This window comes from Helianthus annuus, chromosome 10, assembly GCF_002127325.2.
Source record: "Helianthus annuus cultivar XRQ/B chromosome 10, HanXRQr2.0-SUNRISE, whole genome shotgun sequence".
In the NCBI taxonomy this organism is placed as follows: Eukaryota; Viridiplantae; Streptophyta; class Magnoliopsida; order Asterales; family Asteraceae; genus Helianthus; species Helianthus annuus.
Genome location: NC_035442.2, coordinates 179,423,595 through 179,494,974, shown reverse-complemented (window position 1 = coordinate 179,494,974; position 71,380 = coordinate 179,423,595). Strand labels below are relative to the sequence as shown.

The 71,380-nt window shown below is 35.9% G+C and overlaps 7 protein-coding genes across 10 annotated transcripts in view; 2 read left to right on the top strand and 5 right to left on the bottom strand.

Annotated features, from left to right (window-relative positions):
- The window catches only part of LOC110917788 (probable RNA-dependent RNA polymerase 3), an 11,713-nt gene extending 5,477 nt beyond the window's left edge, over positions 1 to 6,236 (bottom strand). The window contains exons 1-10 of one of the 2 annotated variants that reach the window (XM_022162236.2): positions 5,768 to 6,235; positions 3,636 to 4,297; positions 3,124 to 3,410; positions 2,902 to 3,040; positions 2,270 to 2,344; positions 1,985 to 2,171; positions 1,692 to 1,902; positions 826 to 913; positions 591 to 734; positions 437 to 490 (exon numbers count right to left, since the gene is read on the bottom strand). In XM_022162236.2, the coding sequence (XP_022017928.1) occupies positions 437 to 490; positions 591 to 734; positions 826 to 913; positions 1,692 to 1,902; positions 1,985 to 2,171; positions 2,270 to 2,344; positions 2,902 to 3,040; positions 3,124 to 3,410; positions 3,636 to 4,297; positions 5,768 to 6,077 (2,157 nt within the window). In that variant the 5' untranslated portion in view covers positions 6,078 to 6,235. Of the gene's footprint in view, positions 1 to 436; positions 491 to 590; positions 735 to 825; positions 914 to 1,691; positions 1,903 to 1,984; positions 2,172 to 2,269; positions 2,345 to 2,901; positions 3,041 to 3,123; positions 4,298 to 5,767 lie in introns of both variants that reach the window. The other variant, XM_022162235.2, reaches the window with a different exon arrangement.
- Positions 6,237 to 8,296: 2,060 nt separating this feature from the next.
- LOC110919017 lies at positions 8,297 to 10,342 on the top strand. The gene is made up of 3 exons (XM_022163298.1): positions 8,297 to 8,375; positions 8,471 to 9,541; positions 9,627 to 10,342. The coding sequence occupies exons 1-3, from the start codon at positions 8,297 to 8,299 to the stop codon at positions 10,340 to 10,342; spliced, it is 1,866 nt and encodes a 621-aa protein (XP_022018990.1).
- Positions 10,343 to 23,844: 13,502 nt separating this feature from the next.
- On the bottom strand, positions 23,845 to 25,553 carry LOC110917790 (glutathione S-transferase T3-like). The gene is made up of 2 exons (XM_022162239.2): positions 24,967 to 25,553; positions 23,845 to 24,620 (listed from the first exon to the last, which is right to left on the bottom strand). The coding sequence occupies exons 1-2, from the start codon at positions 25,433 to 25,435 to the stop codon at positions 23,887 to 23,889; spliced, it is 1,203 nt and encodes a 400-aa protein (XP_022017931.1). The 5' UTR covers positions 25,436 to 25,553; the 3' UTR covers positions 23,845 to 23,886.
- Positions 25,554 to 27,803: 2,250 nt separating this feature from the next.
- Positions 27,804 to 28,685, bottom strand: LOC110919019 (ATP-dependent DNA helicase PIF1-like). The gene has a single exon (XM_022163299.1). It carries the CDS (start codon positions 28,683 to 28,685, stop codon positions 27,804 to 27,806), a length of 882 nt encoding a protein of 293 aa, XP_022018991.1.
- Positions 28,686 to 29,384: 699 nt separating this feature from the next.
- On the bottom strand, positions 29,385 to 33,229 carry LOC110919020. The gene is made up of 7 exons (XM_022163300.1): positions 33,190 to 33,229; positions 32,884 to 33,081; positions 32,545 to 32,787; positions 31,995 to 32,433; positions 30,954 to 31,894; positions 29,657 to 30,877; positions 29,385 to 29,464 (listed from the first exon to the last, which is right to left on the bottom strand). The coding sequence occupies exons 1-7, from the start codon at positions 33,227 to 33,229 to the stop codon at positions 29,385 to 29,387; spliced, it is 3,162 nt and encodes a 1,053-aa protein (XP_022018992.1).
- Positions 33,230 to 34,684: 1,455 nt separating this feature from the next.
- On the top strand, positions 34,685 to 35,359 carry LOC110917792. The gene is made up of 2 exons (XM_022162240.1): positions 34,685 to 34,837; positions 34,945 to 35,359. Exons 1-2 carry the CDS (start codon positions 34,733 to 34,735, stop codon positions 35,197 to 35,199), a joined length of 360 nt encoding a protein of 119 aa, XP_022017932.1. The 5' UTR covers positions 34,685 to 34,732; the 3' UTR covers positions 35,200 to 35,359.
- Positions 35,360 to 49,063: 13,704 nt separating this feature from the next.
- LOC110917789 (probable RNA-dependent RNA polymerase 5) lies at positions 49,064 to 58,388 on the bottom strand. 3 transcript variants are annotated; one of them, XM_035978863.1, is made up of 18 exons: positions 57,946 to 58,387; positions 56,038 to 56,584; positions 55,816 to 55,954; positions 55,107 to 55,181; positions 54,816 to 55,002; positions 54,496 to 54,709; positions 54,277 to 54,364; positions 54,054 to 54,197; positions 53,642 to 53,683; positions 53,503 to 53,574; positions 53,315 to 53,421; positions 52,746 to 52,894; positions 52,451 to 52,676; positions 51,568 to 51,936; positions 50,754 to 50,916; positions 50,517 to 50,661; positions 50,278 to 50,441; positions 49,064 to 49,475 (listed from the first exon to the last, which is right to left on the bottom strand). In XM_035978863.1, the coding sequence occupies exons 1-18, from the start codon at positions 58,235 to 58,237 to the stop codon at positions 49,242 to 49,244; spliced, it is 3,357 nt and encodes a 1,118-aa protein (XP_035834756.1). In that variant the 5' UTR covers positions 58,238 to 58,387; the 3' UTR covers positions 49,064 to 49,241. The 3 variants fall into 3 exon arrangements, with proteins under 3 accessions (XP_035834756.1, XP_022017929.1, XP_035834757.1); XM_022162237.2 differs by having other exon boundaries at positions 56,038 to 56,578; XM_035978864.1 differs by having other exon boundaries at positions 49,242 to 49,475; positions 50,375 to 50,441; positions 57,946 to 58,388.
- Between the last annotated feature and the right edge of the window lie 12,992 nt (positions 58,389 to 71,380).

The following is a 71,380-nucleotide window of genomic DNA, read 5'->3' as shown; positions in this document are numbered from 1 at the left end:
GAGGCCGTGTTTGTTCATTTATGTTCGTGAACGTTCGGTAACGTGTTCATTTATGTTCGATAGTTCATTAGTGTTTTTTGTTTTTATATTTTATATATATACTTCAAAATTCCGAAAAATACAATCTTTAATAAGTATTAGTGTATTATATATTATGTTCGTGAACGCTTGTTTGTATTCGTTTGTTTCCATTTGTGTTCATGAACATTAGTCTGTGTTCATGAACATTTGTTTGCGTTCGTTGCCTAAAATTAACAAACAAACACGAACACGTTCATTTCCTTAACGAACAAACACAAACATTAAATCTCGTTTGGTAAGTGTTCATGAACGGTTCGTGAACACATATTTTCTTAACAAACGAACACGAACAACGTCTTGTTCGCGTTCGTTTGCAGCCATACATTCTAGTAAACAATGAAGGGTTAACATTTACCGGTTCTTTAATGCAAGATTCTTTGCCGTTAATTCCGAGTGATTCTTCTTTAAGCTTGCAATAATTTTAGAAATAAAGAATATAGTCATAAGTTAAAACCAGTTTATACTTTATATAGTGTAATATGGCAATTGTTAGAAAAAAATAAAAATACTTCATAATTTTCTTCCTTTGTGCCCTTAGCTTCAATGAAATCTTTTTCACACAAAATTGCTAAATCTTCTGATATAAATCCTGTCCCATCTGTATGAATCAACGGTTCCCCATCTTCATTACAAACAACGTAGCCATTCTCGTCCTGAAATCCATAGTAACTCATGAGTTGAAATATATTTTGTAGGAAAATAAAGAAAAAAATAAGACGGTAAGATATACAAAAAAGGGTATACACGACAAGGAATGTCTTCAATTCTTTCAACATGCACACAAGTAAGATCAACACGGAGCTTTATTGTATTTGATAGTGCTAGTGAACATCTGCAACCAAGTATAAGTTGAGGAGAAAACACTGAATCGGTAAAGGTGGCAATTTCAACCCGTTTACAATGTGTTGACCCAAGTTATGTTTTATTTTTAACAAATAGCTTATAAGGAAACAGGCCAAAATCCGAAATCCCTTTTTAAATGCATACACTTCTTAAACCATTATATTGCTACTTGTTAGTCATATCTAACACACTGATATTAATAAGTAAAATGCCATTTTCGTCCCTAAGGTTTGGCCAGTTTTGTGACTTTCGTCCAAAGGTTTGTTTTTTCCACATCTGGATCCAAAAAGGTTTGAAATCTTCACATTTTCATCCGGCTCTTCAACTCCGTCCATATCTCTCCATTAAGCCAGGGTATTTCCGTCTTTTTTGCTAACTTAAAGGGCAATTCGGTCTTTTCCACATTATGTAAAAAGACCGAATACCCTGAAAAAGACCGAATTGCCCTTTAAATTAACAAAAAAAGACGGAAATACCCCTGACTTAACGGGAAAAACGGCTGGAGCTAACGAGGCGGATGAAAGTGGCAAGATTTCAAACCTTTTAGATCCATGTGGGAAAACACAAACCTTTGGATGAAAGTCACAAACTGGCCAAACCTCACGGACGAAAATGGCATTTTACTCAAAGATTTTTTTATAAATAGGAATTAATTACATAATTAGTACATGTGGTTTACCCATTTTTCCATTTTCATAGGTGTCAACATTGATTGACACTTACTCAACCTCATTACTTCAACTAAGGGAATAACTTTGTACGCTTACCTAGAGATGTATTTAGCCATGCTAGAGACCATGTGCGCATGCATAAACAGACACCTTGCTTCATGGCTCGTTTTTCCGAACAAAATGCAACCATCTTTCTCAGCCCATGGTGCACGAGAATCCGTTCTAATAAAGTAGCATTTTATTGCCCATTTTGACCGTTTTTTCTTACTGTTATCACCTTTAAACTTCTTATCTACATCTTTAAATGCTGAAAATCATATCACATGCAAAATTCATGTTTAAACTTAAATGATTAAAAACTTCATTAAGAAAGAAAATAATTTGCTCACCAAAAAGACGATAATGACGCAAACCAATAGAAATCCCATCAGAAATACTGTTATAAGCCGCAAACCAGTTACACTGATTGGGTGGGATATCGGGCGTGTTTGGATCATCTGCAAATTGGATAATTAGCACATTATCATCTCCAAGTTCCCTCTGTAAGTGAGTTCTTCTTGGATTAAGATATGGCCCCTGAAACGTTATAACAAGAAATAGCATCACATAACAATATCAAGAATGTATTAAATCAAGATTTAATATTCTAAGTTAATAAAAAATGATATACAAACCTTAAACTGGTAAGTTCCATCAATACTCACGTAACAGTGATAAAGATGCGTCTTTCCAGAATCCCAATCAAGATGCTACAGTTAAAAAATAAAATAAAAATGTGCATCAACATAAATGAAATCAAATTGATGTTACATTATTAATTAATATAAAGCTGATATTAAAAAATAAGGGTTAAATTGCCATTTTCGTACCAAAGGTTTGGCCAGTTTTGCGACTTTCGTCCAAAGGTTTGCTTTTGCGCATCTAGATCCAAAAGGTTTGAAATCTTGCCATTTTCATCTGCCTCGTTAACTCCATCCATTTTTCTCCGTTAATTCAGGGATATTTTCGTTATTTTTTCAAATTTAGCCTGGTTACGTTTAGCATTGTGCTAAATGCTTGTACATAAAGTGAAAAAGACCGAATTGCCCTTTAAGTTAACAAAAAGACGGAAATACCCCTGACTTAACGGAGAAAAATGGATGGAGTTAATGAGACGGATGAAAATGGCAAGATTTCAAACCTTTTGGATCCAGATGCGGAAAAACAAACCTTTGGACAAAAGTCGCAAAACGGGCCAAACCTCAGGGACGAAAATGACATTTTACTCAAAAATAAATCATGGAAGAGATATTACACTATAACATACCATTGCCCTGTCACATGGTTCACAAAATCTGCAACCATATTTGGCCCATATTTTAGCTTCGAAATCAAGCATCGACAATGTTTTCATTTTTTTTATCTCAATGGCATCTTCAACAGAAACTACATCTTCAAGCTTTTTCCTGTGAACAAATTTGACTAAAATCAAGTAACACCATATATAAAAGCACACAGCACAAACATTAAAGGCTGGAAATTTACTAACCTCCCTACATAACTATATACCAAGAACAATTTCCTGAATTCGAGTTCATTAAGAAGTAATGACTGCTGACTAATTGCAAGACTGTTTGTCGGGCTTCCAACGCTCACACAGGGTGATAAACAACGCTGATCTGGAATTGGAGAACCGTTGTGGGTGGCAATTGAAATATCATAAAAGTGGCTGGCGTGTGTACCATTTGAGGTTGAACATGGCGAGAACGTTTGTTGCTTTTTTACTACAGGAAAACGATGGATGCTATTTGAAGAGTCAAACAAGTGTTGACCTGCCTTACCATGATTTGCAAGAATATTTGTGGGGCCACCAATACTCACACAGGGTGATAAACTACGCTGGTCTGGAATTTGAGAACCGTTGTGGGTGGCAGTTGAAATATCATAAAAGTGGCTAGCGTGTGTACCCTTTGAGGTTGAACATGGCGACAGTGTATGTTGATTTTGGACCGCAGAAATACGATAGCCATCATTTGAAGAGTCAAACAATTGTTGACCTACCTTACCATGATTTGCAAGAATATTTGTGGGGCCACCAATACTCGCACAGGGTGATAAACTACACTGATCTGGAATTACAGAACAGTTGTGTGTACCCTTTAAGGTTGAACATGGCGACAGTGTATGTTGATTTTGGATCGCAGAAATACGATAGCCATCATTTGAAGAGTCAAACAAGTGTTGACCTACCTTACCATGATTTGCAAGAATATTTGTGGGGCCACCAATCCTCGTACAGGGTGATAAACTACGCTGATCTGGAATTACAGAACAGTTGTGTGTACCCTTTGAGGTTGAACACGGCGGCAGTGTATGTTGCTTTTGGACCGCAAACATACGATGGTCATCATTTGAAGAGTCAAACAATTGTTGACATACATTACTATGATTTGTATCATCTAAATCACAATCTGTTGAGAATACAAGTTGTTTTGGGACCAAATTCGTGCCCTTTGAAGAGTCAACCAAGCGACAAGTAGCATCGTTTGGACTTCCACCCTCCAAACCTGAATGTGGCAAGAATGTAATTTTCTTTGAAATTAAAGAACCGTAGCCGTCATTTGGAGACCTAGGAAAGTACTCAGGAATGGTTCTATAGTTTGAACTAGAACCAGGTGCTTCTACAACCTGCTTGGAATTTGGAGAAACGAAGTGTGCACATTCTGCGCCAGAAACAGGAACACAAATTTAGCAACTACACAAGATTTCTTGATCATTAAGTTTCTATTCAGCATTAATCTTTCTTCCTGTCCAATTTCACTTTCAGTATACATCAACAGTTGAATGTAATTATGTAAATGTCAAGACAAAAAAAATGCCCCTCAGGCGCCTCATGTAGTTCTCATACTTTTGTGCAGCAGGTTGTTGTACAGCATGCTTTTCAGGTTGTACATGCATGTAATTTCAATATTAAAACATATATAAAGCTTATTTGTGTCTAAATACCACGTAAAAGATGCTAGAAACATATAGTAATTGTATAATGTATTATATAATTATTTGTGTCTCAGTTTTAGACCTTGTTGCTTTTGTGCATTTCTCGCTTTTTAAAACCAAGTTTTCAAGTACAGTTAGGGCTGCAAAAGAACCAAACGTTCGGCGAACAGTTCGTGAACCGTTTGGCGGGAAGTTCGTGTGTGTTCTTTCGTTTATTAAACAAACGAACATGAACACACGCCGCTTTCATTCATTTATGTTCGTGAACGTTCGGTAACGTGTTCGATTGTGTTCCATAGTTCATTAGTGTTTTTAGTTTTTATATTTTATTTAAATACTTCAAAATTCCGACAAACAAAATATTTAATAACTGTCAGTATATTATATATTATGTTCATGAACGCTTGTTTGTGTTCGTTTGTTTGTTTCCATTGTGTTCATGAACATTCGTTTGTGTTCGTTTGTTTGTTTCCATTGTGTTCATGAACATTCGTTTGTGTTCATCAACGTTCGCTTTTTGTTCGTTGCCTAAAATTAACAAACAAACACAAATTAACAAACACGAAACAAGCTCATTTCTTAACAAACGAACACGAAAACTATACAGTTAATGCGGTAATATATCGAATATCAGTCAAGGACCGATATTTGAGATATAGGTTATCTCGGTGAGATAACGGTAATTTTAATATAATGCAGAATTTATATATATAGCAATTTAACACTAATAATTCAGTGACGTATCGGTTATATCAGTGATATATCGGTCAAATACCGGTCAATATCACCGACAATATCGGTACCAATATTTGACACTGATATTTTACTAGGGGACCGATATATGATATATCACCGATATTAACTGCATAGTACGGACATAAATTCTTGTTCGGTAAGCGTTCATGAACAGTTCGTGAACACATACGTCTTTTAACAAACGAACACGAACAAGTCGTTCGGTTCGTTTGCAGCCCTAAGCACAATTATGAACTATTCCTATGTATATGATCATAAACAATAAACTAGATACATAAAAGATAAACCCTAACTCCCTAAGCCACAAGTCCACACCAACAAAATCACCAAAATAACAAGTGAAACACTCACAATACGAGACATAATCAAATTACCACAACCTAAAACTAAACTTGTAACAAACATTACTTAAAAAAATTCATGAAAAGTTCAAAAATTACTCTGAGGAGTTCCATCAGTGAACGAAAACGGAGGCGATCGCTTCTGCGGCAACACACGATCATCCTCCGGTGAAGAAACGGTAACTGAAAGCGTCTTCTTCACCATATAAACAATGAAACGCGAAAACTCACGGATTTGTTTCGAAACAGCGATTTTGTTCAGAATTTCGATCGCTGATTCCGGAGTGAGCTTTGAGAGTGAACGTCTGGCAGTTACGTCCGGTGACGGTATACATCGGTCCGTACAGATTTTAGCGATCAGTTGTTCGACTGACGGTTGCAGAGGAACTTCAGGTGAAGAATCGATCATTCTAGTAAGCAAATAGTTAAATAGTAATGTGATAATCTGTTATTTTAAACGGTGTTTTGGTGGTTATTTGAGGATTTGATCGCCGGAAACAATGGCTCCGGGAGGGTTTTTTGTGAAGCTGCTTTGCTTTGCTGTTGAGTGAGTCACTCTCAACGGACAATTTAAATATTTTATTGAATTCAGTGACGGTTTCTATAATAAGTCCAAAACATGTTCATATGAACTTTTAAAAAGTTATAAAAACTTTTTTAAGTTTTTTTTTTTTTTGGTAGCATATAATTTTATTTTTTACTTCTATAAAGTTTACATGTAATTATGTGCTAAACATGAAAGTTAAAAAATGTATTTATCTCATGTTAATGGGTGCATGACACCATAAGGCTATGAGCTGTGGTAAAGTTAAAAAAGTATCTATCTCATGTTAATGGGTGCATAAGGCTATGACACTGTAGGGGTGAGCAAGAGCCACGAGGTCAGATGATAATTAAACTCGAACTCGATGAGTAAACCTGAAACTTGACACATTTGAAATGGGTTTGGGTCGGGTAATAGGTATGAGATCAGATTTGGGATTTGTTTTTTCTTTATTTTTCTCTTGGGTTTGGGACGGATTTGGGTTATGGAGATAGACCCGTTTACCCGATTATATATCCAATATAACTTCTTTTATTTTTCTTAACATGTATACATATGATACATCAATTATTGGCATACAGTGTTTTTCATATACGTTTTGGTATTTTGTTTATATACATTGTAGTTGTTTGATTTATGTTTTTATGGTGATAATGTCAAATGTAATTGATTAGAAGTTAACTGATGGATACGTGATGGGTTTTGGGTCGGGAAAACCCAACGAGTATCTATCTGACAGGTCTACCCCCGAAACCCATAGGTATACTCGATACCTGACAGGTTTGAGCCAAGTTTATCTAACCGGGTTTGAGGTACGGATAACCTAAACCCGGCCCAAAAACGCTCCATTATCATCCCTAGAGGCGTATGCAACATCGGCATGGAACCCCGCCACCCATAATATGCAATTTAATCATATAAAATCACCTTAACCTACTATCACATTTAATATTTCGATTATTTATATAACCACGTGTTTCTAGGTGTAAAATGTGAAACCCTCAACGTCCTGATCCGTTTTTTTTTTTAACATTTAACATTCACCTAAAATATATAGTTTAAATAATTTTTTGATTGTCAATAAAACACCTTTAGATAAATTACACATTTTTGTTAACAATATTTCTATTTTTATTGTATTATATATTTCCAATATCTACGTTCATATTCTTCCAATATCTAAGTTCATATTAATCCGGCTCACGTTGGCTTAAGAGTTTGACTTGCCCGTTCCTCCGGTAATCCATACCGTCGGCTGCCTGTGCCACTTAACAGTTGTTGTGCCACCATAAGAGTAGAACTATCTGGCGTAACAAATGGTGGGACGAAAACCCGGGTGGTCTCAGGATAGAGCCTGACACCTCTGCAAGAAGACTAAGCTCTATCCATCATTGTCTAATTCGCCAATGTGACACAAATGAAGAACGAACTTGAATCTCCATTAAAGAACCCAAGTCTCCCTACCACTAGACTACAAGTGGTGGATTCTTGCACACTATTTATGGTGTATGTAAAGTGTAAACATAGCCAACGGGGTGCTAAAGTTCTCATTTATATTCGTTTAGTTTCGTTCGTTTGATTTCTTAATGGGTTCTTCCGTTTGTGGTCTTTTATTTAACTAGAGACTGCAATGTAACCTGACTCCTAATTAACCAAACCGTGGCGTAACGCATGTATCATTACTAGTTATTATACATTTAAGATTCCGCGATTTTATAAATAAATAAAGATTAAATATATACCTTAAAAGAAGAGTTAACTGCCATTTCAGTCCCTGTGGTTTGGTCACTTTGGCCATTTCAGTCCATTTTTCAAAAATACGCCATTTTCGTCCCTGACATACTGGAAAGGTGCCATTTCAGTCCAAATTCTCATAACCCAGTTAAAGTCAGTTAGGTGAGTATATTTAATGAAGGGTATTTCAGTCCTTTCATAATTCTTTTATTTTCCCTTTATGTTTTTAATAACCAAAATCAGTTAAGTGCCACCAAAACCCCTCCCCTGTATAAAACCCCCAAAATTGAGTTCAACGTAACCCTAATCCCAAATTCACCCCCCAAAAATAACCCTAACCTGCTGCAACAATGGATCATGAAGACGACAACGATCCAAACTGGAGGGTTCGAGGTGTTTACTCAAATTTCGACCCTGAAATCGCATATGGTAGGTTTACATTCGTCACTTTTTTGCTTTATGAATGATTGTCTTTCTTCATCATGTATAAATTAGGACTAATGTTTGTTGTATAATCGTTTCAGAAAACGAACCTGATATGTTCACATTGAAAGTTCACCATGGAGGTGAACTCACTATGTTCCCTGATGTAACATACGAGGGGGGGATAATCGAATATGTTGATAAGGTGAATGCGGACTTTTTCTCTCGAGTAATCATTGATTCCATGATGTTGGAACTTGGTTATACGGAAGATGATCTGGATATCTTGAAATACTATTTTAGGATTCCAGGTGAAGATATGGATTTTGGCTTAAGGCCAATAGGTTCAGATGATGATTGTCGTAGGTTGATTAGGCTTGCAACAAAGTGTAAGGTTATAGAGTTATATGTTGAAAAGGTTCAAAGGGTGGATTTAGGAGAGTTGACACAGCAACCATTAAATGTGATCTATCCTGAACAAGATCAACAGCCTCAAAATGATCCTGATTTAGGAGATCTAACACAGGAACCAGGTTGTGGTGGTGATCAAAATCCAGTAGGTGGTGATGAAATTCCAGTAGGTGGTGTTGGTAGTCCAGGAGGTGGTGATGGTAGTCCAGGAGGTGGTGATAGTGATGGCAGTGGTGATGATAATGAGGGCAGTGGTGATGATAATGAGGGCAGTGGAGATGGTAGCAGTGGAGATGGTAGCAGTGATAAGGTCCAGTCTGAGGGTAGTGATTCTGAGGGAAGTGATTCTGAAGACCCTCAGTTTATTCCTGATGATGAGGTTAGTGAAGAGGATAGTGAGGGTATGAATGAACATGCCAGCAAAAATAGGGCAAATGCCACCAAAAGTGAAGCTTACAAGACTATGAATGAACAGACAGAGGAGGATTTAGATGATCCTGAATTCATTGTTGATAAGGATAACTTGGTCATAGACTATGATGATGACATGGATGAATTTAGGGCTGCTGTGGACTTTGACATTAGTGAAGATGACAACATACAAGAAGACCAATTAAATGAGGATGAATTGGTAGATGTTCAAGTAGATATAGATAACTTTGATAGTCTGAGTGACCCGGATATCAAGATGGTAGATAAGAAGCTGCATGACTGGTTGAAACAGATCCCAGTGAAACATTGGAGCCGGTGTCAGTTTAGTGGTAAGGCTTAAGAATGTCATATATGTTAAGCCATTTACATAATTGTTTGTGGTTGCATAATAACTGACAGGTTTCCATTAAACAGGTAGGCCAAAGTGTGACATTCTTCTAAACAACATTTGTGAAGTCTTCAATAGGCAGTTGATACATGCTAGGGATAAACCAATCATTACCAGTCTAGAGTGCATCAGGGAATACCTAATGAAGAGGAATCTTGTTGTACACAAGCTGATTGCAAAGACCAAAGGTCCTCTAACCCCCTATGCAACTAAAGCCCTAGACGAGATCAAACAAGAAGCTGCTGAGTACACTGTTATCTTTAACTCTATCTCCAAGTATCAAGTTAATGGGCCAAGAGACAACAAAGTAGTGAACTTGGTGGAGAAAAGTTGCACCTGCAGAAGATGGGACTTGACTGGCATCCCTTGCAAGCATGCAGTTGCTTGTATATGGAACTTGGCCCTACATGGCAAGGATGATGGTGTATTGGAGAAGTGGGTTGATAAATCATACTGGATGCAGACTTGGAAGGATGTGTATTCCCATGTAATTGATCCAGTAGATGGTCAAGACTTATGGACACCTTCCACATGCCCTACTAAGCTGCTTCCACCAAAGCACCACAAGCAAATAGGCAGGCCAAAAAAGAAAAGGAAGAAATCTGCTGTGGAAGTCACTGAGTTGACTCAACAGATGGAATCCAGTGGCAAGATGTCAAGAAAGGGTGAAACTGTGGAATGCAGCAAGTGTAAAAGGAGGGGCCATAACAGGAGGAGTTGCAAGGGGACTGATGTTGAATAGGCATTGCTGGTGTTCAGTAGTTTGGTAGAAACATGTCCTGGTTATATTGGTTGAAAATGTCTTTTGAATGTTTTGGTTATGTATTTTGTCCAGGAACATGTCATGTCTTTTGATTATGTCTGTTGGTACACTTCCTAATCTGTGTTTTGAACATGTCTTATGCTGGTTATGTCTTATGTCTTTTTGTTATGAATTCTGGTAAACTATGTCCAGGTTTATGTCTGGTTATGTCTTCTGTTGTGAGTTATGTCCAGGTTTATGTCTTTTTGTTATGAATTCTGGTTATGTATTCTGTTATGAGTTATGTCCAGGTTTATGTCAATTGTGAAATCTGTTATGGTAAGTGCATTAACCATAACAAAAAGCATATTACATTAAATCGGACGCAACAATATTCGGCAAATGCATAACCATAACAAAACCATATTACAATGTATCGAACAATATTCGCCAACTGCTATTACCACTGCTTTAACATTAAACATTTTCAGTGAAAAGCAACATATGAGATGAAAAAAACCCAGCTAAACATTAACATCATCTTCAATCTCGTGTACTTCACTGCCATTCCTAAAGCTTGTTCTTGAAGTTGCCTAATTTCAGATGTCATCCTCGAAGCTTGTTCTTCATGATCCCTAACTTGATAAGCCAAACCCGCAAAATGACGAAATACTTCAACAGCCCTTTCACACGATGGACCCTCTGCCCAATCCACAAACCCGCAACCCCTATGTCGAGTAATGCAGCAGAAAAACTTCCTTCCAGGGTTTGCAGGGGTCCACGATGTCTTCACAATTGTTGGAGACCCACAATTAGAGCAGACAACCATCGTTGAGGGGATGGTCTTGATTCAATTTTGGTGGTGAAGTTGGGATTTAGGGTTACAGTTGCAGGTTTGGGGGTTTTATACAGGGGAGATTCGATTTTGGTTATTAAAAACATAAAGGGAAAATAAAAGAATTATGAAAGGACTGAAATACCCTTCATTAAATATACTCACCTAACTGACTTTAACTGGGTTATGAGAATTTGGACTGAAATGGCACCTTTCCAGTATGTCAGGGACGAAAATGACGTATTTTTGAAAAATGGACTGAAATGGCCAAAGTGACCAAACCACAGGGACTGAAATGGCAGTTAACTCCTTAAAAGAATAAAAAGGTAAAATATAATACAGTCATATAATAGATACTTGGAGGGTAAGGAAAGCAAAAGTTTCCGAGGTTTTATAAATAAAGATCAAATATATACGTTAAAAGAACAAAAGGTAAAATATAATATAGTCAATTATTAGTCATATAATAGATACTTGGAGGGCAAAGGAAAACAAGCATGGATATATGACTCATATGAGCACAGAATAAATGGATTAAATGCAATGCAATATCTTTTTATATAGATTTCATCTTTTTATATAGATTTAAAAGTAAAATCTATTGGAATAGGAATGAAGGAAATTTTCAAATGGTGTACAGTAAAAATGGACATGTCAAATCAATATTCGAGGGGACAATTTCACTAGTTTATAATTTTTTAATATATTTTAAAAATGTTTATGAGTGAATGAAAGATAAAAAATAATGATAAAAGTATTATTTAATTGAAAATAGAAAGAAAATATAATTATTTTTAGTATAACTACATAGTAAATTAGGATACTTAAGTAGTATGCATTGTAATAAAACGAATATCCTAAATATACAATCATTAAACAATTTCCGTTTAACTATTTTGGGATTAACAAGAAATTCAAGGCATCTAGTCTCGATAAATAAAGTTTTGGAGTTATAGGGTCCATGTTAGAGCATTCACATCCATTCTATCATTTTTTCACCCTAAATTACACTAAAAAACATTATATCTTCTCTCTTCTTTTCAATTAAATAATATTCTTTTATACCTTTATCATTACCTTTTCTCTCTCCTCCACACACAACCACTTTCAAAATATATTAAAAAATTATAGAGGGTGAACAGTGTTCCCTCAAATATACAGATGAACAGTAACATTTTCTCTCTCCTCCACTCACAACCACTTTTTATACTTTTTATATTATAAAAACTTTACTCACAGATTTTAGTGGGTTGGATGTGAATGCTCTTAAATTCCAGCCCCAACACCGTGACTTCCATGCATATCGACGCCTTGACCACAGTGAGTTTTTTTTTAAACGGAAAATAATCTCACGTGAAAACACACCCTGCTCGAGGTTATGTCCAAGGTCGACTCCTCGACCGCCATGACCCCCCCTCCCCTGCCGTCGATGCGCTGGAACCAGATGGAACATGTAAACACTCCCCCCCCCTCCCCCCGCGTCAGGATCAAACCCGGGATTAAAGCCCAGATTCGTCCCTTCACCCCGTATCCCTCGAAAATAGCTCAAACAAGAATGAAACCTGCGTCTCCACTAGGGAAGAAATTCCAATTTACCACTTGACCACGGTGAGTTATCAACGTAATTAGAGGGGGGGGGGGGGTATAGGCCGTATGATAAATAGTTGTGAGTGGGTATTTAGATTTAAAAGACTAGGCTTTTTTTCAAGAGGAGAGTACAGGAGTGCATGTGGCTTTGATACTAATCAAGGTCACCTCACACACACCAAAGCAAACGAAATGTACCTCAATATTTCAAATGTCAAATGTAAATTTTTTTTATGTAATTATGAATAAAACCAGGCGTTTTATTTTAGTTTTAGTAATACTGTTTAAACTTACGTACTCGAAGGTTGCCTATAGTCATATGATAATAAAGATTTTTTAACTTTGAAATTCTTCTAAAAAGTTTTAATTCCGCCACTAAATTTTTTTAACTTTGAAATTCTTCTAAAAAGTTTTAATTCCGCCACTAAATTGTCGCCAATAGCCAATAGATATATGAACCGGCCATCAAGACCATCACAACCCAAAATCTTCGAAAAAGACATTACTATTTTCAACATATACATTTCCAAGTTAGAGCACACGGGCCACTACGTTATTGTATCACGAAATAACAATATAACGCGTTATATAATAACAATTTCCACCGCCGCCATAAACATCAACGCGTTATTGTATCACGAAATCCGATTTTCGTTATTTTTTCAACGCGTGATGATTTATTTTGTGAGGGTATTTGTTGGTTGGGGGAAATTGTTGGGTGTGGTGGTGAGTGATGACCACCCCCACTAAAAAAAGTTGTGAGTGATGAAAAAATGGTTGATGACATGACGGAACTTGATTGGTGCTTGTGAGTGATAGAAACTATCACTAGTGAACCACCCCTCCTCCCCTTAGGGCATGTGTAGTCATAAAGCCCTCAAAGGGGCGTTATGCGCCATTTGGCATGCTGTGACAACCCGAAATCTAGAACCTTTCGTTGTGTCTTGATGTAGCTTGCTTGTACGTTATGTGACTAGTTAACCGATTAAACTTAATGATAAACGTGAACTTTTATGTGCTTTGTTATGTGTGCATTTGTATGTATATATGTATGTATTATATGCGAGCCGAGAACCCAACCCGAGAACAAAGAACCCGACTCGAGACCATGAGGTCTCGAGTGCATAGTAACCAAATGGGCCTTGGGCCGAGAACCTAGTGGCCGGTTGGGCCATTGGGCCGTAAACCCTTAACCGAACCCATTAAGGGTGCAACACTTGGAACTAGTATATAAACCACCCTTAGTTAACCATTGTCATTTTGTTGAACATTACAACACACACACTCTCCTACTTTCTCTCTCACTTAAACTCTAGAACACAAACACATCTCCAAGCTCTCGGATCCAATCGGTTGGCACAAGAACTCTCGGATTTGGAACTTTGGATCGGCACACACACACACTTCACCAACCGGTTAGTATTTATCATGTTTATGGTTGATTTTTGTTGTGTTTTGTGATGTATGAATGAGATGATGTTTATTGTTAGTGTTTACATGATGTTCTTGATGAATATAATGATTCTAATGTGCACAAAGTTGATAACCGGTTAACATATATTATATGGTGAGTTGTGATACCATGTGTTTAAATGAAGTTCGAGCTACTAGTTATTAATGTTCATGAAATCGGGTTGCACTTGTCATGGAATCGGACTTATATGAAAACCGAGTTGTGTGTTATGCTAAGTGTTTTGATGCTTGTTCATAGTTTTGGTTGAATAAGTGTTAAATATGTTATGAACTTGATGAATATGGGTTTGAATATATGAAGAACAATTTGAATGATGGTTAAAGGTGTGAAAACCCTTGTGATTTTGATCCATTTTTACTAATAGCCTGATTAGGAAAACATGTTAGTGAAATTCTATTGGTTGTTTCCTGATTTGGGCCTGATTACATTGTACCATTAAGCTGACCATACCTGAATCAACACTGAACGTGAAAATGACAGCATACCGACTCGCAATCACACGGTTGCGACTCGCAACCACAGCGTGACAACTCGAGACCACGCGGTTGCGACTCGCAACCATAGCAGGACAAGCCGAGACCACAGGTTACGAGTCCCGTTGCGACTCGAGACCTCAGCATGACGAGCCGAAACCACGATTGCGACTCGCAACCATTCATGTTCAGCACAAACAACATGACTCGAGACCATGCTTGCGAGTCCGGTTGCGACTCGAGACCACACTTACGGGCCTAAGTTAGTGGGCCGGACCTATGAACTTCTGTGCTACTGTTGATGTGTTGTTCGGGCCTGTTATCACGAGCCCAACTGTTTGGGCCTCACACTTGGACTTTGAGCTTGTAATTGACTGTTACCTATAAATTGTTACTGATTAAACGTGTTTGCCATACGTGATAACATTCGTGCACTGCTTGGTTTGAATCTGATTATAAGTGATATCCGTGTTAGGACGTAATTGACTACTTGCGACTTGATTGATCTTTCTGTGATTAACTGCCGAGCAAACCAAGGTGAGTTCACACCCTCTACAAAGCATGGGATTCCCTGGGTTGGGAACGGGGTTAAGGAACGTGGATTCCTCGTCCTCCTTGGGTAGGACGTCAGTGGTTCGGGAATGTGATTCCTCGTCCGGACGGACGGATAAACGTACTAGACTAAAACTCTATCACGAAGTCCCTCCTTTTTGTATCGACTAATCGCCGGGCCAATGGCGAGCGGGTCATTAGTTAGATAGCGCTATTTAGGTCTGACAAGCCTCACACCGTGCCGCAGAGGACGGGCGTGAACTAATGGATCTGGGGCACGTCAATGATGATAGACATTGATGTTTTCAGGGCACATAAACATGACTACAGTCAGCAGTCGATATGGTAACGAGTCTAGTGTACGCATGGGGTAGCCCCCACGGCCGAAATGCCTGATAACTAACACGGGGTAGCCCCCACGGCTGGAGTGCCGGAGTAACTGGGAATGAACATGTCACGTTTTTTTTAAAACTATGGGGTAACCCCCACGGCAGGATGCCAGTAAAGGAAACTGTTTTCGGAATAACTAAAACAAACACCCAACCGTGAACTCACTCAACTAGTTGTTGACTCGTTACTACATGCTTTGCAGGACCATAGGTACTCAGCTGGAGCTTGCATGGAGGAGGGTCGTTGTGGGACACGGATTGCTACGTGCTATGTTAAACTTGAAAATTTTGAACTTATGTTATAACTTTAAACTTATGCTTCCGCTTGCAACTTAACTTGTTTGTTTTGAAACACCAATCGTATTGGTTAAATTTTTACAATCACTTATATGCTTGTTCGGTATGATTGGTGGCTGGATCCTGGTCAGTCACGCCTCCAAGCGGTAGTACTCCGCAGGTGGGATTTTAGGGGTGTGACAGATTGGTATCAGAGCCATTGGTTATAGTGAACTTGGTTTTAATAAAGGAGAAACGTTTTTGTTAAAACCAGACTATAACCGGTTTAGTGCTCAACGGTCCACAACGACACTTCGCTCCTCATGCAAGGCTCGACGTTCTAGGTAATATGATGTATGTATATTGCCTACTTGTTGGTTACATAGTACATTGCTCATGGTATGCTTGATTAGTATAACTACTGTTGTTTGAACACGTGCGTGCTTACTCTGTCCTACTATCGTGCTTTCGCGAACCTCTCTCACACGTATTACTTTTATTATGAAGAACCATGTCTGGACGCGTTAACATGACACAAGCCCAGTTGACGGCTTTGATCAACGAACGAGTTGCCGCAGCGCTTGCAGCTGCAAACGCAGGAGGTATATCCTGCAGTCCGAAATTGTTCTAGGATCATTTGGATCCTACTCTCGTGAACCAACCTTTGTGTTAAACTCTGCCTTTCTTTCACCCACCTTAGGTCAATATGCTCAGGCACCGGTGTGCACTTTTAAGACCTTTATGGACTGTCGACCCACAACTTTTAGCGGAACTGAAGGAGCAGTAGGTCTCCTACACTGGTTTGAGAAACTGGAGTCTGTGTTCGAAATGTGTGAATGCCCTGAGGCGCGCAGGGTAAAGTATGCTACTGGTACTCTCGAGGGTTTGGCCCTCACGTGGTGGAATGCTCAAGTGCAGATGTTAGGGTTGGTTGCTGCCAACGCCACCCCATGGGAAAACTTCAAGGAAATGATCAGGGAGGAATACTGCAGTCGTGACGACATTCACAAGCTGGAAGATGAGTTCTACAATCTCAAGATGTCGGGGTCAGAGATTGAGGCATACACTAAGAGATCGCATGAGCTAGCCTTGTTGTGTCCTACTATGGTGGATCCTCCGTATAAGCGAATTGAACTCTATCTCAAGGGCCTGGTGCCAGAGATCCAAAGTCATGTGACTTCAGCAAACTTGACCACTATCCAGCAGGTTGTACAGTTGGCTCACCGTCTCACTGATCAGGCGGTGGAGCAGAACAAGTTACCGAAGCGTATAGGTGCTGCAACTACTTCTGGTACTTCTAGTGGGGATAAACGGAAATGGGATGGAACTTCAAGCAGGGGTTCAACTTCCGTGCAATCTCAGTCTCAGCAGAGAAAGACGGACGATCACAAGAGCCCCAGTCAGCAATCGTCTGGTGGTCAAAGTCATGGTGGATACAAGGGGAATCACCCCAAATGCAATCGTTGCAACCTACACCACAGTGGGCCATGCACCAGGGGCAACTGTCATCGGTGCAACAAGCCTGGTCATGTTGCAAAGGATTGCAGGAGCGCATACCCCGCCAATCAGAATCGCCAGCAACCTCAGCAGAACCAGCGACAGCAGCAGGGTAACAACAAAGGATGTTTTCAGTGTGGAGCTGAAGGCCACTTCAAGAAAGATTGTCCCCAACTGAACCACAACAACAACAACAACAATCAGGGGAATGGTAACAATGGGAACAACAACAACAATGGTGCTAGGGGGCGTGTGTTCGTGATTGGTCAAGGTGAAGCAAGGAATGATCCCAACGTGGTGACGGGTAAGTTCCTTCTCGACGACTTTTATGTTACAGTCTTATTTGATTCGGGTGCCGATACTAGCTATGTGTCACTAGAGGTTAGTAAGATGCTTAAGCGTATTCCAACACCCCTGAGCGACAAGCACACTGTAGAGCTAGCTAATGGTAAGAGTTTGGAAGCCTCACACGTAGTCAAGGGTTGCCAGCTTATTCTCGCTAACCAGACCTTCTCTATCGATCTTATTCCTATTGTCTTGGGTAGTTTCGACGTTGTCATTGGGATGGACTGGTTATCCCAATACCGAGCGGAGATTCTTTGCAACGAGAAGATCGTTCGTATTCCTGGTTTAGGTAGTGAACCTCTCATGATTCGTGGCGACAAGAGAAGTGCTGTTGAGAACATCATCTCTCTTCTTAAGGCTCAGAAGTGCTTACGAAAGGGCCACACTGCGATTTTGGCTCTAGTTACTGATACCACAGAGAAAGAGAAGAAGCTAGAAGATTTTCCCGTTGTACGCGACTATCCTGAGGTATTCCCTGAGGAATTACCTGGTCTTCCGCCCCATCGCCAAGTCGAGTTTCAGATTGAACTAGCTCCTGGAGCTGCGCCTGTAGCCCGTGCACCTTATCGTTTAGCGCCATCAGAATTGGAAGAACTCTCCACGCAACTACAAGAACTCTTGAATAAGGGTTTTATTCGTCCTAGCTCATCGCCTTGGGGAGCTCCGGTGCTTTTTGTGAAAAAGAAGGACGGTACCTTCAGAATGTGTATCGACTATCGCGAACTTAACAAGGTGACTGTGAAGAATCGTTATCCTCTACCGCGCATTGACGACTTGTTCGACCAGTTGCAGGGGTCGAGCTACTACTCAAAGATCGATCTGAGATCGGGATATCACCAGCTGAGAGTTCGAGAAGAGGATGTCTCCAAGACAGCCTTTAGGACTCGATATGGGCACTATGAGTTTCTGGTCATGCCGTTTGGGCTGACGAACGCACCGGCAGTTTTTATGGATTTGATGAACCGAGTTTGCAAACCGTACCTGGACAAGTTTGTTATAGTCTTCATCGACGACATCCTGATCTATTCTAAGAGCAAAGAAGAGCACGAACAACATCTACGACTTATTCTGGAACTCCTTCGGAAGGAACAACTTTACGCGAAATTCTCGAAGTGCGACTTCTGGCTTCGAGAGGTCCATTTCCTAGGGCATGTGGTGAACAAGGATGGGATTCACGTTGATCCATCCAAAGTGGACTCTATTAAGAACTGGCCTGCGCCTCGCACACCAAAGGAGATTCGCCAATTCTTGGGATTGGCAGGTTACTACAGGAGGTTCATTAAGGATTTTTCTAAGATCGCGCAGCCTCTCACCCTACTAACGCAGAAGGGCGTTGTTTATCATTGGGGAAATGCTCAAGAGTTAGCTTTTCAGCATCTAAAGGATAGACTGTGTAGTGCACCTATCCTTTCACTGCCAGAGGGCACAGACGATTTTGTGGTTTACTGTGATGCATCAATTCAGGGTCTTGGTTGTGTATTGATGCAACGAGATAAAGTCATAGCCTACGCCTCACGACAACTCAAAGTTCACGAGAAGAACTACACTACGCATGATTTAGAGCTGGGAGCTGTTGTTTTCGCACTTAAGTTATGGCGGCATTACCTTTACGGAACCAAGTGCGCCATCTACACCGACCACAGAAGTTTAGAACACATATTCAAGCAGAAGGAACTGAATATGCGACAGCGACGATGGGTCGAACTGCTGAATGATTACGAGTGCTCTATCAGGTATCACCCGGGCAAGGCCAATGTTGTGGCAGACGCCCTCAGTCGAAAGGACACTGCGCCTAAGCGCATAAGAGCTTTACAACTCACGATCCATTCTAGTCTACCTTCGCAAATACGAGCTGCTCAGATAGAAGCACTGAAACCAGAGAACGTTAGAGCTGAAGCTCTACGCGGGTCAAGACAACGTTTAGAACAGAAGGAAGACGGTGCGTATTATGTAACAGGACGCATTTGGGTCCCACTCTATGGCGATTTACGAGAACTTGTGATGGATGAAGCGCACAAATCCCGCTACTCGGTACACCCCGGTTCGGATAAGATGTACCACGATATTAAAACTACGTATTGGTGGCCTAGCATGAAGGCCCACATAGCAACTTACGTCAGCAAGTGTTTGACTTGTGCGCGAGTCAAGACGGAATATCAGAAACCCTCAGGCCTACTTCAGCAACCAGAGATACCACAATGGAAATGGGAACAAATTTCCATGGATTTCATTACTGGCCTACCTAGATCACAGCGCGGAAACGATACTATCTGGGTGATCGTGGATCGACTCACAAAATCCGCACACTTTTTGGCAATCAAGGGGACGGATAAGTTCTCCACTCTAGCGGAGATATACCTCAAGGAAGTTGTTTCGAGGCACGGGGTGCCCACCTCTATCATCTCTGATCGAGATGCACATTTTACTTCGGAACTGTGGCAAGCAATGCACAAGTCCTTTGGCTCACGTCTAGATATGAGCACGGCGTACCACCCACAGACGGACGGGCAGTCCGAGCGAACTATTCAGACATTAGAAGACATGCTTCGCGCTTGTGTAATCGACTTTGGCAACAGCTGGGAAAGGCATCTGCCACTCGTGGAATTCTCGTATAATAACAGCTACCACACCAGCATTAAAGCTGCTCCGTTTGAGGCATTGTACGAACGTAAATGCCGGTCACCCCTCTGTTGGGCAGAGGTGGGGGATAGTCAGATCACTGGTCCAGAACATGTGGTAGACACTACTGAGCGGATTGCTCAAATACGACAACGCATGGCGGCGGCTCGAGACCGTCAGAAGGCCTACGCCGACAAGGGCAGGAAACCACTTGAGCTCCAGGTTGGGGAGCGGGTATTACTCAAAGTTTCACCCTGAAAGGGTGTGGTTCGTTTTGGTAAACGAGGCAAACTCAACCCACGATACGTTGGACCTTTCGAAATCATTGAGAAAATAGGCAAGGTGGCCTACAGACTGAACTTACCAGCAGAACTCGGTGCAGTTCACAACGTTTTCCATGTGTCGAATCTGAAGAAGTGTCTGTCAGATGAGACGCACGTAGTTCCTCTGAAGGAACTCACGATCGACGAACAGTTGAAATTCGTCGAAGAACCAGTCGAAATCACGGACCGGGATGTTAAGGTCCTCAAGAGCACTAGAATACCTCTCGTTCGAGTTCGTTGGAACTCACGTCGCGGCCCAGAGTTCACCTGGGAGCGCGAAGATCGGATGAAACAAAAGTATCCCCAACTGTTTGAGAACAGTACAACCGCTACTGAGGCTGAAGCTACGGAATTTCGGGACGAAATTCCAGATCAACGGGGGGTGGATGTGACACCCCAGGATAACCGGGAAAACCTTACAACTTGACTAGCTTCCTCAGTGAGTGCCATCAAATTTCGGGACGAAATTTCTTTCAACTTGGGGATGATGTGACAACCCGAAATCTAGAACCTTTCGTTGTGTCTTGATGTAGCTTGCTTATACGTTATGTGACTAGTTAACCGATTAAACTTAATGATAAACGTGAACTTTTATGTGCTTTGTTATGTGTGCATTTGTATGTATATATGTATGTATTATATGCGAGCCGAGAACCCAACCCGAGAACAAAGAACCCGACTCGAGACCATGAGGTCTCGAGTGCATAGTAACCAAATGGGCCTTGGGCCGAGAACCTAGTGGCCGGTTGGGCCATTGGGCCGTAAACCCTTAACCGAACCCATTAAGGGTGCAACACTTGGAACTAGTATATAAACCACCCTTAGTTAACCATTGTCATTTTGTTGAACATTACAACACACACACTCTCCTACTTTCTCTCTCACTTAAACTCTAGAACACAAACACATCTCCAAGCTCTCGGATCCAATCGGTTGGCACAAGAACTCTCGGATTTGGAACTTTGGATCGGCACACACACACACTTCACCAACCGGTTAGTATTTATCATGTTTATGGTTGATTTTTGTTGTGTTTTGTGATGTATGAATGAGATGATGTTTATTGTTAGTGTTTACATGATGTTCTTGATGAATATAATGATTCTAATGTGCACAAAGTTGATAACCGGTTAACATATATTATATGGTGAGTTGTGATACCATGTGTTTAAATGAAGTTCGAGCTACTAGTTATTAATGTTCATGAAATCGGGTTGCACTTGTCATGGAATCGGACTTATATGAAAACCGAGTTGTGTGTTATGCTAAGTGTTTTGATGCTTGTTCATAGTTTTGGTTGAATAAGTGTTAAATATGTTATGAACTTGATGAATATGGGTTTGAATATATGAAGAACAATTTGAATGATGGTTAAAGGTGTGAAAACCCTTGTGATTTTGATCCATTTTTACTAATAGCCTGATTAGGAAAACATGTTAGTGAAATTCTATTGGTTGTTTCCTGATTTGGGCCTGATTACATTGTACCATTAAGCTGACCATACCTGAATCAACACTGAACGTGAAAATGACAGCATACCGACTCGCAATCACACGGTTGCGACTCGCAACCACAGCGTGACAACTCGAGACCACGCGGTTGCGACTCGCAACCATAGCAGGACAAGCCGAGACCACAGGTTACGAGTCCCGTTGCGACTCGAGACCTCAGCATGACGAGCCGAAACCACGATTGCGACTCGCAACCATTCATGTTCAGCACAAACAACATGACTCGAGACCATGCTTGCGAGTCCGGTTGCGACTCGAGACCACACTTACGGGCCTAAGTTAGTGGGCCGGACCTATGAACTTCTGTGCTACTGTTGATGTGTTGTTCGGGCCTGTTATCACGAGCCCAACTGTTTGGGCCTCACACTTGGACTTTGAGCTTGTAATTGACTGTTACCTATAAATTGTTACTGATTAAACGTGTTTGCCATACGTGATAACATTCGTGCACTGCTTGGTTTGAATCTGATTATAAGTGATATCCGTGTTAGGACGTAATTGACTACTTGCGACTTGATTGATCTTTCTGTGATTAACTGCCGAGCAAACCAAGGTGAGTTCACACCCTCTACAAAGCATGGGATTCCCTGGGTTGGGAACGGGGTTAAGGAACGTGGATTCCTCGTCCTCCTTGGGTAGGACGTCAGTGGTTCGGGAATGTGATTCCTCGTCCGGACGGACGGATAAACGTACTAGACTAAAACTCTATCACGAAGTCCCTCCTTTTTGTATCGACTAATCGCCGGGCCAATGGCGAGCGGGTCATTAGTTAGATAGCGCTATTTAGGTCTGACAAGCCTCACACCGTGCCGCAGAGGACGGGCGTGAACTAATGGATCTGGGGCACGTCAATGATGATAGACATTGATGTTTTCAGGGCACATAAACATGACTACAGTCAGCAGTCGATATGGTAACGAGTCTAGTGTACGCATGGGGTAGCCCCCACGGCCGAAATGCCTGATAACTAACACGGGGTAGCCCCCACGGCTGGAGTGCCGGAGTAACTGGGAATGAACATGTCACGTTTTTTTTAAAACTATGGGGTAACCCCCACGGCAGGATGCCAGTAAAGGAAACTGTTTTCGGAATAACTAAAACAAACACCCAACCGTGAACTCACTCAACTAGTTGTTGACTCGTTACTACATGCTTTGCAGGACCATAGGTACTCAGCTGGAGCTTGCATGGAGGAGGGTCGTTGTGGGACACGGATTGCTACGTGCTATGTTAAACTTGAAAATTTTGAACTTATGTTATAACTTTAAACTTATGCTTCCGCTTGCAACTTAACTTGTTTGTTTTGAAACACCAATCGTATTGGTTAAATTTTTACAATCACTTATATGCTTGTTCGGTATGATTGGTGGCTGGATCCTGGTCAGTCACGCCTCCAAGCGGTAGTACTCCGCAGGTGGGATTTTAGGGGTGTGACACATGCCACATCATCCCAGGGCTTTATGGGGCTTTATGTAATTTGAGGCCGTAGTCATAAAGCCCCTGTGTAATCATTACTCTTTTTTCATTTTTAATTTTTTAATTCATTTTGTAAGTTTTTTAAAAATAAAATTTATTTCATTAAATAAAAAAAAGTAAAATAAAATAAAAAAAAACATGAAACTAGAAAAAAAACATTAAACTAGCATAAAAAAAAATTACACAATCAAAGATTATATTTTTTTTCAATCCGCTCCTTTTGAGCCAACGCCATTTTCAAAGCTTTTCCCGTTAAGTGGTCATGCGGTTTGGAGTAGAAGTCAAAGTCGTGAGCCCATTGTCGATCCCGCATAATCTCCGTAACTTTTTCGTTCTCCTCCAAACGTTTGTTACCGAGTTCGTGTATGTCTTGAAGCCGCTTGTTTATCTCCGAAAATGCGTGACTCATATCCGTTCCCATAGACATCGACGAGGACTCGGGTTTTTTCGCCCGGCTTTTTCTTCCGGGCGGTCTTGGTAGCTCCTCCACCGGCTCGTCATCCGGAATATCCTCGTCCAAGCCGATGTTTCGAGCGTCGGAGGTTGGCGTTTCGGGTTCACCGGACTCGTTTGTTTTGGACCTCTTTGATGGCCGTGTATTTCCCGAACGACCACTAGGAGTAGTTACGACGGCCCATTTGGGGCTATGGCGAAGGATTTGCCAACACTTCATGTACGGGAAATGGCCATTAGCCTCCGTATACTCGACCAATGCCTCTTGCGTAATGTCTTCATCGCTACTTCCACTTTTCCATCCGGAATACAAGCGTTGGTACACGGTTTGAAAGTTTGTGCACCTCTTGTTTATATCGGTCCACTTCCCCGATATAGAGTCCGGTAGGCGGTATTCTCCCCTACCCATGAGCTCGAAAAAGAGTTCTCGTATTCGGTTCCAAAATACGGTTTTACTTTGATTGTTTGCTACACACAAAACAATATTAAATGTTAGCTCAAAATTTAAAAAATAAAATCTGGAAATAATAAAAAACAGAAAAAAAAATAAAAAACAGAAAGTAATTAAAAACAGAAAAAAAACTGGAAATAATAAAAAACAGAAAAAAAAACATAAAATAATAAACATAAAATAATAAAACAGAAAATAAATAACAGAAAATTATAAAACAGAAAATAAAAAAAAACTGAAAATAAAAAAACAGAAAAAAAATTTAAAAACAGAAAATAAATAACCGAAAATAAAAAAAAACAGAAAAAAAAATATAAAAACAGAAAAAAAAATATAAAAACAGAAAAAAAAAAATAAACATACCTATGACCGGGTCCTCCGAAACATCGATGAAAGCGCGGGTTAACGCATACTCCTCTTCGGGCTCCCACGTTTGCACATTTTTTTTCGTTCGGGTGTTGGTTTCAACTTTCTTTTTATGTGCCCGTTTTGCTTTTCCTTTTCCTTTTTGCGTCTCCGGTTGCGTATCCGGTACCTCGGGTTGCGTCTCCGGAACAACATCGGGTTCGTGTAGTGGGGAGCCGAACGCTTGAGCCGACCCAAACGCTTGAGACGACCCCAACCCATCCATGTTTTGACTTGGGTTCCACCCGTAGAGATTAGGGTCCCATGATAGCGGTTGGTTCAAAAGATTCATGAACCCGGGACTTTGTTGATTGTAGTCGAGAAAACCGGAGCCGAAAGGATTGGGTCTAGTGGGAACCGGTGCCACGGGACGAGTAGGATTGCCACTAGATCGCGGAGGAATGAAGCCCCGGTTGAATGGATTCATTGTATAAAATATGAAGAATTGTAAAAAAATTTGGGAGAGATGAGAGTTTGAATGTGTGTGGTAAAAAAATAAAGAGATGAGATTGATTTTAAAGGAAAGTTGAAAAATAAATTGAATTTTTTTTTTTTAATGAAATTGACCGTTACAAACGGTCAAAAAAATTCAAAACAATTCTCTTCACGCCGCTATCTTTATCGCGCTGGACAAAAAAATTAGAACATAGCGCCCAGGGGGGCGGTGTTCCAGGCGCCATGATGGCGCGATCATGGGCTAAAGCGCCCCAGTACACATGACCTTAGGGGAATAGTGTCAAGCAACTTCTCTGACACTTCCCTATTGGACCAACTTATTTTTAATTTAATTTTATTTCCAGATTAAAATTATGCTTTTGTCCTTTGTTTAAAATCACGTTTTTGCCCCCAGCTCAAAATAAAATTATAATTTTGCCCTCGGTTCAAAAACTCACTTTTAATTTTGTTCCCAGTTTCAATTAACGGTTTCGCCCTCCATTTAAAATTACATTTTTTGCACCCAGTTTAAAATAAAATGTTGTTTTTTCCTCTAGCTCAAAATTACGATTCTGCCCTCACCTCAAAATTACGTTTTTGCCCACAGTTCAAAATAAAATTATATTTTTCCCTCTAGCTCAAAATTATGATTTGGCTCTCAGTTTAAAATTATGATTTCGCCTCCAGTTCAAAATATAATTTACGATTTTGCCCTCTGTACAGACATACATGTTATGAGAGAAAAATATTCGGCTTATTGTCCCGCAAAACGGGTGAGGCAAAAACTAGTATATATACAATTTAGGTAGGATGTCAGGAATAGTGTTTTTTTTTTTTTTGTAGTTAGGTATTTTTTATTCATTTTTAGGGCTTTTAGGTTTATATGTTTAACTTTTCACCATTCAAGTTTTGTCTCCTTTTTGATCAAAGTTAAACTTTCTCGATATGAATTCGAGTTTTTTTTTACGTTTACGTCAGATTTCGGTATAAGTTTGCGTTTGTCTTTACATCACGCAACGATAAAAATTTGCGTTTTTGTTTTATGATTTCTCTGTTTTGGTCGTCGTTTGCTTAATTCTTGATACGATTTTACGGCCCGCGCACCCACAACGCAGGGGTTACACACTAGTTAGTTAACAAATGTTGAACATTACCTTAACTTCTGGAGAAATTCCATCTCTTTTTAAGGTGCGTTTGGTTCGCAAAATGTTATGGAATTGAAATTGCATTTTGTATAGATATTGGAATTTGAAAGAATTGGATTTGGAATTTAAACATTCCAATAGGAATTGAAAATTGTTAGAATTGGAATCTATCACCCTGGTCCCTATCCTCTAGTTCGGGTTGAAAAGGTACGGGTCCAAAACATTATGGGTCGAAAACGGTTTGGTCGAAACAATGCGGATCAAAACGTTCCGGGTCAAAACAGATCGAATCAAAACGGTACAGGTGAAAACAATTCAGATCAAAACGGTGTGGGTCGGAAACTGTTCTGGTCTAAACAGTACGGTTTGAAACTGCTCAGGTAAAAAACAATTAGGATCAAAATGGCGCGGGGTCGAAACCGTTCACGTCGAAACAGTACGTGTTGAAATAGCTCGGGTTGAAACGGAACGGGTCAAAAACGGTGCGGTTCGAAATCGTTTGCGTTGAAATGGTACCGGTCGAAATGGTGCTGATCAAAACAGCTCGGGTTGAAAATGGTTCAGAGGAAACAATACAGTCAATGAAGAAATTATCAGACGAAGAAGAAATCATCACATATCATAAGAGATTGAGGAAGCAACCCTTTTGTAAACACAACAGCTCTGTTCTGCCACCGACTAGTTCCTTCTGTGATCTTCAGTCTCCATGTTCACCGCACCATGAACCATCTGATGCTTGGATTGATTCGATGAAAGCAGCAGCTTTATTAATGCACCGTCGTACTTCTTCTTTCCTATGGTCAGGGTACAATTTCGTAAATGCCACCAGAGCTTGAATTGCAGCAGAGTTTCTCACGGCCCTCTATAAGGGGTGTAGGAGGTGCCTGAGGACCCAAATCAATATATAGCGCCCGAAAAAATTTTAAATTATATATATATATATATATATACTAGTTTAAGAACCCGCGAGGTTCGCGGGTGGACTAAAACACAAATGAATAACTTTAATTTATTGAAGTAATCGTTTGAATTAAATAAACGTTCAAGTAATAATCAATTAGTAAACTACATTTAGACAAATAATGTAATATCTCGAGATACATGATGATGCAAATTTGTGTAATATTGTGTTTATGGAACATAATAATGTTATTATGATTTTTATTGAACATTTACACAGAATGTAAGATCGTTTGATGAATGAGTACATGGAGATCACAAGTCACGAAATACTTCTTTGTAAACTACATTTGTGGTTTTATTAGTAGGTTTGCCGTCATTGTCCAAAATCAGAAGTTTAACTCCTTGTCTGGTTTTAACTCTTGATAAAGCAACATACAGCTGACCATGGGTGAAAACTGGTTGCTTCAGATACAGACCAACTCTAGACAGTGATTGTCCCTGACTCTTGTTAATAGTCATTGCGAAACAAACAGCCAACGGAAATTGTCTCCTTTGAAACTCAAAAGGAATTTTTTTATCAGAAGGTATCAAACTAATCCTTGGTATATAAGTGCGTGTGCCTATGTTCCCTCCAGATATTATCTCGGCTTCTATTACACGGTTATACATTTTTTTGACTTGTAGTCGTGTACCATTGCAAAGCCCATTTTGTTGGTCAATGTTACGTAATAGCATCACCGGCACGCCAACTTTTAGTGCTAGCCTATGATTAGGTAAGCCGGATACTTTAAGACCGTTAAGCACATCAGGAGAGTATAGTTTTTGTTGTGTAGCGTTTGGATCTTCAGACTGACAAAGACTGTCTGAACTAAGATACTCTCGTTCTTCTCCTGGGAATAGTGACAACAACCGATCATTAATTTCATGCACAACCTCGTTCTTAGGTGCAAGTATAGCCCTCTCACTGAAATAATTTTGATTGTTGAAGTTTTCGAGAATTGAAGGATACACAAATTCAATTAAATTTGAAATGGGATCTGATGTATCAGTGATTAGAAGGTCGCTTGGTATTTCAATTGACGCTTCTCCATCATTTGGACCACCAACATTTCCCTCACCTATATCCAAAAGCCATTTGGCAAATTGTTTTATTTCTTCAGCGTCCGATGCTGAACTTCCAACTGTTAACCTCATGTTTTTTGTTTATCTCATCAACTTACATGTATTCCACAGATAAGACGAACTTATTGAGGCATTGACAATCTCTTGTCTTCCACCATTTGGAACAACAGGAAGGATCTGTCTAAAATCGCCTCCTAAGACAATAACCTTCCCTCCAAAGCGGATGTTTGATCTGTTTGAAGTTTCGATATTGAAAATGTCGTTCATTGTTCTATCCAACGCTTCGAATGCATGCTTATGGACCATAGGCGCTTCATCCCATATAATCAAGTTTGTTTCGTGTAGTAGTCTAGCAACATCTCCATTCGGTTTTATATGACAGACTGAATCCTCAGTAAGATTCAATGGAATACGAAACCTGGAATGCGCGGTCCTGCCACCAGTTAATAACAACGACGCGATGCCACTTGAAGCAACGTTTAATACAATTTGACCTTTTGATCTGATTGCCGCAGATAATGTCTTCCATAAGAAGGTCTTGCCGGTCCCACCATAGCCGTACACAAAAAAAACCCCACCTTTGTTACCCTCAACTGCGTTGATTATTTGTTGGAAAACTGACCGTTGCTCCTCAGTTAGCAAATTAAGTTGATTATTAAATTCAACTTGAAGATTCGTTTGGTCGTAGATACGCTCCTCGTTAATCAAACGATTGTCTGAATCAGACATAGACGCAGTATCTGGGTACGGCATTGTCTCAAATCTTTTGATTTATGAGTTGTTTCTGGCTAAGAATTTTTCAACTTCACTCAAAACATAGTTTTTAAGTTGGTGATCTGGAATTGATAAATCTGTAAAAAAATTGGGGAAAAAAATATATTATCAAGTTATGAAATAAAAAAATATTTAATGAACCAAAGCATATAGCATCAATGAAACATAAAACCATGTTTTAAGTTAAATGAAAATTGTATTTTTTTTTATAACGCAACCAAAAACAAAAAAAAAAGGGATAATAACAACATTTTACGTAAAACAATTACCTGTAAGACGATGATATTTTCTAAGCCTGTAGATAAAGTCGTCTGTCATGTATCTCCATGTGCTTTCCCATACAACCTCAGGTCTGGACAACGTATTTGTTAATAGCAAAGTAGCAAATAAATTACGAAGATACGAAGGGGATCCTGTTTCATTTGCTTCTTTTATTGCCTCAATGTATTCTGCGTCATCGTCCAAAAGACCGAGTGCATAACATGCATCTCTAAATGTATCATATACCTTACCATCAACTGTTTTAATATCATCAAAAGTTTTTGGTCCTTTCACTTTGTTAAGAAGAATTCGTAAATAATATGCTTCCCCAAGAGACGGACTTACAGCGTGAATTCTCCCAATTGACTTATGTCTTTGTCTAGGTTCCCAACAACGTTTATCAAGCTTCCATACATACCAACTTGGAAACTGAACATATGTAAGTGTACGGGCCAATGTGTCATTCGGGTCTTTGTTACGTTCCATCCAGGAAAGAAACATTGAAGCTTTGACAGATGGTTTGTTAAGCACTTGATTAATATCCTCGTCGGGACCAAAAACAACAGGTTGTTTTCCGGGAAGATGGAATGGGAGCCTCATAACAGATGGAGTCCTGTAATGCACATCGTATGCGAAGATCCTCCAAGATGCCTCACAAGCCGATAGATACCTACAATCATAATATTCTTTGACCTCGTCTTGTTCTAGTTCTTCGTTGTTACTATCATGTTGGACAACTGCAACAGTTGCTCTATCAGGGCCTTTATTTATATATTTAAACAAATATTTAATTGATCCTGCTTGATTGCACCACTCAACATTTATATGTGCCTGGTACCGTTTCAAAAGTTTTTTGTTGTATGGCACAACACTTCGGTTGTCTAAGTCGATTCCATTTTTCACTACAGAAACACCATTATCTCTTCTTTTGTATATTGGGAATCCATTTGAATCCAGTGTAGTATGATCTTGAAATTTCTTTGGAAAACCCTTGGAACACTTATTATCAACCATACATGGACAACTTAAATTAGCGTTACCACATGGACCATGAATCATATAGTCTTTCACAAGTGCATATAATTCTGCATCTTCTTCTTCATTAGGGATTTCTGCAGTAATAAATGGATCAACATGGTCTACCGTTGGAAGCTTGGATTCATTTTCTAAGAATAAGCATAGGTGGGCATGAGGCAATCCTCTCTTTTGAAACTCGATTGTGTAAACAACTGTAAAAAAAAAAAAAAAACCATTAGTAGATTGAAATAATATAAGATCACTATAAAAAATAATTTGATAAAATACCTGCTGCAACTTTTCCAAATAGATGGCGTTCTTTAAAATCTTTGCAAATTGAATCCAACTTTATTTTAAATAATCTGGTCAGTATATCGGGCCTATCTTCAGGTTTAAGATTTGTGTCTCTAAGAAACCTTTTTACCTCAGGCCACTTTGGATTGCACGTGATGGTTATAAAAAAATCCGGATAACCAAACCACTTACAGATAGCCATGGCATCTAAATAATTTTGCATCATATATCTCGCGCCACCAGTAAACGAAGAGGGCAAAAATATTCGTTTTCCAACGTTAGATATGTCTTGCTGGCCCTTATTTCTTAATTCACATAGACTTTCATAGCTATCTGACCTTAAATTCTTTTGTTGAAGTCGTATGTATTTAAGCCTTTCGCTCTCAATCATAGTATACGCATCAACCAAGAATTGTTGAAAGAGTCTCCTTGAATTTAGAATCAATGAAAACTGATTAATTCTGTCTTGCAAACGATATGCAAAGAACTCTCTCATCGTACAATTTGGACGTTTCTTATTGATTACGTCAATGACACCACGATGCGGTATGTCAATTCTATAACCATCATCACCATAAGGAAACAAAATAGGATATTGAAGTGCAAGGTATGAAGGATGCAATTCACTAATTCGTTTCAAAGTACCTGTCCGCGTTTCAATAACTATATCTCTATTGTTGATTGTGTTGGCAATATCCCCAACAATTAGAGCAGCAACTTCACCACATGTTGGTAAATTATATGTTCGTCCATCCTTTTCTCTAATACCAATTAGACGAAGCTTCAGATCAAGCTCAGGGTTTTCATGAAAACGGTCCCTAACCATCCTATACGCTTTTACCAACTGATTTTCTGAATCTAAAAGACATTTTATGTGTTCAATCAGTTTATTATCAACTTCAGCACCACTCGAGGAGGATGAATCCTTTGAACGACTGGTTAAAAAATAGAGGAGTGTTACAAAACATAAATATTAATAAAAATACTACTGGAGAAAACTGTGATTGGAAAAAATATTTAGTTGGTTATAATTACCTAAATACGGATTGTCTGTTGGAAACTTCGTTTTGAGTATCGAAAATGTAGAGCTGGCAAAATTTAGGTTGATCTCCGTCTTCCGGAAGCAGGCTTCCAGTGCTGTGGTAGTTCTCTCCACTAATTCTGTAGCAGAATGGTCCATTACCTCTGTTAACAGTGGGATCAACCTTACCACCCATTGACGTGAAAGCAAACATTGAGTTATACCGTCGAATATTATTCAAAAAATGTTTGCTTTCTTTATCCTTATACATAAAAAGTTTCTTATAACTTGGAACAGCATCTTTATAATCTGGTAGTTCTACTTTGCCGTAACCACAACATAAGAAATAGCTTATTCTTCCTTTCTCTTTTCTTCCCCTTCCTTTTTCAGCATCCCATAATTTAGCATTGCATACTTCACAAGTAATACATTGGTCACCATGATCGATGTATTCTGTAAAGTTAGTTGAAGTAAAAAAAAATATTACTTTACGAAGGAGGTGTTTGAATAAAAATAATAGATACTATTTAGTTAATTCAATAAGTAAAGTAATTTTTATTATACCTGTTGAAACTCCTTTGTAGATTGCTTCATCTGTAGTTTCCTCCGTCGTCAAGTCAATCATTGGTATAGGAGATGTAACTCGCGATTTACTTATTAACTTACGTTTTCCTGGGGACATCCTCTGTAAAGAAGAACTTTCGAGAATAGTAGATGTGTTGCCAGAATTTGTGATGTTTGAAGATAGAGAAAAACGATGAATGTTTATTGGTGTAGTCATGTTGTTTGTAAGACAACTAACAGTACCTGAATAACATAATATACTCCAACTTATTAACTTTTTAAAACATATAAACTGTATTTGAAACTAAATCCGGATTATTGAGTAAATATAATATTTACTTGTAGGTAACACCGACGATGTAGGAGTAGCATCGTGCGTGTTGGAAGACATCAATCTTAAATCAGTAGAAGATGATAAAGTATTGGAAGGGTGTAATTTTCGTCGTTGAAGAGTTGTAGATCTTTTACTGTCTAAATATAACTTCCTTAACCTCCGTCTCTCTTTGCAGTAATTTTGAAGAAGTGTCGGGCCAAAAACTGTAGTTTTATAATAAACAATATATAATTCACATATAAACATTATCCACTAAATAAATTAATTTTTTGTTAATAATATCGTACTTCAAACATTTATTAAAGTTTTACCTCCATATACAATGGACGCCTCTGTTGTAACATTGACCATGTCATGCGGAATGGATGAAGAAGCAGCGGTAGATGCTATAACATGTATAGATTGTGAAGTACCTATTTGCGTTCCATAACGTTTACCATCGATGTATAATTTTCTAACTTTACGCCTCTCCTTACTCTCATCTTGAGTAAGTTTAGGGATGAAAACTTGCAGACAATCATTGAATATAAAACACACATAAGATACATGAAATATAATGATAGGGTTAAAATTGAAAATGTGGATACTCTGAATATAAAAACTTAAATAATACCGTTTGAAATGTTGCCCAATGGTGTTCGTTGCTGGACATCTGGGATAATAGTAAATACAGTATTTTAAAAAGAATACATGTGTATAGATACAATTTCATGTATAATTTCAAATAAAGTATTCTAAAATAGGAAACTGTATAGTGTAATACAATGGCATGTTTTTTGACATAGGAGTAACATAAAGGAAGTTGTATTGCAGTTTGGTATAACATTGCAATTTGCAGTAGTTTGAACGACGACATAATAAATGGAATGGGAATGGACCAAAATGATACGTTTATTTGTTTCCGGCAATGAAAATGGTTTGGAAGTTCTTAAATTTCATATTTATTAGTAACATTTATAATGTATTGTGAATCAGTATATTTAGAAATAATTTCGTTGTTGCATATTTTTTAAAAAAAAAATATGTTATAGTTATTATTTTTTTTAAAAATTTCAACCGGTTTTATGTTTATAATTTGATTAGATTAACTAATCAAATAGTTTTATAGTTTTATTATTATATAAAAGTAATGATCTAATTGTCAAATCATACATCAGATATTTTCTAGCTAACAATGATTATCTCTTTCCCTACCCCTACATATCACAACAGTTTCAATACATATTCAAAGTTTACCAGTGGATCGGCATTCACCTACTCATCGTCGAAAGGAGAAATCAAGAAAAGGTACGATTCAAACTAATGTTTCTCACATAACCTAGAGGTTTACTTCAATCAGTGTTAGGGATTTGCAATATAAATTTGACGATTTTTCATAAACCGATTTGTTCTTTGATAGACAACATATAGGTTTTAACGGCAATATCTTCGTTGTTTCATCATGTTATATACATTTCCGTTTTGGCTGAGCGAAAATGAATGCTTTGTTATCTTAATCTGCCGTTATTGTTTCAGGATTTGGTTTCTTTTTGTTTGTTTTATCGGTTAGGTACGTTTAGGGTTTCGATTTGATATTGATTGTCGTTTGGTTATTATTATTATTATTATTATTGATTGATTATTTTCTGAACATCTATTATTGTTTGTTTTAGTTTTTATTGTCAGGATCATTGTTCATATGTATATCAGTTTGGAATAAGTGTTACACACAAATGTTTTTAATTTTGGGGATTTTTCCAAAATCGATATGTTATATGATAATCAACATCTAATATTTACTGTTATAATTGTATGTAGTCAATGGCGCGTTCCTCAACTGAAAGAAAGAAACACAACAAAGAAACGGAAGTCATAATGCTAACAGATTCTGAGTCAGACGAATCTTTCACTTCCGAAGAGTTCGACTGGGACGCACCAGAACCAAATCTCATTTTCATGCCCTCCTCCTGTACACGTTTTGTAAGTATTTATATTGATGATTTGTGTAGTAACTTAACTGTTGTTGTTATATGGTGTCCTTAGTGCATTTATCATTAACGTATGGATACTTGTTTGGCATTTTTTAGCGGATACCAGTAAAGGTTGCAAGAGCCATGGGAATTGATCGATGCGGAAAGGTGACCATTGAAAACATGCGTGGTGTGGAAACAAATCTGAAGGTCACGGGTGAACCAAAAAGTGCAAAAAAGAAAAATCGGTTTAGTGTATTGGGGTGGCCAGCATGGGTTCGTGAAAACAACATCAAGATGGGTTATCTCTGCGTTTTAGAGTGGTATGAGGACATGCCGACACTCTTTGTTAGGGATGTAATCGAAGAATAATTGGGTTAGCAACATAGATCAAAACCGTTCAACCATTGTATATGGTAATTTTGTCTAACTAACGGTTTTGGCAATAAGTATATAGGTGTGTAGGACGGGGTTTTTAGGAAGTTGTTAACTGTTTTGTTTATGTTAGCTGTTGGAACAGAAGTTGATACCATTTTGGCCTATGTTATATGTTTAAATATTGTGGTAAATGTATCCTGTTGGAATGCTACTTAAAATATAATGCTCCTCTATCTAGTACAACATCCATATTTGATATTATCAAGTTGTTAGAGACAAAAGGTTTTGCTATTTAAATGTTTACGACGCAATCGTGGTCACATTATCTTCATCAATGCATGTAACTTTAAAACTATTACTTGATGGTACGTTCCTTTCATAATAATAATTAAGTTTCAACTATTACCTGAAGATACATTTCTGAAAGCGTTAGAATGTATTTGTAGAGACCGATTTTTCCGAGAATCCAATAAGATTTTTCTTTGTCTTCGCCTCTCTTTGGCTTCATTATTCGTATCAGGATTGGGAACTAATAAGAATATTAATATTACATTTTAGAAAGAATGAATATAAAGGAAATTACTATACCAACATATTAAAAGGATTATGCATATATGAGTGAATCATATGTATACCATTAGTTATGTCTGAAAATGGAATCCTTGACATGCAAGCTGCAACGTGAATAATAAAAGCATACAAAAAATAGTATATGTAAATTGTTTGAGCCATGTATCTACCAAATAATCAGTAAACTTAAAGATATTCAAATTGCTACCCCTTGAATTGTTTGTATTGCAAGGTTGATTGACGAAAGACGAAGACTCAATCTTTGACCTTTTCGATGTGAGTATAACTGTAAATAGGTTCATGAAAAAATAACCAATTTGATCGCGGAATTGATACTTTATTTTGATAAATCAATGAAATGGCACTTACGGTTTCCAATGTTCTCTTTCTGTACATCTTTTAATGAAGAAGACATGTTTTCATTTTTCGATCTTTTTGACATCAGCGGAAATGTGATTCAGGTTAGCGCAATAAGAAGAAGAAGAAGATACAATTGTAAACTGTATAAGCCTGAAGTAAACCAACAAACTATAGGGTTACATAGAACACGAAATAGTAGTTTTCGTTCAATATAAATAGTGGTTTACATATTTATGGAATCAATTTAATACGAAATCAAGTTATATTGCAAAAAAAATTCTTGATTTATGTTTGATTAGTTATTCCAAATTTAAAATTACCTATAGTTTGACCTTTCCAAGAATAGTTTTTGTATTTTTGGAATGCTTTGAATTACAATAATCAATTACAATATATTGATTATATCATAAATAATAAACGAAAGTATGAAATCAACTGTCAATTGAAACTTTGACAATTGACTACTAAATAATATATTTAACAGTATAGCATTGTGGAATATTGTTATACATTTCTAGTTATAGAATTATAGAATCAAACATAAAGTTAAACACTAAACATATACACAAAAGTAAGTTAACATACCAAAGTCCACAACAGAAATAAGTGCATACGGTTACATGTTCAAAGGATAGTTAACAAAACAAAGACCCAACATTTGTTGTAAAGACAGTTAATGAAAGTACGTTGCACGATGGCTTAGACATGTCGGACATTTTTTAAGATAACGGTTTTCTTTGATTTCACATAAGTGAAATCAAGCATGTCGCCGTCATTCAAGTTATTCTCGGCCATAAAGACAGGCCAGTCGATGACTGAATAGCGTAGAGCTTTTCCGTTCCGTTCCGGTTTGACTTCGTAAGTAGTAACTTGACCCTGCATGTTTTCAATGTTCAGAGTATGAAGCTTCTTTCTAAAGCCAGCGTGCTTTGAAACCCCGACCGGAAGACGCTGCACGTAAAAATGTTTATTTACCAGTTTAAATCTTAGTTTTCCAATACTAAGGATAAAAAATGTAAATGTAAATATTCATTTAGCAAAAATTTTACCAGCCTGTATTCTCCTTTACGGGTAAAGTTCAAAACTTCCGGATCTTCAGGAATAGTGTTTTGTGCGCAACTGTCTGCATCTAAACGCTTCTTATACTTCGAACTACCAACCGACTCTATGTTTTCGTTTGCCTTTATGATTGAACAAAATGATATATTTAAAACGATAGCATATGGTTGTTAACAGACCTTATATTTTCCTTTGCCTTTAAAATTTGAAAAAACAATATCTTCAAAACAACACCATATTATAGTTAACGACATAATATTAGTTGTATGAATCTATAAACTTACATTTTCTGTGTGAGATGGAGATCCTTCAGATATAAAGGCCTGGGAAGTACATTGAACGTCATGTTGTTTAACCTTGATTGTATTTCCACTTCCCTCCATGGTGATAGTATCTTTTTGCGGAATAGAACAATCCTGTTACAAAACAACATTATAAACTTTTAAAATAAAATGTACATTTATAGATGTTACACTAAATAGCTTATAAATATTATGTATAAACATACATTTATAAAAATATACGATTACCTGGGGGACATTTGGTTCTTCATGTGAAAAAAAGAAGCCATATTCTTTACGTAAGGCCTAAAAATAACATATGCACTATAATAACTCCCATATAACAAATAATTACAAATATGTGTATAGATATTATTACTTTACCTCATCTACCGTCTGAACGAACTGTTCATGAGATATCTCTAGAACCTCATCATCCGAATTGTCAGACATTATTAACACAACCAGCAACTGAACTGAAAATATAGTTATGTGTTAATAAGCATTAGAAATATTATTAAATATACATATAGATTAGTCTTAAACAAAATTCTAGCCAAAAGAATATCTACATTCAATGATGCAGTTTTGGAATCCATATACTACTCAAGTTGACATTTTTTTTTAAATATAACCGTTTCAAACAATGTAACATCAATATAAACAAAAAAAATCACTAATTCAAAAAATTATTATAAAATATATCTATAAAGACTGAATAAAAAAGGAAAGTAGGAACAAATTCATTTAAGACCTAAGATTTAAATAAATAAAACAATAAAGAACATAAACTTTTCAATAACAGGAGATCCTTGTATATCTTTTTTTGATCTATATCTTACATATATAAGGACCGTAAAACATTAACATAAGACTGAATAAAAAAAAAACAAAGTATGAAAACATTCATTCTAGTCTAAGATATGAAATAAACAAACCGAATACTACCTAGATGATAGTAATGATTACATAAAAGATCCAACTTAAATGTAAAAGATAGTTTCGACAAAAGGTTAAGTACACTTTAAACATGTAGTTAACAGCCATTTGTTTTTTATTAGATAACTTAAAAAAACTAACTTGACAATTAACAGTCAAACCATGAAATCCTCAAATGAAACAATAATCTCAGGTTATTCGTGATCAAAATCCATTATTAAGATTCTGTACAAAGTCTAATAAAAACTTTATGGATACCAACTCAATGCTTATGAATGCAATACCAAACAAACGTCAAAACTGTAAAACAAAAAAAAAGATAAAAAAAAACATAGATTCATAAACACTTTTTAGATAGATTCTGAAAGATCAATATGATGTTCTGCAAACATTTAAAATAATATTCGGTATAAAGTTTTATTAATAACTAAAATAAAAAACATCAAAAAGGTTTCAAAATCAGCAGATCATTGTCTAAGATTCAAGACATAGAACAAATATTCATCTCCTGTAAAACAACAGTATACCTAAACATTCATCAGATTTATACATGAACATTAATCGGCAAACAAACCCTAAAATACAACTTCATCAAAATATATATAACACACTCTGTATATAATACTTCGACTTTACAGTACAATCAAAAGTAAAACATCAAAACAAACACATTATGTAGCAAATAACGATTCGTAGACTAAGATTTAATATCTCGAAACACCAAACAGAGAAAGAATCGGACTTGTTAAGAAACTTTATGAAAAAACAAAATCAAAATAAAGTAAATATGAAGTATTGAATATTACCGATGAAGATTGGTATGAAGATCCGGTGAAGAAGATGAAGATCAATAGGGTTTATTGGTTTGTGTGAAGGTTAATGGTGTAGAAACATACATATTATAAAGGAACGAATTTTGTGATTATTGACAACATAATGTCATTCTCCAATTCGGTTTAGTGTTTAAATTTTTTTAAATAAATGGAAAATGTAAAAGTTGATTGTTTATATAGTATAGGTGATAGGTGATATGATGGATTTATATTACCAATGTATATCATTTCTTTGGAAAGATGATAACAATTTTTTATTTACAAAAAAAAAAGCATTTCTTAAGTATTTTAGTAAATATCTAATTTTAGCATGATTACAATTAACGAAAATTTTAAAAAGTTGTCATATATAAGTTTAAGTCTATTGCAATAGTTTTGAAAGATTTCTGTAGATTCTCTTGATTTATGATAGATAAGTGTTTACATATTTAGAATATCCTATTTATTAATACTATAATCTTATATTTGTTGTATTTTTGGTATGTTATCAATTTAAATAATGAATCACAGATTCACAGAAACTATTATATAAACAACCTTATATATTCATTTGAAATACTTATTTACAAACGAATGTTAAAATGTTATAAAACGTGTATTATAAAATCTACAAAAATATCGTTATTCAAATAAAGTGTGAACGAAAGAATTTACGTTATTTTAATAAAAGTCTAGAACAGTTCGAATATATGGAACAACTACTATCATATAATTCGAATGCATACGTAGATAAAAAAAATGTAAATGATAACATCAAATAACACTACATTTTAACATCTCATTGAAATGTTTAAAAAGTATACATATAAATAAGTAAAACAATGCAATGTAACGTAAAAAAATAAAGTGGTCATTTTAAAATACAATCACATGGAATAGATGACCGAATATTAGAACCAATAAGATGTGATTCCGGAATTGTAGGCGAAAAAATGATGTTACTCAAATCCGTTGATCTCAAAATGTTCCCTGCAAAGTTTTGTATAGAGTTTAAAACAAATAATTGTGACAACTTAAAAGTTAAGATAAAAAATAAAACAAAATAAAAACCTTACTGGTGTTGCAATAAACCAACTTGACCCGAGCAACGTAAATTATACACTTTTTTTGTATATTCATTCGAGTTGTAACGTATCCCAATCCTCTCATGTCATACAATTCCATTTCAATAACATGTCCTCTGTTATATTTTAACTGGATGTTAAATAGGTAGTTTTATATAATGTGTACTAATCAAAAGAATTGACTTACGTGAAATCTTGTAGGAATAACCTAAACATATGTTTCTTTTTGTCTCTTTCGCCACATATTATTCTTCCAACAACATCTAGAAAAGGTACAAATAATAAAAAAAAAATTCAGATAAGTGTTTAAACAAAAAAAGCTTCATAACTAATATGTAATTCATTTAATTAAAGTTTAAAGAATAACATGTTAGACCCAAGGTTAAAAGAAATTTAGCTTACCAACAATATACTTTTCATGTCTTCTGTCATGAGCTAATGTTTTAATGCATGGTGTTAACGGGTACAAAACAAAACCTTTAGGAGGATGAACTAAAAATGGTGTTAGTTTTGAGAATTCATTAAATACGATTTTTTTGTTTGTTGAGACAATGATGTAGCCTTCATATCTTGGATATTCATGATACATGAGGTTTTCGATTTTGAATTGGGACAGAGAATATAGTCCACCAACCATCTTACTAAATGAGTATAAGTTAGAAAACTTTATAGGCACAATTGCTGCAATCTTCTGCCTCTAAACAATGTCATGTAAAAGGAATTTCAATAAATTATATTAAAAATTAAGTTATAAGTCGAAAGTTTAGTAAAAATGTTATGAGGTTACCTGTTGGTCGAGAAGCACAACAATCAATCTGTCTAACTCTTTGTCGTGCCATACAAATTCAAAGCTAACAAAGATAATAGAATACCAAACACCATCTTCTTTCAAGTCAGAAAACAAATCAACGGATTCCACTATGGGCGTTTCCTTCATTTAGAAAATAAATACTTTAAAAAAAATATACAATAAGATATAGAAGCATTAGTTGTTGGAAATTTTTTTAAACGCAAACAATAACATAATAACAATACGAAAATGCAAAATGAACATCTCTTATTAAGATAATTTCAACCAGTCAAAAGGATAAAAAAAGTAAAACATTGTCACACGGGAACCATTAATAGTTTTTACGAAAAAACAAACACTCCACTTAAAAATAAAAACCACTGAGATGTTGAAAACATTGTTAGTTGTCACAAAACTACTTCTCAACCTTGGGAATCAGTAATCCAGCCGTGACACATTCATCAATGACAACCTCCTTTCCAGCTTTACGTGGTTTTGTAGACGACTGAGAAGACATCACATCATCATCATATATGCTGTCCAAATTCCGCTTCAGGTCGTTCTCGAGGACACGAATTGAGGTACCGTTGACATCTTCATCAGGTGTTTTAAACACGTCTTTATTAAAATTCGAAACAGGTGTATCATCGGCTTTGCTACGGGATAGAGAATCCTGAAAATATGGAAAAAAAATAACGATTCAAATAAAAAAAATAATTAAAATAAATTATAACGAACGACATAATATAAATTACACACATTAACGGGGACCTCGACTGCTGCATGGATGTCAGAGCTAACAGCATTCACACGCTCCTCGTCAACCGGCTGAATATATGTAATGTAATAAAAATTAGATAATTGGTTAGAGTTAAATAAAAATATAAGAATAAAACAGTGCATAGGTTTTCAAAGTACCTGAATGACATCGAAAATTTTATCTAGTTCACCAATAACAGTTTGATTGTCTGTTAATTTTGAAATAGAGTAACCATCCGATTTCTTGGTTATGTTAAATGAACCAATGGATATCTTGAATGCAAACTTCCGGTTAAGTAGAGCATTGAGTTCTTGCGGAAAATTCCCTTCGTTAGCTAACTGGCGAGTGATATCGAAAAATAAAAAATAATAAAATAAAAGATTAGGACATTTTTGAAAAAATCGGATGAAATGAAAAAGTTACTAAAATTAATCGACATATTTAAAACAGAAAAACAAAATACAACGTACATCAAGGTTCTTATCCAACAGCTGAGTCGCGTTAACCTTCAACACCCTAACCACCTCACGCTCAAATAGGGTGAGCGTCACAATCCCTGTGCAATCCTGAACCCGAATCGGAACCCTGATCCTGAAACGCGTTAATTCTATGTTAGACAACATTCAGGCAACTCGTAAACATGTAAAATATCAATTGCTATGTAAAGTAATGTTACCTCGGAACGGAGTAAACAGTCTTACTGTTACAGCCATCGTCCTTACACTCTAGAACCACAATATCTTCAAAACCATCGGAACCATCTTGCTTTTCTTTTGAAATTGTTTTTGTGGTGACCGCTCGATTACAATTTCTGCAAGCATTATAAAACCAAGAATCCTCGGAAGCAAAACTCTTTATAGTTCCGACAATAATTACAAACTTTTTCTGTAAAATAAGATATTACAAATTAGGTGTTAATGATATGTGAAATTAATAAACATGGTAAAACTTATATCTCTTTTACCTCTGAGATTTGATTTAAAGATCCAATAGTACTGAACTCAAAATCTGAAAGATACTCTTCAGTAGGATCCTTTATTCTGGATGCACTCAACCCAGAAAAAGTGGAAGACGTTTCAGGGGTAATGTTTGAAAGGAACCTATCAAAAGAATACATTCAACGTTATTTGTGAAGGCAGTATCAAAGTTTTGAAATGGTGATGTTAAAACGTACCTCCTCTTAAAACTTAAAATGTCATCTATTTCAGCGTTGATCAACACGCGAGTGACAGTGTAGAGATTTGAAACATAAAGAAACCCTAATGGTGTTCACAAAGTTATAAAATTAATTTAGAGGGACATTTGTTAACAAAGGAATATGTAACTTAATAAATATTTATATGACAAATTAGGAGATTACCTCCCCAAAACCTGTATTTTCCGAATTGAACAATTACAACAACATTTTTTTCATCTTGGTTGTCCCGTTCAAAATCCAAAATCTGTTCAGCATAAGCATCCCAAAGAGTAACATATATTTGCTTCCCTCTATGAAAAAAAAAACATAAGTTAAAAAATAGAATATGAGTAATTGAGTTATATATAGTTAGTAAACAAAAAAATGATTAACAAACTCTAAATCCTGAAGCATGAATGTTAGCTTCTTTTCTTGTTTCCCGTCTTTGGTGTCCTCCTTTAGATCGTAAGGAAAACTCTTAACGACAAAACCAATTACGTCTACAAATAAAACAGTATTATCATAAAATTATTTTTAACATCATATAAATAACATATAGGTAATATATATTAAAGTCAAAAAAGTAAGAATACCAATTGGACTTCTAAAGGACTTATTGTCGTCAGTCGGGTCTTGAACAATAGAACTAAAGGGAGAGAAGTCAAATCCCCACTCAGTACCAACAGGTTCATCACAAACCGAAACTATTGCGTTGGTGTTCAGATTAATTTTCGTCGAAATATGGACATACTTCACTTTCTGTCGATTCTCGCCTAATGAAGGATTACGGATGAACAAACACTGCTTCTCCTTCAACAAATGTTCGTACTCTCTGGCAGTCTTGGCTAAGACAAAGGCTTGAATTTTTGTCCCCTAATATGTACAATAAGTACAACAAATAAATCCAAAAAACAATGAAAAAACATGTATATGAAGTATCAGTTTAAACATCTTTATGTGCGATTACCTCTTCGTCCATTAAAATCAAATCATAGCAATAAACCTTTCGAGAATCATTGAAGGCTGCTCGACTCCATAGTCTGACAATGCGAACTTTGATGGTATAGTCATCCTGGTTGAGATTCAAATTTTTGAGCAACGTGATGGCTGGTTGTTCCATTCTACATAGCATGCAAAAAATGAAAGAATTGAAAACCGTAATGTCATACATTTCAAATTTAAATTACTTAATAGAAACCAATCATGAAAACCGTATTGAATGTCAAAGAAAAGACATACATTGGTGTTGGATTGAATGCTGATGTTACTTAGAATGAAGAAATGAATTTGTGAATGAAAATGTATTTCGACGTTCTTATTTATGATAAGATATTATTTTTGGTAAATTGTTTTTCCTTAAATATATAAAGCAATAAGTAATTTGTATAACCATTAATTTAGTTGATTTGCAGTGTATATTACCAATCAATATATTATTTTAAATATGATTCAATCATTACCATATTTAATTATTCAACTTAAATTTCGGAAAAAAGTAAAGTAATTGTTGATACATAACGGAAATTGACATGAAAGTTAAAAAAAAATTCACAATCATTACCATATTTATAATGATATCATCTTTCATTTTCAAGTTTCATTTACGAAAATTGGTAAAAAAACAAAATTAATTATTACCTTTAAATAACAATGCAGTGTACTTTGTAAACATAATGTAAATGTGAAAAAATTGTGATTACACTTACCTGATGGAGCAGTCCAATATAGGTTCTAGACTCCCACTCTAGTAACTGTAAATCAAATGTAACTATTAATATAAGAAAAGATAAAAAAAAATTAAATAAATCATTTCAAGTGCTAAATACCAACTCGCCAACACATAAAACAAAAAAAAAAGTGCAAACATTATATATCAGTTCACAGAGTAAACATATATTTGTTTCTGCCTCATTCGCAACATTAATACTCAAAATCCTATATATCATAACATCAATAGAATATATATTTTAACACATACATGAAATGCTTTTTTAGTAAAGTCTACCAATGAACAGAGCATAAATACTTTAACTATCTATTTATAAATCTGGAAATTTCGACCCGTTTAAAGGTATTTTATATAGAATTGGCAGTTTAAGGCAAACAGTAATATAGCAGATGTAAAATGTGCTGTTAATGGTTGCTTTCTAAAAATCGGAACGTAAAGAAATAATAAAATTGTTGTAGTAATATTATAGGGTTTTATACTTTTAGGAAACCAAAATAATTATCTTACTCGTGTGGATGCTGGATGTACGTTCCAAACCCATGGTGAATAATTGCTATTTATTTTAAAATAATCAGGAATCTTGGTGTTAGTGTTAATCTTAGTCTTAATATGTTAGTCTTAATATTGTTAACTGTTAATATTAGAATATATCTAGTTAATTGTATCCTTATTAGTAGTTTCTAGCTAACTTTTGATCCATCATACTTGTAATGGAAATAAAAAGTACAAAAAAACAAAGATTAAAGTTTTAAACACATGTCATATAGTTGTCAAAATAACAGCTGAGATATTAAATTAAAGTAATATAAAAAATTGAAATTCAAAACAAACACCAATGTTAAAACGAAAAAAAATTCAAAGGCAAAATAAATGCCGTATTTGTCTTATCACTAATTGGTACGCCTAACGTAAGGTACAACCCTCTCAACAGTCAAAACCTGATCATTTTCATTAAAGGAAAAGTGAACCTGGTCGCTGACATTAATCATACCGGCTTTCATGAACTTTTTCCAAGAGGTCAACGCATATCGAAAAGAAACCTTCCCTTTTCTTTCACGTCTTTCACGTCTGGTACCGTTGGTAATCTGCAATGGCGGATCCAGATGCGAAAATCTAACGGTCAAATCTTTTAAACCTTCGTGAAGCCTAGCCATGCGTGAAACAGGATCAGGAATCCTCTGTATTGTTGTAAAAAAGGAAAGATTAATGGTTATTAAGTAAAAAATGGATAATATTTGGTTTTTAGCAGTAAGTAAAATTAGGTTAAAACTTACAAAATGATCTTCACCAGCCATACGGACAAACTTTTTTACACCCGCATTTATTTGTTCATCATCATCATCTTCAGCATCAAGAGGTGCAACCTCAGCCTGAAAATTAAATGCATAACATCAATTAAATTATATTGTAAAAAGTGTATAATTATTGTGAAATATGACACTTACCTCATCGACATCTACATCTGAATATTTCATTTCAACCCCGTTTTTCCCAAAAACTTTTAAATGGAAAAAATTGGCAAAAGATTTTGTAAAAAACATAAAACAACCATCAATCAACCGTAACTGACTAACAATTACGTCAATACCAGCAGAAAAACCTACTTTTCCGTCAAATGTTTTAATTAGAACGTTAAACGTGATGTTGTCTGTAATAACAGTAGCTATTACATCATTTGACGAATAATCATAGTGTTTTGGCAGGATACATTCTGGAATGACCTGTGGGGATGATATAACCAAATCAGCAATCAGTAAATTAGTAAATTTAATATAATTAAATTACTACATACTACAATTATAAAAATATAGCTATAAGTCATCTTACATAAAATTGAGATGATGGAGGGAGCAGAAACGTCCAAAAAGTCCCATGACTAACCCCATCAAGGAAAGAAGTTAACTTAAACGTAGCGTAATCTATAGGATTAAATAGAACCAAACACCCAATGGTTAGTCGTAAATGGTCTACAACTTTGGACCAACCTTGAAAAAAGAATATCTTTCCCTTAGAGGCGCTTATTCCAACATTAAATTTTCGGCCATCTTCTGTGATTATATCAACATTCGTAGGACACTTATATTCACCCCAAAGTGTGAACGCAGCGTCATCGGGAACACACTGAAACAATAAAAAATGATTTATAATTATACTGAGAAAATATTAACAATAAAACATTAAGAAATTGTACTTAATATATACATATAAAGAAAAAAAAAGAAAATATAGTTATGAAATAATTTGTCATTTACCATAATAAATTCGTCTGCTTTATTCATGTGCCTACAAAAACTGGGTAGTCTGAAACTGATTTATAGATTACGATGTTAATCAAGTGTAACATGTAAAGGTTAGCATGAGAAATAAAAAATGAAAACAAAAGAGAGACTATAAAAATGTAATACCTCGATGAACTGTCAGCCATAGATTAAACCTACAATAAGAGGTTACATAAACTTAGCACGTCAGATGATTCTTTTGTGAAAAATTAAACATTTATTCTACATCATAATATTTATGATTTATGATCTACAATACATCACAATAAAAAACAAATTTACATTTATTTATAAATGTATAAGTGCATATATACATGCTTTTCCTTATAAATGAGTAATTGCATATATACGGTATACATACAAAACAGTATGGTCCATGATCCGTTACAGTTTCAAACAATCATAATGCAAGATGTTTGTATTAGAATCCAATTTTTTAATGAATAATAAGTATACAGGCCTACATGATTCAATAAATATGTTGATCATTGACATACAGTTTCAATAAATCATTAGGCAAATATGAGCATTGTTTCAAAGTAATTTTTTTTGTATAAATGCATTATCTATATAGGTGGACGATTAAAAAAGATTAAGTTAAACTATTATACAACAAAAATATAAATCCCTAAAAATTTAGAGTCAAAAATTTGCAGATCTTAATTCAACATTAAGTAAACCTATAAAATTAATAACAGAGGAATAACATATTAACAAATAAGTCCTAAGAAATTATACAACTTCATAATTTGATAAATATCAAAATCGACTCAAAAAATCATATATATTCAAATCAGTATATCAGTATATTCAGTATATAAGCCAATAAAACTGTAATAATCTGTAGATCTGATTTCAAAATAAAAAAAGCCTAAAATAAAATATTGAGAGCAAAGCAATCCATAATCTGCAGATCTGATCTGATCTGATTTGAACATAAAGAAAAGCTAAAATCAAATATTGAGGGCAAATCAATCCAAAATCAACAACGTAAGGTTACTTATGATATTCAGATCAGATCTACACGATATCGAATATTGAATCAAAAGACCTATTAAAAAAACCCTAAAATTCGCAACAGATGAAGTTCAATATAAAATAAGAATACCAGTTACTGATAATCGTACCTTGAATAAGTGTTGACAGATCGTTTGAATAACAAATCCTTGTGAACAAACAGATATGATTCTCAAATACTTTGCCCTAACAATCGATGAACAGAGACACCAGAAGTGAAATGGTTTTATAGATTTAGGGATATTGAGATGAAAGATAATTAAACACGGTAATTGAAACATATTTTGGAAGATGATTCGAACCAAAATATGGAAAGTTGAAATCTGTTTCAAATCGTAATCAATTGAGAGGCGGTACAAATGAAAGAGATATTGGGAAGCGAAGAGATGGATTGCCGCCCAAAGCATATCGTTGTGCAATATCTAGTTGACAGGTGGAAAATAGAGGTTTAAGTATATGACAAGTGGCCAAAGTTGTTTTGTTTTAATATAAGTAATAGATTTAAAAAAATTGGATATTTGTATAAATAAAGGCCTGCTAAAGACCCAAAGTTTTTTAAATAAGGGCCTGTTTAAAAATCTTTAAAAAATGGCCCAATTAACAAAAATAAGGGTCTGTTATAAGAACCACGCTGTTCGCTTAGCAAGTAGGTTCGACAATTTGATCATTTTTGCCACACTATTTTTGTTAATTTGTTTGATCTATTTCATAACAATTATCGTAGTATTATGGGTTTTTAGTATTTATATATTTGATTGAATGATTGATGAGTTTATATTATATGAAAATTTGCGAATAGAGCCCAATTTTTTTATCTCGAACAGGGACAAAATTATTTTTATGATTTTCGGAGACGACCCTGGAGTTTCTCATAGTTTCCACCTTCTGCAGCACACACGACTCCAGTATACCAACTTTGATGCAATCAGGAAACGACGAGGTGTAACGTTGATTGGTTCAAAATAGGGTGTATAGTTGATCCCACCTGCTACCCACAGGCTATAAAACTGCACTTTGGTATATATTACATCGAACGCTACTACTATAGATATTCGGTTGTACAAAGAAGTTAGTATATATTACATCGAACGCCACTACTATAGATACAATGACATTGGCTTACAAGAAGACTCAAATGTTACAACAAATCCTTCACATCCCTAAAACATGTCGTGGAACTAAATAAACTTAGATAATACATTCGTTTTGAAAGAAATCGATCTTCCAGGGGTTTTCGATTCATGAAACGAGCACAAAGCCTCGCCAGCAACCTTCCACGCAAACCCGCACTTTCTAACATCCCCACACTTGATAGCATTGTCATAACTTACATGATAAATCGCAAGGGCATCGTTGTAAATATCCTCGATTTTCCTAGTACTTGATGCAAAATCCTCAGCCTCATATAACATCTGCATTGACTCAACAAGCAATTCTTAAATAGTTGAGTAAACTTCTGTTTTGCTCCTTGTGGTTTGGTCACTTTAACGGTTTTGCTCCAAACCTTTAAAAATAGCCATTTTACTCCCTGATGTTTCGGTTTTTTTGCCAGTTTGCTCCCCGCCTCTAACTCCATCCAAATTGTTTGTTTTTCCATTTTGCTCCCCGCAGGGAGCAAACTGGCAACAAAACCAAAACATCAGGGAGTAAAATGGCTATTTTTAAAGGTTTGGGGCAAAACCGTTAAAGTGACCAAACCACAGGGAGCAAAACAGAAGTTTACTCTAAATAGTTTTTCAATTAGACAAGTTGGTTGTGATTCATGCAAAACAAAATTATAAGTGAATTTCAAGGATTATCCTTTATCTTTATACCCATTTTCAGGCGCTGTCCTTTATATTCAAAATTGACGAGTTTTGTCCTTTATGTTTTCATATCATACACGTTTTGTCCTTTAGGGCTAACCTAGTTAGTTTTTTCAGTTAAATTTGGTCATGTGCTTTGCACACGAGGACATTTTTGTCAATTCAAAGGTTGCAGAAGCTTTGAGTTGTAAATCTGCCGTTGAACTTACCTTTGAATTGACAAAAATGCCCTAAGCACATGACCAAATTTAACTGAAAAAACTAACTGGGTTAGGCCTAAAGGACAAAACGTGTATGATATGAAAACATAAAGGACAAAACTCGTCAATTTTGAACATAAAGGACAGCGCCTGAAAATGGATATAAAGATAAAGGACAATCCTTGAAATTAAAAAAAAAATACTGAGACCTTCTTATAATTAGTTATCACGATATTTGCAGAGTTGTTTTTCGATTCGTCTCCAGATTGCAAGGCTGTAGACATTTCGTACTTGTACGAATCGTACCGGTTCTTCCACAAATTTAAAACGCGGTCTGGTATCTCCACATTAAAACACTGTAATTTCCAGATTTCTACACACCAAAAAAATATGATTAAATAAAATGCCTCATAAAGTAAGCATAGATGCAGAACTGACACGGGCTCACCTCGTATCAATGCATTATCAGGTTGATACGCGATTGCTCTATCGTAAATTTCTCCTAAAACAGAAGAAGAATTATATGATTTGTTGACATACTTCTCCATAAAATGCGGATATTTCCGTGACAATAAACTTTGAGGAATATCAACCTGTTTCGGAAACACAGGAGAAATGATGTGAGTATTGCATGCATGTTGATAGTAAAACAATAAACAAAACAAAACAAAACAATACGCCGTACCGTTTTCCCGCTTTTTGGTGCATCTAGCGCATCGTAGAACAAATCAACTAACTTCATCATTTTGTCTTTGATCCGACGCTTTTCATCAACATCATTTTCTCCCAAACTAAGATATTGATCCATATAGGCCATCCAGCTGTCGGCTGCTGTACCAGCTACCTTACTGAAACAGTAAACATTACTAATCGGTGTTATGTTTCATAGGGGTGAGCGAACCTTAATCGTTGTCTGAAATTAACGGATAACAGATATTAACCGACGATTATAGATAATGCTATTTGATTAACTGATAAGTCGGTTATGGATATGGTTATGAAAGGAATTAAGACATGCTTTTAAAATATACCTATATTTAAAATATACATGTTTAAAGTATTCAAACTCTATATACAAAAAAAGCATATACGGAAGATTTTTATGTTACATAATTAGTTTTAAAATGTTTAAATAATAATTATTGTGTAAAATCTGACTCAATTTATGCATGTTTTTTTTTTTTGAGTTTTTTGTATTCATAAAAAAACAATTGTAGCTGAGACAATAATTGTCTAATATGTTCATTTAATTTGATTTTAGTTCAGACTTAGATCGATTAATTAACCGAAACCGAACCATAACCGAGTCTCATAACTGTTTAACCGAACCAAAGTTTGGTTATGGTTATGGTTAAGGAAATTCCATAACCGAAGCTAGCGGTTACAGTCTTACAGATATGATTAAAGGTGAAACCAAACCGAACCGCCATTCACACACCCCTGAATTGTTTCATCTCTAACGGGTCAAATAAATAAACATTCAAATAGAGTAAATATACCTGTGTTTTTGTGTTGCAAAAAGCAGAGAAAAAATCTCAGTCTCCAATTCGTCATATGAAAGCTCACCAGGTTTCTTGCTCGGTTTACTCGGGGTTGAGTATTTCCGTTTCCACGGTTCACTCGCTTTGAAGTAATGTAATAACTGTGGGTTTCTACAAACCCAATACAAATCTCCATCAAAATCACCATTCGCAATTTCGGTTCCCACTGATCGCTTGCCCTTTGTCGAGAAGAAAATACCATATTTAGCATTTCCGACAAATTCCTCCATTTTCTCAACATATTTTGCAGTTAAAATGTGTACGTCACCAAAGTCAAGGCCTGGATTCCTATAAACCAGAACCTTTCCTGATATTTGACCATTCTCTCTGCATGCATAACCGGTAAAAAAATAGAGTAAATTACAAAAATCGTCCTTTATGTATGTCACTTGTTGCAAACTGTGTCCTTTATCTTCAATAATTACAGAAAACGTACTCAATGTTTGCAAACTCTTGCAAGTTATGTCCTTTAGCCCTAACTCGGTTAATTTTTTGTGGTTAAATCTGACCAAAGGGACCCCACATGAGGGTATTTTGGTCATTTTACTCTCATGTGGGGTCCATTTGGTCGGGTTTAACCACAAAAATACTCTCATGTGTAGTCCATTTGGTCAAATTTAACCACAAAAATTAACTGAGTTAGGGCTAAAGGACATAACTTGTAAGAGTTTGCAAACATCGAGTACGTTTTCTGTAATTATTGAAGACAAAGGACACAGTTTGCAATAAGTGACATACATAAAGGATGATTTTTGTAATTTACTCAAAAAAATATAAGTATCATTAGATATTCAGATTCACACTAAGTAGTAACTAGTAAGTAGAAGAAACTAATACATACAGAATAACACAAACTTCATCATTGTTCAAGGTTCCAGTCGGATCAGCAGTCCCTATTAAATAATAACTTTCATTAACTGGAATCCTTCCAGCACGAAGCCCTTTCCGTTCTTCATTTGCCAAAATCGACAGACGGTATTGAAGATAAGGTTCTTCAAGCGGAACTCCAGACCCGATCATTGCTACTGAAGTTGAAGAATTATCTATTTGTCCATAGTTTAAGCCCACTGCACAACACGTAAATCTGACTTGAAACGTTTCGGCCCGATTTGGAAACTTTGGCTAAAAGTACCTACCTCTAAGTGCTGCACGCAAACTTGAGGATACTTTCTGGGCGTCTTGCAACGTATTTTCCAGTAATTCCAAAAAGTAATTTTTGGGAACGCCTCCTACGCTTAAAAGTGCTATCAAGTTCTTTGATAGATTAGCTGTCCTCGGTTTACGACTGAAAAATGAAAATATTAGACAATATTGTTATAGTACTATAATACGACATTAGTCCATAGTTTTTAATGGCGAATAGCGACAAGCTACCTATACGCTACGTAGCGATAGCGATGAGATCGTGGGCGCTATTTTATAAATAGCGATACACTAGAAAAAAAAATTGAAAGATTATATGTATATTATATCAAAATAGCATGGCATATATGCTATTTTACATGTATATTTAACAAAAACCTAAAATCCAGTTATTTTATAGCTATATTTAATTGCTATTTATATTAAAAAAAACAAGGTATCGCTATTCTCGCTATCAGTCGCTACAACTCTAACAACGGCACTACATCGATTCACTACGTATTGCGCTATAGCGATTGCTATAGCCGCTATTGACAACTATACATTAGTCTAATAAAAATACCTTACGGAACATATCTCCAACGAGCTGAATGAAGTTGAATCTGAAAGTCTAGCATCTTTCTCAACCTTTATCATTGAGGGTCTGACTTGAATTGTTCGGGGTTTGAGCTTAACGATAAATTCAACAAAAGAAATATAACTAGACGTTCTTTATAAGAAGCTTAAGAAAGAAGTATCACAACATTTTACCTTTTTATTTACAAGAAGAGTTCCTTTGACAGCACAACCTTCCTTAAACAATCGGCATTGGACAAGCAAAGGCTAATACAAAGAAACACAAGGTTATGATCTGAAAGATTCTAGTAAACAATGAAGCGTTAACATTTACCGGTTCTCTAATGCAAGATTCTTTGATTGACTCCTCTTCAAGCTTGTAATAATTTGAGAAATAAATAAGTTAAGACCAGTTTATATAGTGTAATATGGCAATTGTTAGAATTGAAAAAAGAGTAAACTTCCGTTTTGCTCCCTATGGTTTGGTCATTTTAACGGTTTTGCTCCAATAGTTTAAAAATAGCCATTTTCCTCCCTAATCTTTCGAGTTTGTCGCCAGTTTGCTCCCTATTCTTTCGAGTCTGTCGCCAGTTTCCTCCCTGATGGAGTTAGAGGCTGGGAGCAAAATGAAGATAAGTTAGAAAAATCAGGGAGGAAAATGGCTATTTTTAAACTATTGGAGCAAAACCGTTAAAATGACCAAACCACAGGGAGCAAAACGGAAGTTTACTCTAAAAAAATAATACTTTATAATTGTCTTCCTTTGTGCCCTTAGCTTCAATGAAATCTTTTTCACACAAAATTGCTAAATCTTCCGATATAAATCCCGTCCCGTCTGTATGAATCAATGGTTCCCCTTCTTCATTACAAACAACATAGCCATTTTCATCCTAAAAGCCATGGTAACTCATGAGATGAAATATATATTGTACGAAAATAGAGAAAAAAATAACGCAAAAAAGAGTATACACGACAAGGGATGTCTTCGATTCTTTCAACATGCACACAAGCAAGATCAACACGGAGCTTTACTGAATTTGATAGGGCAAGTGAACATCTGCAACCAAACATAAGAATCAAGATATACAAAATGTTTTTGTCATCCAAACACTTCTCGTATCTGACACGATGATATTAATAAAAATATTTTTTAAAAAAGATAAATGTTATAAATAACAATATACTTACCTAGAGATGTATTTGGCCATGCTAGAGACCATGTGCACATGCATAAACAGACACCTTGCTTCGTGGCTAGTTTTTCTGAACAAAATGCAATTGTCTTTCTCAGCCCATGGTGCATGAGAATCTGTTCTAATAAAGTAACATTTCATCGCCCATTTTGGCCGTTGTTTCTTAGAATTGTCGCCTTTAAAATTCTTCTTATCTACATCTTTAAACGCTGAAAAACATATCAAATGCAAAATTCACGATTAAACTTAAATGATTTACTAATAAGTAATAACCACACCAGAAAAACTTCGTTAAAAAGGAAGTAATTTGCTCACCAAAAAGACGATAATGACGCAAACCAATTGAAATCCCACCAGAAATCGTGTTGTAAGCCGCAGACCAGTTACAATGATTGGACGGGATATCGGACATGTTTGGATCATCTGCAAATTGGATAATCAACACGTTTTCATCGCCAAGTTCCCGTTGTAAGTGAGTCCTTTTTGTATCAAGATACGGTCCCTAAAATATTATATCCAAGAAATAGCATCACATAATGATATCAACAATGTATTATAGTCTATAGAGATTTAATATTCTAAGCTAACAAAAAATGTTATACAAACCTTGAACCAGCAAGTTCCGTCAACACTCACGTAGCAACGATAAAGATGAGTCTTTCCAGAATCCCAATCAAGATGCTGCAATATGAAAAATAAAATCATGGCCAAAAAAAGGCCTTTCAGAAAAATGTGCAACATAAATGAAATTAAATTATCTTACATTATCAGTTGATATTGACAAAAAATATTAAAAGCTGGTATTAAAAAATAAAGAGTAATATGTCATTTTCGTCCCTGAGGTTTGGCCAGTTTTGCGACTTTCATCCAAAGGTTTGTTTTTCCACATCTGGATCCAAAAGGTTTGAAATCTTGCCATTTTCACCAGCCTCGTTAACTCCATCCATTTTCTCCGTTAAATTCGGGGGTATTTTCGTCTTTCTTGTTAACAAGAAGGGCAATTCGTTATATTTTTTTTCCAATTTAGCCAGGTTACATTTAGCTTTATACTAAATGGTAGTATACTAGTACATAAGTGAAAAAGACCGAATTGCCCTTTAAGTTAACAAAAAAAGACGAAACCACCCCTGACTTAACGGAGAAAATTGATGGAGTTAACGAGGCGGATGAAAATGGCAACTTTTTAAACCTTTTGGATCCAGATGCGGAAAAACAAACCTTTGGACGAAAGTCGAAAAACTGGCCTAACCTCAACGACGCAAATGACATTTTAATCAAAAGTAAATCATGGAAGAGATATTACACTATAACATACCATAGCCCTATCACATGGTTCACAAAATTTCCAACCATAATTGGCCCAAATTTTAGCTTCGAAATCAAACATCGACACTGTTTTCATTTTCTTTATCTCAATTGCATCTTCAACAGAAACCACATCTTCAAGCTTTTTCCTGCAAACAAATTTGACTAAAATCAAGTAACACCATATATAAAAGCACACAGCACAAACATTAAAAGCTGGAAATTTACTAACCTCCCTACATAACTATATACCAAGAACAATTTCCTGAATTCGAGCTCATTAAGAAGTAATGACTGCTGACTTATTGCCAGACTATTTGTCAGGCTTCCAGTGCTCACACAGGGTGATAAACTACGCTGATCTGACATTGGAGAACCGTTGTGGGTGCGTGTACCATTTGAACTTGAACATGGTGAGAGCGTATGTTGCTTTTGGACCACTGAGAAACCATGACTGCTATTTGGAGAGTCAAACAATCGTTGACTTACATTACGATGATTTGTATAGTCTAAATCATAACCTGTTGAGAATACAAGTTGTTTTGGGACCAGGTTTATGGTCTTTGAAGATTCACCCAAGTGATAGGTGGCATTGTTTGGACTTGCATCCTTCGGTTCCGAAATTAGCAAGGATGTCATTCTCTTTGAAACAAAAGAACCATAGCCTTCGTTTGGAGACATAGGGAAGTTGTCAGGAATGGTAGTCGGGTTTGAACCAGAACTAGAACCGGGTGAGTGTTGCATTGAATTTGGAGAAATGAAGTGTCCATGTTCTGCGCCTCAAACAGGAACACGATTTAGTAATTATTCAGGATTTCTCGATTTGTTTCTGATTCAACATTAATATTACTTCCTATCGAATTTCGCTCTTTATACATGTCGGATGTAAGTGTTAAGGTAAGGACCATCTATGAAAACTAATAATCAGTATCATAAATACAAATTCAGATCAAGATGGAACATCATTGATTAACTCAAGGTGCCATGATAATTGATAAGTATTCTTATTCTATATGCAGCTAAATGTTCCTCCTTCCAAATACTCTATGTTAATCAAGAGGAAAATTACAATGCATAAAAACAAATAAACCTATATATAGAGGTAAACAACTTGGAGAACAATAATTTAATTAAAAACTCCATGACAATTAGGGGTGTAAACAAGCCCAGGGGCTCGAGAGCTACTCGTGATCGGCCCGGTTAAAAGCTCGAACGAGCCGAGCGTTAACGAGCTTGAGCCTGAGCTCGAGCCTAAAATAGGGCCCGTTTAGGCTCGTAAACAAGCCTAGGGGCTCGAGAGCTACTCGTGATCGGTTCGGTTAAAAGCTCAAATGAGCCGAGCCTTAACAAACCCGAGCTCGAGCCTGAAATAGAGCTCGTTTAGGCTCGCGAGCCTAAACAAGCCCAAACAAAGTTTTAGTTATATATATGATCCTACGGAAAGTGTGTTTTTCCTAAAAAGTGTAAAAAGTCATAAAACACAATAATTTCGGGCATAAAACACACCTAAAACTCATAAATAATAGAATGAATGTTACTAAAACACCATATTCAAACTCTAATGGTCCATAAAAACTTCAAACACACCATCGTAGAACTATGAATATAAAACACACAATGCTAAACAACATAAAACACAATAATATTTGTCATTCCACAATCAGAGCCTTAACATCTAAAACACAACAACAAACCCACATACATGATGTTTTAGTAATCTTCATCATATTATTTGTGGGTTTTTGGTGTGTTTTATGGTTGACATTATGGTGTTTTATGACTTTTTACACTTTTTAGGAAATTTGGACTTTCTAGCCAACTCCTATCCTATATATATATATATATATATAATAATGATGATGATGATGATGATAGCATTGGTGAGTCAAGCTTAGGCTCGTTTAAGCAATATGAAGCGAGTTCGAGCCGAGCTTTTAACTAGTTTGAAGTTGTGGCTCAAGCTCAAATAAATAGACTCGAACCGAGCTCAAGCTCGAGCTTCGTAGAAACATGACGAGTTTATCCGAGTTGAGTATTGCTAGTATTTTCACACTCAATACACATTATGAGAAACAATAACCCTAAACCACCAAAAATTGTAACAAACAAACAAACAAAAACGCAATAAAAGAAAATTTACTTTGAGGATTGCCACTAGTGATCGAAACCGGAGGCGAACGCTTCTGCGGTAAAACACAGTCGACTGAATTCACCCGTTCCACCATGAAAACAATGTAACCGGAAAAAGTACGGATATTACACGAGCTGGAAATTTTATTCAGAATTTCGATCGCCGATGCTTCGGTGAGCTTCGAGAGTAACCGCCGGGCCATAAGGTCAGGCGGTTGTATACATCTGTCCGTACAGATTTTTGCGATCAGTTGTTCGACTGAAGGTTGTAGAGGAACTTCAGTTGAAGAAGAATTGTTCATTTTAATTAATAAGCGAATAAGAATAATAGAAATGTAATTATTTCTACTTTAAAACGGTGTTTTTGTTGTTTTACGAAGATTTGGTGGCCGGAAACGTCGTCGTCGGGGAGGTTTTGTCCGGGAGGATTTTGTGAACTGATCCTCCTGCTGTGAATGAACACACCCAACGGACAATTTGAATTTTATATTGTAATCGAATCATACGACGGTTTCTTACTTTCTAGAGTAAATTGCTAAGGGTATACGGGGCACTCTCGGAGTCTCGGTGACCCCATGCGGTGAGCGAAGTCTCCGCTCCGAATTCGGCGAGGTGGGTCGGGGTGTAGTTACCGTATGAGAGAGAGGAGAGAGATGAGAGAGAGAGGGGGTGATTGGTTGTTGATGTGGGTCTACTCTTTTTCCACCAATCATATTTTTCTACTTTTTTTATAAAAAAGTAATTGTGTGAGGGAAGTGCTGCCATCAAATTGAGGATGTGAGGGGAATTTAAGAGTGAGTTGAAATGGCATAACCTGATTGAGTGTGCGTAAGAGAGGGGACTCAAGGAGAGTGCCCCTCTCACCCTAAACTTGTCCATTAGATTTTGGCTAGATTTTGGGTGTGAGTTTCATTCAAAACAATTTTCTTATACAATATTACTATTTACTTTTGAGATTTTTTGTTATTTTCATTCAAATTTCTAATTTACTTTATATTGTATGTCAAATATTTAGATGAAAATGGAAAAAAAAAATCCTAAATTATAGGGATGATTTGGCAAAAAAAAATAGACGTTTGGATGAAAATGACAAAAAAAATCACAAAAGTGAGGGGCAATATGGTATAAAAAATTGTTTTAGATGAAACTAGCAAACACACCCAAACCTCAAGGACCATTTTGGCAATTTACTTTACTTTCTTTTTCTTTGGTAAGCGGCTGTTTGTTTACCTCTTAATGAGACTCTTAATGGTTCAGACCTCTTACTGATTCATCACCCAATGGTTCAGAGTGTTTGTTTCGTGAGAAGATGTCTAAATAGTTCAGACATTTGCCTCTGAATGATTAAGTATTATACAGAGTCTGAATGGTTAAGAACTCTAATCTGAATTGGCAGACATTTGCCTCTGAATGGTTAAGCATTATACTGGCTCTTAATGGTTCAGAACTCTTACTGGTTCAGCACTTAATGATTCAGACTTCATACTAGTTCAGCACTTAACCATTTAGAAGTTACCAAACAACCCCTAAGTCATTTGGTCCATCCTTACTTTTACGCACGTTTTTTATATCGAATAAGTCGTGCCCTAGCGATATCTAGTGACTTTTTATAGTGAAGGTCGCCAGTTAGAGTTTTGTTTCTAGAAGAATGTCATGTGTTTAGAAATAGTGGGAGCCTTATTTTTTTTTTTTTTTACATTTAACAAGTAACTAGAATTACAATCCGCCGCAATGCGGCGGGGATTCTTTAGTTATAACTAAGTCGATTTAAGATGCGCACATTATGTTGAACCTGTCAAATGGGAAAAAATAGACGATGTAAAAACGTTCACCCACACACGCAAGTTGCGTCGTATTGACTCGTAAGATTTAGAACGAAACCTAAAAACGTTAAACCAAAGACGCACGTTGCGATGTGTTAAGTCACAAAATTTAGAACGAAGCATAAAGAGAAAAATTTGCGGAAAACAAAAACTATAAAGGATCAAAGCTGAAAGTAAAAAAAAGTTGTGATGATAGATTGCAAAAGATAAAAATTTTTGTGTTAAAAGTAAAAAAAAACAAATAGTTTGGGTTAAAAGTAATTTATGAAATACTTTTAGGTGAAAAGTAAAAAAATCATTTTTTTGAAAAACCCCCAAAAGCCAAGGTTACAACAACCATATGCATAACCATTTTTTGTTTGAAAAACCATCAATGCCAAGATTACCACACATAAATAAAAAAAATCAAAGTGGTTAAATTGCAAAAGATGAAAACTTTTGAATTAGAAGTGAAAAATCAAATTAATTAAAGGGTTAAATTGTATAAGATGGAAACTTTTGAATTAAAAGTGAAAAATTAAATTAATCATAAGTGTTAAATTAGCAAAGCTTAAAACTTTAAACTTAAATTGTCAAATATCAAAACTTTAGGGTTAAAAAGGAAACAAAGATTAGACTTTAAACTTAAATTGTCAAAGATTAAAACTTTAGGATTAAAAAGGAAAATTCTAGTTTTTTTCTTTTTTTTTTTTTTGAAAAACTCCCTAAGCAAATATTACAACACATATATGCATATACAACTTGCTTATTTATAGGTTGATAATTTCATTTTCACCTTTAAATTATGTGTTAAGCATAAAACTTAAAAAGTTCATCAATGGGTATATACGTATTTTTTTAGTGTGAATAATAACATGCTTGGGTAAGTTACATACCCGAAAAGACTTTTAGCTTAGTAACACAAAGAAGTAATAAAATAAAAATAAAAAATAAGGGTCCCTTTCTGTAAAGTTTAGGGCTCGTGACCGGTGACAAATAAAAATATAGATTTAAGACTACGATTAGTAATCGAGGTTTTCTGAGTTAATTGTTCTAAAAAATGCACATGTTTTTGTTTCTCATATTATTTCCTATTTTTATATATTTCACTAGTATTAAGCCCCTGCGTTGCAACGGTTGTTGTAAAACTGTATCAAGTAGTATCAATGCTATACTACTCTCAACGACCACCAACACCGGAAAACCTCGTAAAAACAAATTAAATAAAAACGAAAAAAATAACGCCGAGCGAAAAGCAGGCGTAAAATCTTTGAATCACGAACGCTCGTTGCAGAGAAATTAAACCGAAACGTAAAACATAGAAAAAAATTACCAAGTCAATCCAGGACACACGCGTTGGTCGAACTTGTTAAACGGAGAAAAATAGATGTGCTGCGACGGGCCAGTCAAACGGAAAACAAAATACGAAAAAATGTTGAACCCCACACGCACGTTGCGGTGCATTAACTCACAAAATTTAGAATTAAACGAAAAACTTGGGAAAGATGATAAATATGGTGGACCAAAATTGAAAATAAGAAAGAGTTGGAATTAAACTGCAAAAGATGAAAAACTTTAGGTTAAAAGTAAAAATATAAAGGATCTAAATTGCAAACTTGAAGTTATTTATTAATCTTAGAGTTAATTGCCATTTTAGTCCCTGAGGTTTGTCCAAATTTGCCATTTTAGTCCAAATAGTTTTTTTTCGCCTCTAGGTCCCTGACTTTTCCCTTTTATTGCTATTTTGATCACATACCCTAACTCCATCCAAAAACCCCATTTTTAACCAGGGGTATTTTGGGGATTTTCATTTTAAATATTTTCAATTGCCATTTTGATCTAATTCTAAAAAATAAAAAAAATCTAAAAAATCCAAAAAATTCTAAAAGATCAAAAAAATTCTAAAAAAGAAAAAAAAAATCATAAAAATAAAAAAAAATTATAAAATCAAAAAAATTATAAAAAATAAAAAAAAATTATAAAAAATCAAAAAATTCTAAAAATCCAAAAAAAATCTAAAAGATCCAAAAAATTCTAAAAAAATCAAAAAGATTTCTAAAAAATAAAAAGATTCATAAAAATAAAAAAAAATCTAAAAATCAAAACAATTCTAAAAAATAAAAAATCTAAAACAAATCATAAAAATTATAAAAATTATAAAAAATCAAAAAAATTATAAAAACTCAAACAAACATATTTTAAAGTTTCAAATTCAAAAAATGCCGATATATTCCTTGTCCAGACGAATATATTTTCAAGTTTTATCTATTTTGTTGAGTGAATGCGTGGTCACGAATATATTTTCAAGTTTTATCTATTCGGTTGCGAACCTAGATTTGAAATTATCCGCATATCTGAATCAGCAGGTTGTTATCAGTCCATTCGATAAACTCAGAAACGACTCCATTCGCAGAATTAATTCGAGTCCGTTCGCTGAAGTCGATTCATTTGCTGAAGTTGGTTTGCACTGCAGAATTAAAGAATACTTGCAGAATCTGCATTCTCTGAAACAGTGTTCGTTTGTTGTGAATCTGCGCAGAATTAAAGACTGTTAATCATGAATCAGATTTGACGTCTATTTGCAGAATCTGTATAACAACGACATCCGCTAGTTTTTACTTCATTTGCTGTAATCCGGTTCGTACGCTGAAACAAATTGGAATTTGTCCTCAGATAGTTTTATCCGCAGAATCGAGAATTGGTTGCAGACTTTAATTAGAGCAGAATCAGTTATGTTTGTTGAAAAAAAAATATGTTCATCAAAATTCAGATCAGATTGGTATTTGGTTTGTCTATGCTATTCACTGCAGTATCATAGTCCGTTCGTCGAAACAAAGCCATCCGGGACAGATTAACTCGCAGCTGAATCGATATGTTGCACAAATCGTTGTAGAATTTGCTAAAAACAATTTCGGTTGCAGAATCATTGTAGATTTTTTTGACTTTTAATAAGTTTTTTTTATTTTTTAGAATTTTTTTTATTTTTATGGTTTTTTTGATTTTTTAGAATTTTTTTGATTTTTATAATTTTTTTATTTTTTAGAATTTTTTATTTTTAGAATTTTTTTATTTTTATATATTTTTTTTAGAATTTTTAGAATTTTTTAGAATTTTTATTATTTTTAGAATTTTTTTTTATTTTTATGATTTTTTTTTTATTTTTTAGAATTTTTTGGATTTTTTAGAATTTTTTTGATTTTTTGGAATTGGATCAAAATGGCAATTGAAAAGATTTAAAATAAAAATCCCCAAAATATCCCTGGTTAAAAATGAGGGTTTTGGATGGAGTTAGGGTATGTGATCAAAATGGCAACAAAATAAAAAAATCAGGGACCCAGAGGTGAAAAAAACACTATTTGGACTAAAGTGGCAAATTTGGAAAAACCTCAGGGACAAAAATGGCAAGTAACTCTTAATCTTAGATAAAGATAAGGATAAAAATAAATGATATCTATATTAGTTATTAATATTAATATTAATTAAAAAGAAATTTATTAAATAATTATAAATAAAATTTATGAGGATGAATGAGAGAATGCCATGTGTTATTATTTGGAGTCTTTTATTATAAGTTAGATTCTCCACGCTTTTATAAATAAAGAATAAATATTATCATATATCTTAAATGACAAAGTCGGTCAATACTTGCCCTACTCTTTGATTTCCCTCCTTTTTTGCTTGTTGTTTGATACTTTCGGCCTCCTACGTACAATAGCGATGAGCTTTCACCGCCGCAACACAGCCAGCGGATTCGGTAGCAAAGGTCGCGGAGCCAGCGGTTTCAGGGTCGGCAAGGACGGCGGAGGCCGCGGCGGAGGTGGCCGCTTCGGTGACGACCGGTTCAATGAAGGTCCACCGGAGCGAGTCGTAGGTTCGTATTCATCACTTGTACATTATTAGTGAATAATATGATGTAATTATTGTTTTATTAGTGTTTGATTGGAATCTATTAGATGAATCTAACAGTTAATGCTACATATAATGTGTGATATTTAGGTTAATTATGCTAGAGTTATCAGATGCATTCATTTGTCACACAATTAGTTAATAATATGTTGGCCACCGACAATACTTGCCCTACTCTTTGATTTCCCTCCTTTTTTGCTTGTTGTTTGATACTTTCGCCCTCCTACGTACAATAGCGATGAGCTTTCACCACTGCAACACCGCAACACAGCCAGCGGATTCGGTAGCAAAGGTTGCGGACAGTGACGGACCCATAAATTTTTTCATGGGGATGCGGAATATTTTTATGGATTTTAGGCCCGTTGGTATATAAAAAAAATTCGGTTCATATCGAGTCGATTCGGGTTGGGTCATGTAAAATAAAAGAGCATCAAGCTAAAATATATATAATCATAAAAAACATGTTAAATGTCGTCACAAATATATTCAAAATGTCGTCCTATGAGTTTTCATTTTTTAAAATCTATCCAAAACTTCTAAAGCTATTTTTCTAAGCAAGAAAGCTCTATATAACATATACAACTATTTTTCAACACTAAACACTTAAACAATAATCACCAAACTTCATGATTTTCAACTTTAAAATCAAATACTAGTATAAATACAAAGAAATTTATGATTATAAATCAAGACAAATAAAGTAAAAATTCTTGGAGGCCAAGGAAAACAAGATGAGAGCATTAGGGTGAAGGGGGTGAAGCAGGAAACTCATCGGCAAAGGTGTTTGCCGAGCGGCAACACCGCCGTCGGCCACCTTTGCCACGCGGTAAACCATGGAAGTGGCTAAACAATTGCCGATCGAGAAACTTGGGGGGACAAGACTGTTGGCAGGTGTTTGTGTGTGCAATTGCCACTTTTATATAATTTATAAAAAAAATTACCACTTTCAAGTATTTAACCATTGCCAACACTTTTCACCAAAGTTTAAACTCTTCACACTGAATGACATGGCACACTTTGATTGGTCGATTTTGAAGTTTGTCACTTTCACCTGTTTAACCACTCCATTCACCCTTATTGTCAAAGTTTAACCACTCCATTCACCCTTATTGTCAATTAAAATAAGGAGGGCATATGACACACAAAATGACAAAATCAATGCAGTATTTTTTTTTAAAGTCCAACGAATAATTATCTTTAGTTTTACTTTTAGAATGCGTGGAATGATATAACTATAAGATTTTAGCTATTCGTACGATTCTAAAAGTAACGACATGAAAGCCACAGGAATCTTACTACACAAATAGGTGCAATTTACAAAATGTGCATAGTAAAAAGACACTGAATGAATATGTCACGTCAACATATTTATAGTATGCATTCTACATAATCTTACGCCACCGTCCCTTCCCTTTTCATTAAAATACAAGCCAACCCCTTTTATTTTTCAATTAAATATAATCCTATCTCAACATTAAGGAATAATATTCTTAACACTTACTCTATACAATATAATAAATCCAACACTCAACTTTACAAAATAGTATTTTTTAGCCATTATTTCATTTTACTAGCTCCCCCTATACTTTCTAAGTGTATATTTTTAACTCTTTTTCTTTTAGTTTTATGTTTTTCCCAAAGTTTCACCACATTGCAATTTTAGTCCCTTGACTTTACAAACGTCAACGTTTAATTCCACATGTTTCTAATATTCTAGTTGTACCATATATAATATGCGTTTTTAACATGTTATTTTCTTTAATGATTTTCGTTCGCTAATTTCTTTTTTGAAGAACTAATTTGTCGTTAATCTCCTTGAGTTTCAAAAGTTTTGACTTTACCTTTTTTCGTTCATTTACTTGAAAAAAAAAAGTTTTCAGGTACGGATTTTTATGTACATGTCAGTGATTCGAGTTGATCTACTTTAAGATGTAACTTTTTAATGATTTTTGATTGCCAATTTTTCTTTAAAAAACTAATTTGTCGTTAACCTCTTTGAGTTTCAAAGGTTTCGATTTTGTCCCTTTGTTCTTTTACTTTAAAAAAGTTAACTTTTTACGTGCGGATTTTTATGTAGGTATCAATATAAATTCGAGTTGATCTCTTTTTAGACGAAAACTTATCTTGGAAAATGAATAAGTGCAAGTATAATACGTTTTTACATACCATACCGGGTGTCATTAAATATAATATATTTTCATTCGATGGTATAAATTCGAGTTACTCTGCGTTTCGTGTGTTTTCTATTTTTATAAAGCTATAATAAGCCCCTTTTGATTGTTGCGCATCAGTCGCGTTACATAGCACTTGCGCTAATCCATTCGATATTCGCAATATACCCAAGCTGCAACGCGCGCGGGTCTATTTACTAGTTTAAATTTAAATATAACCAGTATACGATGATTAAACAGATTCTAGTTTTCTATTAAAAAGTAAGAGCACACACCTATCCGTCCCCTAAATTTTGTGAGAGGGTTTTTTGTATTATGAAAAGTGATTGTAGGTGGTTGGAGATGGTTGTGAGTAGAGGATAGAGAAAAAATTATTGTTCATCTGTAAATTTGAAAGGAAACTGTTTATCTTCTATAATTTTTTTAATATATTTTTAAGTGGTTGTGAGTAGAGGAGAAAAAAATATAATAATAAAAGTATAAAAAAAATATTATATAATTGAGATGAGAGAGAAAATATAGTTGTTTTAAGTGAAATTACAGAGTAAAATTAATGGCAGTTGGCGTTGATTTTTGTTCAACTAGCTTAATCATTGTTGTGGTTAAAGCTTCCAAGAGGACACTTGCTATTTGGCAACATTTTGGCTTATGTGGTATGTTAAATGTTGAAGGAAGAGCTCAATGCAAGAAATGTTCGTTTTTAAAGACCAAGTCAAACTCGACTTTGAGAAAACATATTGATATATTTTGCAAGGTGTTAAAAAACACTCTCGCTCTAGGGAAAGCAACAGTCTCAAATAACAGAAACATTTAGAATTTCGACTTCGGTGCACATTGGGTAAACACCACTACGTGGCAAAATATAAAGCATGCTATTGCATTTGAATTGTCTGGGTATTCGCATCCTGAAATATCGTTTGACAATGTCTCGAATAATACTATCGTGATTAATAAAAGTAAAATTAAAATATAAACGGATCTATGACGACGTTATGTTCATAATTTATGAGTTGTACACATCATTTAGTTGAACAAAAAAGTTAAACTCGTTTAGTTTCTATACTCATTTATTGTTGTTAGATTAAAAATTTTAACATAAAAGACACTATATTAGAATATCAAAATAACCCACACCAAAAGTCCAAAACTAGTGATTTCATCAACAAGTTGTTACAAGCAACTTGGGCTCATCAACTTGATGTAGGCAGACCTAATTCGGGCTCAATAAACTTGGGCTTCCTATCCTCAACCATATTGGGCTCATCTTGGTGGACTAAAGATAAAGTAAACACTTGCATTTATAGAAAGTTAAAAACAAACTCATCCCAAATTCCCAATTCAGCACTACTTGAGCCACAAAAATGCTCACCAGCCCAATGTAAAAGGACATACACCGGCCCGTATATATTTTAACATGGATTTTATTCTAATAGGTTTCTTTTGGTAAATTCTTTTTAATTCTCACTATTTTTTTTCTAAATTCTACAAAGTTCTCACTAATTTTTCTCGTTTTTTCCAAACGCACTGGGTTCTTGGAAACCCATAATGTGGGCTGGATCCGCCCCTATTGAAGAGAACAAGGTTATGTAAATCTTTTTGAAATCATTTGGACACCACATGTTTGTCATAAAGAAGTAATACTTGTAAAGATGGCATGCAATCAATTCAGACGTGTGGATTGCTATCTAGAAAAGTACTACATGTCCCATTTTTGATTGATCATGCCAGGACCATTGCGGATGACATTTCATAAATCATAAATTGTAATGTATTCTATTTTTATTAATGAAATTTGATATTTATGGCATCTTATGATTGTATTAGGTTGAACTTATTTTGCTTATGTTCTTTTGAACTATAGAATAATATTTTAGACTACTGAGTTTTGAGAGCTCTGTATTATTTTTTATTTAGAGTAAATTTCAAAGTTCGTCCTTTATGTATGTCTAAAATATCAAAGTATGTCCTTTGTCTTTAATAACCTCAGAAAACATCCTTAATGTTTGAAAAACCAATCAAGTTATGTCCTTTACCCTAAACCTTGTTTGTTTTCCCAGTTAAGTCAGGTCACATGTGAAGCACATGAGGGTATATTGGTCATTTTACCCTGTCTTTTGTAATTTACTATAAAATTAATAATCATAATCATCTTCAACATTCACCTGCCACCACACCCTCTCTCTCACACACACACACACCAGCTTTCTCTCTCTCTCATTGCAAGACCACCACCACCACCACCACCACCACCGCCGTACACCTCAGCAGACCGACCACCACCGCCCGTACACCACAGCAGACGGACCACCACCGCCGTATTGTTCTCTCTCACACACACACTAGCTCTATCTCTCTCTCTAATTGCAAGACCACAACCACCACCAGAGCCTTTAATCCGCAAATCAGAGAGAGCAGGGCTGTACTTGTCACACCCCAACCGATGGCGGAATCATCGGGGCGCGGCACTGAGCGAAACAGATTGTTCAGAAGTTTCCATAACAACTATCATACAATTCAGTTATATAACACGTCCCATACCGTGTCCCAAATAATAACAAGTTATCATAGAAATCAACTAAACAATATGGGAACTGTTCCGACAACTCAAATTCTTAATTATTACAGACCGTATTAAATATTGTTTTAAGACTTCTAGACGGCTAACGGTAGATCTTACTGACTACAGGTGCCAGTACAAGATCTACAGATAATTATGGCCCTGGAGCAGGTATGTGGACACTGTCCTAAGGTCACAGGCTCCTAGAAGCTTATTATTGCCTCGCTTCCCTAGCACGCTAGTAGCTTAAACACCTGTCACATACGTTAAAATAAAAGTCAATACATATAATGTAAAGGTGAGTACACAAGTTTGATATAGCATATAAAGTTCGAAAAGTTTACGCATAACCAAGCACGTACACAAGGGCAAACGATGCATGTAAATTATCAACATGGGACCATCGATACCAATGACTTCGAGTTGACTGTCCGAGACAGTTCGCAATACATGATTACCACCGTAATCCATGCAAGTAATTGTCCTTAGCAACCCCCGTGTGAACGGGTGCTGAGTCCAAACTATAGTACTACGTTGCTAAAGCAGGTAGATAGCACTCCACGTGTAAACATAATAAACAGCAATCATTTAGACAAGTAATACATGCAAGTAGGTTAGCGTACAAATAGTTTGTGTTGTTCGTGAATTTGATAGATTACGTATGTAACACCCAAAAGTGCTGAAAGCAAAAAGGGATCGAGTATACTCACAGTGGTTGGTTGTGGATTGAGAGGAGCACTGAGAATAGGTTAGCCTGAATAGTTCGATAACACAACGATGAGTAACGCGGAAAAAGTAAACAATGTACTTGGATCGAGTAGGCCATTCGATCGGACGGCAGTTCGATCGAGTGGGCTGTTCGATTGGTTTGAAAGTCCGTTCGAACATCCATTCGATCGGCCGGCTGGCTCGATCGGCTGGTTCCTTCAAGTGGATTGTTTCTTCCTTGGATGTGAAGGATGTGTTTGTGTATGATGGTTTGTACTTTTGAAGTTTTTGCAGCATCACCTTTCAAGTTGGCCGATCGAACGGGCTGTTCGATCGGTTAGCCCAACCGATCGGCTAGCACTTCATTGTTTTCAAATATGTCACTCGATCGGTTGGCATGCTCGATCGGGTGACATTCCAATGTTTCGAAAAGGTTAAGTGTTGAAGTATAGTATCTCATGATTCGAGCAGTAATGTTCAATCGAGTGGCGTAGTCGATCGAACAGTACCTCGTCAATACTACACTTTTGTGAGTTGGTGGGTCCAGGTGCTAGTCGATCGGTTAGCCTAGCCGATCGGCTGGCGTAGTCGTTCGGTTGGGCTGTTCGATCGAACAGCCTAGCCGTTCGGCCAGCTTCTCGATTCGGTTAACCTATCACTTAACACTTGGTTATTCCCGTTAATTGTTGATGTTTTAGAGATATTTTGACTACGAGTTGAACCACAAAGCTGAAGTCCCTACTTCGTCTACTGACTCGAGCAGGAATCACCCAAGCTCGGTCAGAGACGGTTTGGAACCTAAGTTTAACGTTTAACCCGAAATCGGTATATCTCTCGGTAGAACCCGAGTCTTGAACTATGTGTTTGTTTAGATTGATTTGTAAATCGGTTCAAGTCTCGTTTTCACCCTTTTTGAGCGTAAAAGAGTTGAAAGATAGATGAAAACCCATCTTCCAATCCTTTCCCACCGTGAAATGTTAAGATCCTTGGTAGATTTTAGGTTATTTATGTGGAAATCGGTTAGATCTAAGCTATTCATGGTGGAATGATGTCAAAAACTTAGTGTTCTTGAAGAACACATGATGACATCACCCAAGAACACCTAGATCTTGGTGATTTCATGGATGAAATCCAAGTTTTGAAAGATAGAAAGATGTAGAATCGATTAATGAACAAAAACGTACAAGGATTAGAGCGAAATACTTACCGGTTTGAGAGAAATCTGAGATTTAGTGAGAAGAAGAGGCTGGTCGGTCAGAGCTTTTCCAAAAGTGGAAAGTTTGACAAGGACAGCCCTATTTATAGGCTTCCAAAAGAGGAAAGGGTCAGCTGATCGAACAGCATCCCTGATCGAGTGGGCTGCTCGATCGAACAGTCTGTTCGATCGGCTAGCCTGTTCGATCAGGTTGCCCTGTTCGATCGGCTTGTCCTGTTTTGAGTATTTCGCGACGATTTTTGATATTCCGACTTAGAACGATGATTTGAGGATGATAGGATTTCCTAATCAAATTACTTTTAGTCCCAACTACTATATCTAACATACAAGCATCCCTACACCACGACTTGGATTCGATTTCGATTGAGTTTGATTCACCTTCGATTCTTGATTGATTTTGATTGATTCACCACACACTTTAACATAAAGTAAGCATGCACAAGTAACACGTAAGGCACACACACACGTATAAAAGCATTAAAATTATCCACACTTGAGTTCGATGATTGATCTGATTAGCTTGATTATTGATTGACTAGCTTTATTGCATTGTTACTTCCTATCATTCACAGTCGGTCGTTGATTCACAGTTCGATTATCGGCCGATTAGTTTGATTATACAACACTTACTCCAAATAATATGGAAATCAAAATGAAACTAAAATGAAATTAATCTTTATTGATCTTTAATTCCAATAACAGTCAACTCTTGACTTTGACTTTGACTTTTGGGAAAACACGGGGTGTTACAGTCTCCCCTCCTTTAGGGAATTTCGTCCCGAAATTAGGCCGAGAACCGTACATCGCCGTGTGATCTTACCAATTTGATGCTTCAGATCTATCTGAACAACTGCGGGTACTTGGCCTTCATGTCACTTTCGAGTTCCCAAGTGAACTCCGCGCCTCGTTTGCCTTCCCATCGTACTTTTACAATAGGAATGCGAGAGCGCCTGAGTTGCTTGGTCTGTCGGTCCATGATTTCGACAGGCTTTTCCACGAAGTGTAGCGTCTCATTGACCTGAAGATCGTCGAGTGGTATTATTGCGTCGTGGTCGGCTACGCATTTTCGAAGGTTTGAAATATGG

What these genes read in the sequence shown, in the direction of transcription:
- LOC110919017 (XM_022163298.1), top strand. Translation starts at nt 8,297, where the DNA reads ATGGATCATGAAGACGACAACGATCCAAACTGGAGGGTTCGAGGTGTT. An exon ending in CGACCCTGAAATCGCATATG is followed by an intron (nt 8,376 to 8,470) that starts GTAGGTTTACAT and finishes TAATCGTTTCAG; the next exon opens with AAAACGAACCTGATATGTTC. An exon ending in GAGCCGGTGTCAGTTTAGTG is followed by an intron (nt 9,542 to 9,626) that starts GTAAGGCTTAAG and finishes TCCATTAAACAG; the next exon opens with GTAGGCCAAAGTGTGACATT.
- LOC110917790 (XM_022162239.2), bottom strand. Translation starts at nt 25,435, where the DNA reads ATGAATCCATTCAACCGGGGCTTCATTCCTCCGCGATCTAGTGGCAAT. An exon ending in TTCGGAGGACCCGGTCATAG is followed by an intron (nt 24,621 to 24,966) that starts GTATGTTTATTT and finishes TTTTGTGTGTAG; the next exon opens with CAAACAATCAAAGTAAAACC.
- LOC110919019 (XM_022163299.1), bottom strand. Translation starts at nt 28,685, where the DNA reads ATGAGGTTAACAGTTGGAAGTTCAGCATCGGACGCTGAAGAAATAAAA.
- LOC110919020 (XM_022163300.1), bottom strand. Translation starts at nt 33,229, where the DNA reads ATGGTCAATGTTACAACAGAGGCGTCCATTGTATATGGAG. An exon ending in GGCGTCCATTGTATATGGAG is followed by an intron (nt 33,082 to 33,189) that starts GTAAAACTTTAA and finishes ATAAAACTACAG; the next exon opens with TTTTTGGCCCGACACTTCTT. An exon ending in ATTTGGAAAAGTTGCAGCAG is followed by an intron (nt 30,878 to 30,953) that starts GTATTTTATCAA and finishes TTTTTTTTACAG; the next exon opens with TTGTTTACACAATCGAGTTT.
- LOC110917792 (XM_022162240.1), top strand. Translation starts at nt 34,733, where the DNA reads ATGCTAACAGATTCTGAGTCAGACGAATCTTTCACTTCCGAAGAGTTC. An exon ending in CCTCCTCCTGTACACGTTTT is followed by an intron (nt 34,838 to 34,944) that starts GTAAGTATTTAT and finishes GGCATTTTTTAG; the next exon opens with CGGATACCAGTAAAGGTTGC.
- LOC110917789 (XM_035978863.1), bottom strand. Translation starts at nt 58,237, where the DNA reads ATGAACAATTCTTCTTCAACTGAAGTTCCTCTACAACCTTCAGTCGAA. An exon ending in CACTAGTGGCAATCCTCAAA is followed by an intron (nt 56,585 to 57,945) that starts GTAAATTTTCTT and finishes TTCCTGTTTGAG; the next exon opens with GCGCAGAACATGGACACTTC. An exon ending in GTATATAGTTATGTAGGGAG is followed by an intron (nt 55,955 to 56,037) that starts GTTAGTAAATTT and finishes ATTTGTTTGCAG; the next exon opens with GAAAAAGCTTGAAGATGTGG.